This window comes from Vicugna pacos, chromosome 31, assembly GCF_048564905.1.
Source record: "Vicugna pacos chromosome 31, VicPac4, whole genome shotgun sequence".
Lineage (NCBI taxonomy): Eukaryota > Metazoa > Chordata > Mammalia > Artiodactyla > Camelidae > Vicugna > Vicugna pacos.
The window spans coordinates 6,845,052-6,905,999 of record NC_133017.1 but is presented as its reverse complement, the minus strand read 5'-3'; the positions used below and the strand labels follow the sequence as shown (position 1 = coordinate 6,905,999).

The 60,948-nt window shown below is 41.8% G+C and overlaps 1 protein-coding gene and 1 long non-coding RNA gene across 2 annotated transcripts; both read right to left on the bottom strand.

The window, feature by feature from the left end:
* Positions 1 to 255: 255 nt before the first annotated feature.
* Positions 256 to 9,775, bottom strand: LOC140690714 (trafficking protein particle complex subunit 9-like). The gene is made up of 4 exons (XM_072952636.1): positions 9,455 to 9,775; positions 9,057 to 9,177; positions 2,279 to 2,405; positions 256 to 498 (listed from the first exon to the last, which is right to left on the bottom strand). The coding sequence occupies exons 1-4, from the start codon at positions 9,504 to 9,506 to the stop codon at positions 496 to 498; spliced, it is 303 nt and encodes a 100-aa protein (XP_072808737.1). The 5' UTR covers positions 9,507 to 9,775; the 3' UTR covers positions 256 to 495.
* A 468-nt stretch (positions 9,776 to 10,243) lies between these two features.
* On the bottom strand, positions 10,244 to 33,666 carry LOC140690726 (uncharacterized). Its single transcript, XR_012066002.1, has 5 exons — positions 33,574 to 33,666; positions 32,010 to 32,179; positions 11,660 to 11,845; positions 11,051 to 11,107; positions 10,244 to 10,329 (listed from the first exon to the last, which is right to left on the bottom strand). It is a non-coding gene; the product is annotated as an uncharacterized lncRNA (long non-coding RNA).
* Positions 33,667 to 60,948: the final 27,282 nt, after the last annotated feature.

The following is a 60,948-nucleotide window of genomic DNA, read 5'->3' as shown; positions in this document are numbered from 1 at the left end:
TCTTTTCCCTCCAGTTTCTCAGGAACAAGGCTGTTCGGGCCTGTATGAATTCCGGCTTCCTGAAATCTCCGTGCTCAGGCTGGTCTTGCCTGTGCATCCGGCCCGCTGCTCAGAGGCTCTTCCTCCCCTGCAGGAGGACGTTTCTAATCTTCACAGGGACACAACCTCAGGGGAGCTCTCCTCTCGCCCTCAGCATGGCAGGTATCCCAGGCCTCATCCCTAGCAGCCCCGTTAGGACGGTGTCTGCCCAGCTCTGCTAGTCAGATCAGCAGCCTCACTGCCAGGGATTATACCCAAGTCACACTGCAAACCTACTGCCCGCCTCACAGCCCCCAGCCAGCAGGTCACCTGGAAGTCACAGCAAGTGCCCCACCCAATCCAGCAGTCTCTTCTTTTGCCAGCACCACTGATGAATGGTTTCCAACCTTCGGTCAGTTTCGCACAAAACAGCACCTTCAACTGTGAAACGGGCGGTTTTTCTTCTGCACCTCATCCTTACTGGAAACGTAAAGGGAAACCAAAAGGCCTTTTCTCAACCCTTTTCTGATGAAACCCTCCCACCCACAATACTCATATGCTCAAGAGCTTTGGATCCACATGATTTTCTTTCTCTTAGGCTAAGTGGCTCAAAAAACTAAGGGATTCTTTCTCCTTTGAGGGTATTAGCACTCAGTTTCTTGGCTTTAATCTGTTTTTGTCTCTCTCTTCAGTGACCCTAGCAGTTGCCACCTCTTACTCCCTTCAGTAGCCTCCCTCCCAACATCTAGTCTAGGAAATCAGCTGTGATGAGGGGCACGGGGACAGTCACAGAAGATGCAACTAAGGCACAGAAAGGCTACATAATTTGCCCAAGAAATCACCTTGAACCACCAACAGAGTGTGTCACGTCCCTCTGTTTAACTCTAATGCTAAGCAAGTTAACTTTTTGTAGATTATGTTTATAAACAGATGAGGTATGAAAATACATACAAGGACACACATCAACTCTAAGATATTCATTAACTCCACTATTTTGTTTCTATTTATTTTATTTCTATTAAAAAATTAAGAACCCCTGCAGTCAATATAGCAAAATGTTACTGGGTTTTAAATCCAGAATATACAGGGGTTGTGTCATTACTCATTCTTGTATGTATTTTCACAAGACAAAATGATTTGAAAGTCTCTCTACCCGCCCCCTACTCACTACTGGCTCTCACCAGAGCTCCCAGACCACACATCTAACAGCCTTTCACTTTACCCACAGCTGAACTCATCAGTTTTCCCCCAGAACTCCCTCTGCTGCTTTCCCTCCTCAGAACACAGCAGGGCCATTATTTAACTCATTAATCCACCCAGAAACCTGGGCCTTACTCCATCCTACCTTCACAGAAATCATTGATCCTTTCCTCTTTACCATCTAAACATGCCTTCAATCTGTTCGCTTTTACCCACTGACCGTCCCACCGCTCAAGTGGAAGCCAACAACACTGCCCACCTGGACTCATGAGTCTCCCAAGTGGCCCCACAGCCACTCTCCCCTACTTGAGACAAATGTGATTGTGTCTCTCCCACGCTTTTGGACTCATTTCAGACCCACTGTTCTTAGAAGAAACTTCAATTTCTTCACCTGGTGAAGGTCTTTGCCATGAAACTGTCAGCTCAGGAAGGGCAGGACACACCCTCGTCCCTCGGCTCCACCATCTGGCAGAGCATCAGCTTGGGAGGATTGAGTTCTTAGCAAACTACTTCACTTATCCATACAAATCCATGGTAGATTAGAAAGATTTTAGATGTTGAGCTTGACTATTAATTTGGGGATTTTGCACTGGCAACCTGCAAGTATATATTCTAATTATTGTGTCTTCTTAAAACCATACCCAGATTAAAGGAGTATTTGTGGAATGTCTTTGGAGTAAAAGGGACTGTACTTTTACAGATTTTATGTTTTATTACATGAACAACCAGGACAGGGTCACAAATGGAACCGCCTCACAAGTGACAGAAGACAGGTGAGACGCATATAGCAACAGGTCACAAAGATGGTAAGAGCAAAGTTGTTTCTCCAACCCCAGAAAGAATTCCTCCAAGAACTGAAAACTCAGAAATTTGAAAGTAAAATACTATCATATAAAGAAAGAAAATAAATAATCCTCTTCATCAGGGTTTCTAGATCTGACTGCAGAGTTATTAGCAGGCCATACTGAATCCTAGCACAGAAAAATCAGATGGACTAGTGGTGAGTAAGTTCCAGGAAAACGGCAGTAACTCCTCCACTTGAAAGAGGACACACACTCACTTGTTCAAGGTGATTGTAAACCACATTCTGCAGAAATTCAGAAGATTCAGGCACCGCTTCTAGATGGTGATGACACGGAAGGACGGCTTGGATGCATGCTTCTAACTGAGTCACCGGCATTCTTACACTGCAGGGGGAAATGGAGGCCCTCAGCCAAGAGCACAGTTGTTCCTGTCATGTATCCCAGGCCGTGCCTCGGGGACTCAGTGTACTGTAGCAGTCTGGCCCCAGGTAAGGACCCGCAGCGTGGCCCAAGCAAGCAGGAGGGGCACTGTGCTTGAGAAATCCCATCCCCCATGGGGGCAAGAGGGGCTGGTGGGGTTGTGTGAACCTATAAATGCTCATAGAAATACACCTGCATACATTGAAGTGATAAAATTAAAAGTAAAAGGCTATTTAACAAAATTTCAATTGTCAGTGTTAATTTTACCATTCCATTCCGCTTGTCCGCTGCACTCTGAGACAGGCTTAGGCTCTCTCACACATGCAGCTCTGATGCAATAGTTGTGAAGTTATTTTACTTTGCTGCAAGTGTCTTCGCTCCCAGTGTCACTGTGACTGTCGTCTCTTAACACAGTCAGATATCTTCCTGGATCTCTCCCTGAGTTCCTTGCTCCTGCTTCTCAGATCCTGAGATAAAGAACAGGTGAAGGCACATGACTGGAAAAGTCAATGTGGACTTGACCAAAGTCCTCAGTGACCCCCTAGGTGAGTGCTGCCCACCCCTTACCTTCGATTCTCAAGGTTCTGCCCAGGGTGACATCCAGCCAGGAGAGAGTCCTGGGCCCTATTAAAAGCTGTGTGGCTTGGGTGCAGGGAAAGCTGCAGGAGCTGGTTCCGTAGCCGGTCCCATCCACACCTCTGCTCCTCTCTCTCCCGAGGCAGCGCTGCCAAGCCTTCAGGCTCCCTGAGCTTCTGTCTTTCTCTTCTACTCTACTTCAAGCCCTTTTCCTCTTCCTTTATTCCCTGATTATCCCTAGCTGGAGTGATTTTTCTATCATAGAATCTGAAAAAATTTCCTGCAGCTGAAAAAGAGGTGCCAGAGGTCAACGCGCATATGGTGGTTCCTGAATAGAGCCCCTGGTTAGGGGGACCCTCACCAACACTCATGGGGCATCAGGCATGTTGCAGGGTCGACCACCACCAACAAGAGTTTGCTGTGACACCAAGGCACGCACAGCATCCCTGCTCACTAAATTGTAGTTGTAGTCCTTTATTTAGAAGCAAAAATAAAAAAATTGCTCATGTTTCTTACTAAAATTATTTATGAGGGAGAAAAAGAAATTGTAATAGAAAGAACAAATTTCACTCCATGTTAGATGTGTTCATTTGGCTTTAATCCTGTACCTTGTTTTCTAGGCTCAGACTTGTTATCTCTGCACCTTTTGTAAAAGAAAGTTGCCTTTAGCCTGAAATATCCAGGAGGGTCTATTCTCCGGGCTCTGATCTTTAAGGATATTTGCTCTTCTACACTTATGTATAGATGGCAAGTTGTAAAATAGTGAATAACCTTTCTTTTTTTTGGAGGTTTTACAGGGGCACCATAATTTGACCCACATGGACAGCTGCAGGAACAAAGGATTTCAAGGACAAACAATTCATACAGCAAGAAGTTTGCAACAACCAGCCACATCCCCGCCACTTTTTATTATAAAAGGAGACTGAATTCTGCCCTGGGGAAGAGAGTTCTACTGGATAACAATATGCCATTTTCTGGGTCTGCCAGCTTTACAAATAAAGTCTCTTTTCCTTACTCCAACATCTCATCTCCCGATTAATTGGCCTGTCATGCAGCAAGCAGAACGAGTTTGGACTTGGTAACAAATTGACTGCCTTAGAGGTAGTATGTCTCCACTGTTTCCTCATTTCCAGTATTTCACAACCTATCAATTTTATAAGCTTTTTAACAACATTAACAAAAAACCTATTACAAGGAATTGATTCCACAGAAATAAAATTATTTCTACTCCTTCAAAACTTTTTTCTTTTCTATTTTATTTTGTTTTGCTTATTGAAAAGAAAATAAATTCAAATCTTTTTATTTCACGTATTTTTATAACTAGATATTGTAAATAGTACAAAGATATTTAAATTGCAATAAAAATTGTTCATATATTAGTATAAAGATATATACACAATCAATGCAGATTAGGAAAGGAGTAGATATTTACTAAAAATCCACTGCACATCCAGTCTTTTACAAGCATATCCTGGAATATAAGCTCTATTATCCAGGGTCCCCCACCCCCAATCTCACTGCGGAGTCCCTTAGTAATCAACTACCAAGGCACCAGCATAGAACCATGAGATCACTATTTTAGGTATAAATGAGAGTATTAGCTCATTCAATTCTAAAACAGAAACCTTAAAATAAATACTGAACTTACTTACAGATAAACAAATTTGGACACAAAAAAGTACAGTTTCTCCCCAAATTCACAAAGATAATAACTGGTAAAGGCAAGATTTGAACTCATCTGCCTTGAATATAAAGCTAAGTTGGAAATCCCCTTCAACTCTGGAGGACCAGCAGCACAGCCTGTCACCCTATCTTTGTTCAGATCTGGCTTTAGACAGCCTGAGACAGCACCCCTTCCTATGGAACTCGACGGCAAACAATAACAATAAGGATTTTATATTCAGTAGTTTCTTAGGTCTCAATTATATAAAGTGTCAGCAGGTCAGCAGAAAACTCTGGGAAATATGAGTGGGTCCAGAGCTTTTTGCTGATAAGAAACTCAATCTATCAGGACAGAGTGACCTTCCCATGAGAGGCCTCATGGACATAAACTAAAGGCAACTGAGCAATGAAAACTAGCAAGAACATGGAACTCAAGCAAGAAGGATCCCTACCATCCCCTGCCCAGTTGCCTCTTCACCTTTGTGGACAAGACGGCAGAAGGTCCATGTTCTTGTCCAAGTTACAACATCATGGATTCTCACCCATATAATATTACGACTCTATGCTGTCTTAAGTCCTTTCCAACTAAAATATGATGAAACCAATAACTCAGCGGAATGTCTATGTCTCCACTTTCTCTCTTCTATTAGGAGACTATATCTATGGCCACAAAGCCGAAATTCAATTAAAAACACCATGCACGAAGCCTGGTGAAAGTCTGTGTAAGAGACATTGTTCTCAAGCTCAGTGAGTGAAAACTCAGAAAAAGTGGTCCTTATCCCTCTGCAAGTGGAAGGTAGCTTGATTGTGTGTGTGTATGTGTGCACACGTGTGTGTGTAAATCAAATACAATGTATTCTGGGATGTGCACAGATTTTTTTTATGTTACTATCATTTCATGAGGATGAGCCAACCTTTAAAGTAATTTGAATCTACTATTCTGAGAGAGTCTCAGGATCTTTTGGTGGAGGATGGGAAAGGGGAAGGAAAGGAGGAAAGAAGTAAATGAAGCAAAGCTGTAAGTATACTGCTAGGGAAAGGCAAGACATTAATTTTGTTCCTACTTGCATCACACACAAATTAGGGACTGGCTTTCCCCCATGTCTTGTCAAGCACTGAGTTGCAGAAGAACAGGTGACAGCCCATTTCTCACTGAGCTTGTGACTGTACGTGGCATCTTATAGACACTAATTATTTAACCTGATCAAACAATCTAGCAGCAGGCTGTAATTCTCCTATTTTGAGAGATAAGAAAACAGGAAGTGAAAGAGGGTATATAGCTTGACAAAAGTCAGAGGACAAGTAAACTAAAGAGGATGAATTCAAACTCAGATCTGAATGCAGAGTCTGATCTTCCCACTCCGAGGGCTGGAAATTCCTTAACACACAGGGTCCCCAGCTCCTCTGCTTTGTTCCTGGCACCAAGCATTTCCCATGGCGATATTCTCCAGTTCTCAGACACAGCGCTCTGTGCAGCCAATAACCTCCATTCGACCTTGATCATCTACCTGTCACGCCCACCAGGCTTCACCAGGCAAGAAAGCTGGCTTTCAACTGCATACAAAGCCACCCCTGTTTTATCCTGGACTCTTCAGCAGCTTTTCCAGCATAAACACAGCCATGAAAGTGCTCACAGTTTGTACATGAGCCACACTACCTCTCTCCATCTCTGTCCCCACCTATACTACTTTGCTATGACCATTTTGAGAATCTTGGAAACAAATTTTTAAAAACAGAAAAGAAAGGATTCTGTAACAAGTACTTAATACTTACAATTTAAATGAGAAGTTACAAAGTGAGTATTTACAAACCGAATCTGCCTTCCTAGGTGTCAGTTTTAACAGTTAAAATATACAATAGCAAAAAATTCTGACTTAAATAATTAACAAAAACATCAACAATAATCTGGAATAAACTCAAAAACAATGCCCATGTTGTACATGGAGGAAGTACACGACTGTACTGTGGGGTAAAGTAAGAGGTGTGAAAGTAGAGACATCAACATTTTGTATGGAGGAAAGCAGTTTTGTAAAAATGTACGTTCTCCTAAAGATAATTCAAAAGTACTAAAAAATCCCACGACAGCACTTCTTTTTTTTTTTTAACTTGAAAAATTATATTAGAATTCTTCAGGAATAATAAAGTCATAATACTAACCAAGAAAATTTGGGATCGAAAAGAGAATCAAAAAATCGCACTGTCAGATATTAAATAAATGTTTACAATATGTAAGATATAGTGCTATTGTAAGAAAGTAAGATTGATAAAAATAAACCATGAGCTCAAAAAGAGACTCTAGTGTACATAAGTATTCTTTACAGGTGGGATTTCAAGTTAAAAAGCAAAGTAGGAATTCAATAATTGTCTTGGGACAATCAGAGAATCCCCTGGAAAAAACAAATTCTATTCCAGTCATAATGAACGCAAGAAAAATTACAGAATGTGATGTGAATATTAGAAAGTACTAATAACAGCGAATATAATTCTTTGCTCATATTAATTCAACTTCTCTTCACTATAACAAGTACCATCATCATCTCCATCTTAGAGATTAAAAAAACCTACAGAAGAAATTTATACCATTATAAGAAAGTATTTCTAAGAATAATATCAGGAATAAAACCCAAAAAGAAGACATTTACAATCTTAAGATTATTTTGGGCCACAACAAAAATGAACCTACTGAACAAAATGAAAGGCAAAAAATGACAAGGAAAAGCTCTCTGATACATGTTGATGAAGACAAGGGGTTAATGTTCATAATATACATAGAGCTGTCACAAAGCAACAAGAAGCTGCCTCACTTAAATGTGTGCAAAGGACAAAAGAGATCATTCACTTTTTAAAAGTCAGATGGCTAATGAGTGAAAAATGCTCAATACCTCACTGGTCATCAAGTGCAAATTAAAACAATGAAAAAGTACTTTTGCTCATCATATTGGCACATATTTTTAAAAGATATTCTAGCTAGTGTCCATCTTTGAGAGAACAAACTGTGAGCGATCTTTTGGAGGATGACATGTCAATGGATATGTAAACTCTGAAAAACGTGTGTACACACAGGCTGAACTCCACATTTTGGAATCGTTTCATTTAGAAAAATTCAGTTCAAAAAGATGTACTTATCAGAGCATTTACACAGCACTGTTTACAATGGTGAGAAGAAAAGCTGAAGTGAAATCATATCCAGCGATAGAGAATTGGTTACATAAGTTATTCTACATCTTTTCATGCCCCACAGGAGAAGGAATTTCTAGATTCACTTGAAAGGAGCCTGTGATTTATGTAGTTGTCACATCCAAGGACTAAATTACCAGAAAACTTAACGAAAATAATACTCATACAAGATCACAGGAATGTTTGTATAAGAAGTATGCCAGTCAAACACCCTTTCTGACAGTGGAAAATGGAGAAAACTTAAGTGTCCACCATCAAGACAATGATGCGGTAAATCACGGTGAGCTGTGGGCACTAAAGTTCCGGTGTTTCGGCGTGGTCCAAGGCCTTGTCCACAGTACGCTCCCACGAAAGGTGTCCTTACACAAGAGACCAAACCTGCATATCAGGAAAACCCTCTACTCTATCTGAAAGGACCGGGTGAGTCTGGAAGGAGAGGACGTCTGTGATATATACCTGAGTGAATAAACCGAGCTGCAGAAAACATATAGTATGGCCTTATTTTTCAATAAAGCATATATACACACACATAGACATAGATTTCTCATATACGTGTATGTATGTGTTTATTTATATGACATAGGCATAAAGGTCATGAAATATATACTCCACATTGTCAGCAGTTTTTACTCTCAGGAAAAAAGGGGAAGGGATGTAGGGGACTTTCGGTACCACAACAGATCTCTTTTCAGAATTTCAGTTAAGTATACTTGGAATTTAAAAGTTTATTTAAGTCCAAAGTAAAATGGACGAGGACTCCACAAGACAGAATGCTATACTAGTCATTAAAAATCATGCCAGGGGAGATAGAATATTGTAGAAAAATGTGTAATAAGCCGAATGGAAAATGGAGGTCTCCACACAGCAAACAGGCACACATTGCTCGCTGGTTTTTATGACAGAGGTAATACACACTGATGAAAAGAACAGAAAATAGATGTTAATGTGTTAATTATTATCTCTGAGTACTGGCACCAGGATAGATCCTTTTGACCCTTTTCTCAGACATTTATATTAAATACACACTATTTTTCATCTGAAAAATGCATTTTTAGATGTCTAGTACCACACATTGGAAAATTACACGAGTACTTACAGAAACAAATAACTAGGAGACACCGCAGCAGTGTCACAAAGTGTAGAAAGGGCGATCCTGAATAACACCGCGCAGTTACATAAGGACCCACAAAGTGAGAGCACCTGCTGTAACAGGGCGCGGCCCCCTTCCATTTGTCAGATGTGTCTTCAGGGCTGAGGCAGTTCTGAGCACGGCCAGTGTCAGTGCTGGTGTCTGGATGGATGCCACTGGAGGTGAGGGCGCCTGCAAGCCGAGAGGAAGAACAGAAATCATCCTCTGCTTTTTCTGTCTTGTTTCTTTGTTACTTTTAAAGAGAGGCGGAAATAAGATAAACTGGATCTTTCCTACTGAAATTTCAGTAATGAAACCATTTTTAAAGTGATCACAACTTATATTCTGCCTATGACTGTCTTTTCAACAAAGCATCATATTTATAAAATGTTAATTAACTCAGTTAATTAAGTCCCTGTTGAAACATTCTAGTAAAGAGCATGAACTGCAGTATGTAAAAGAACCACACCTGCAGTGACTAGCTCAGCTGTCTTGACGGCAGTGCAGTCAGCCCCCACCATCCCGTGGCCCTGAGCTCCTGATGCTGGTAAGAGAGCGCGCTGCTGCCTCAGATGGAAAGAAAAGGTGAAAGCATTTTCTGAAATCTACAGCACTGACAAAACATAACTGATAAATCCCAGGCTCCTTTGAGGCTGTCATTTTCCGTTTCTGGCCAACCCCCGTCAATGAGCAGAACCACCCCATTCCCGAGTCATGGGACTCACGTGGGCAGCAGTTTTGGAGAAATTTCCAGGTATAGAATGTAAACCAACTATACATAAAACTCTGAAAAAGAAAAGATGCAATAATCTGATTTTGGAAGACACTAAAATATTCTCCTAAGCCTTAGTACTTGGAAAGGCTGGGCTTCTCCTAAGCCACTTATTTATTTCACAGCCAATGAGCATCTCCCACAAACCCTGTTTCCCTGTGTCTGCTGGGAGCTTCAGGCACATTGATGTTGTCTATCTTATAAGTCACAAGGCAGAGGCGTGTGTCTCACGCTTGCAACTCTCACACAGGCTCAACTCCTAGCCTCACTGTATGAACTTGGCCCCATTTTCTCACCTGTTTATTTGGTATCTGTTCTTCTGTAAGCTGCCTGAAATGCTTATTGAAACAAGTCAGAAGAATGAGTGGGTAGAGAAATGGACAGATGGACAGGTGAGAGATGGGCAGAAAAACAGAGAGTCTCCAAGAGAAGGGGAGCAATCAAAATTACCTATGCAAAACCCTCTTCTAGTCAGGGAAGAAAACCTCCACGGAGAAGTGTGAAGAGGCAGGTTGCTTAGGACTGTTTCCTGGATTCCATGAAAAGTCACACCAAGAGATGAGAGGGTAGAACTATAAATAATAAAAGAAAAAATTCATGCATGTTTGAAAAATATATCTACATTATGTACTTTCTAAAGAATAGAGTCAAATCAGCAAGGCCCAATAACACAATCCTTGGGTATTTACAGAAGTGAGAATCCCATCTCCAATCTGCAAGGCATCCCTTTGGAGCACTGAGAGTCTACACGGTGCGGTCATAAAGCCATCACCGCAAAAGCGATGCTATCCTGCACTTACGAGGAAAGAGCAGCTGTGCTCGGTCTGCCTACACGTGTCTTTTACACCCCTCAGCACCTCTACGGGGGAGGGACGCCTAGCGAGCCCCATCTCTGCAGGACAGAAAACAAGTCCAAGAGAGGCTAAGCCGACCTATCAATTCTCCATCTCACAGGACTTGTCACTCCAGACCAGGACTCGAACTCGGACCCACGTTTGTAACCACAGTACTACCGTATTTTATGTGCTTTTTGTGTGTATAATACATTTGTTTCTGGAATGAAAGGGTATTTAATAAATGATCGGTTGTCTTGTCTATCTCATTAGCTCACAATCTTTATATTTTTGAATTGTACTCTTCCCATGGAGAAAGGAACGGAAAGAGCGGGGATCAGAATGAGGTGGGGCTCCATTCTTTATCTGTTGCCTCATCTCATCGAAGTCCCCAAACAAGGAGATAGAGCAAATGTTCTCGTCATCATTTAAAGAGAGGGCTCCAGTGATGGTGACTTACTCAACTCCAAAACCAAGTCTGGGGGAAGGGCACATGCAGCAACGAGAGCAGTATCACCTGTAGGAAGGCAAAAAGAGCTCAGGGGATGGCTCAATGGGTCAGCCTGATTTCATTTCAATCGATAATACAATAACACACTCTAAAAAATCTAGCATGCAATGGATTTGCTCTTTCTTGACATCTAGCAAGTTTCCACATCTCACATGTAACATTATCACGAACTAGTGAAAGGAAGAGTCCACAGACAAGGAAAATCAATGCCACAGGCAGGCTGAAACACAGGCTGGAGGAAAGGAAGGGAAAGGGCATAGTTAAGAAGAGGCGAAATTCTGGGAAAAAGACATCATCACAAGGAATCTCAAGCATCATCCAGCAATCATATAATCATTCTTTCAAGGGAGAGTTACTTAGGTCCTATTTTGTGCAACATTGTACAGTGGGCGAAGCAAGAGCACAGCGTCCATGGTGGCAGCAAGTTGCGGAGCTCCAATACACTTCTGATCCCGGTACCTTGCACACTTGTCCTCAGTATAAAGGCAAAATATATAGTAAAATAATCCAATGTAAACTCTATGCAATGCTGAAAAAAATTAAAGAATACCTAAATACCTGGACAGACACACCACGCACATTCCTGAATCAAATGACAGCATTCTTGGGATGGCAGTGCTCCCCAGAGCGATCCATATATTCAACGTGGACTCGATCACAATCCCAGTGGGTTCCTCTGCAGAAACTGACTATCTGCTGCTACAATTCATATGAGAATTCGAGGATCTCAGTAACCAAACCGTACTTGAAATAGAAGAAGAGTTTGAGAGGACTTGTAATTCTCAATTTCAAACCTTACAACTGTATCCCCAGGTGAGATTAGAGGCCATTTTTAAGTTATAATTGTGTTTATCCTTATTTTCTAAATTCTGTACAACGAATATACCTGTTAGAATAAGAAATTTAAAAAGTAAAGTATCTTTTAAAACATGCAAACCGATTCATTCATTGGGAAGAAAATATTTTGACTATAAAGAAGTAAACAAATATCTAGTGAAAAAGGACTATTTAAAAACAGGAGTGAATTTACATTTTTTATAAATTGGAAACTGAAAAGCACAAACACATCAAGTTTCTAGGGAGAGTGTTGCAACATATTAATTGTTATTTCCAAAATTCTAATTGAACAATGAAAACTCAAGAAAGAGAAAATCTTGATTGACAGCCAACTGCAAACACATGGAGAGCAAAGGCCTAGAAATCACAGTTCCTTTAACTCTGCTACTAACTCAATAGGAGAGGAAATTCCTCACAGAGGGGACAGTGGAATCCCATGCATAAGACAGGATACACAGTACAAACTGCACTAGAATTGGGGGTGATTTCCATAGAAGAATTCTAAAGTTACAACATTGCTGAAAAACTATAAAAACACTGACAGACAGATTAAAACACACAGTCATATATATTATATAGAAACATATGAAGTCTGCTCCCATGTTGCATAGAAATACAAACATATTTGTTCATTTATGGGCACTGATTACTTTATCCCAGGTAGAATATTTCAACTAAAATAGATAATCAATAATACACTCCTCTTGTCAAAACTAGTTGATAAGTTACTCTGCTATGTATGCATAATGTGTCTAAGATAGATTTAAAATTAGTGAAAAAGATTTTTGTATGGTTTCTTGAACCCTTCTCAAAACACCAAGCTTAATTTTAAAATAAATCTGAGCAGTATTTCTATATGATCTTTTCCCTTGTGAAATGAACAACACAGTCTGTTGTCAAAATTCTTTCCTTACAATGATTCACGAGCACCGTATACTCACAAAACTGCTGGACAGCAAGGCACTATCCAGACACTGTGACAAATCAAATGAAACACAAGGAAGACAGTGACCCTATTCTGCAGGGCTTATAATCTGTTCCAACACCGGGTTTTTATTTGATTTGTTTGATTGGTTAGAAAAATAAAATCACTCAAGTACATTCTTCTTTGAGCATTATGTAAATCATGACTCTCTTTTTAGTGTCATGAGCAGGAAAGACTTGAGTATGAATTGATTAGAACAACTAGGCACAATCATCACTGGAGCCTGTGTAATAAATAAGTACATGAGATCTAAAATAAACCTACACAGATCTCTGCAAGGAAAATGAAGAGGTGAGTTCCCCAATGAGAAAACAAACAATCAAGAAATCAAAAAAGGAAAACTTTTTCATTAACGATTCCAGGCAGTAGTGGAGCATGGTGGTGAAGATCACAAATGCTGGGGACAAACATGAGGGTCTGAAATCTCACAGCACTGGGTAGCTGTGACACTGATATTTCAGTGAAATTTTCTGCACTTCAGTCTCCTATCCATAGACTGGGGACAACCACAGCACCCATCTCCTAGAACGGTCTTAAGAATTAAGTTATTTTTTATATAAAAGTTTAAATAAAATACCTCAGATTTTAAATATTACCCCAAAAGCTCAAGGAACAAAGAAAACAGTGATAAATTGGAGTTCATCAAATGTTAAAAATTTGCTTCAAAGGACACCATCCAGAAGGTGAAAAAACAACAGAGAGGAGAAAATTTTTTCAAATTATTTATCTGATTAAGTATTTGTATCTTCAAATAAAAGAAAAAACTCCTACAACTCAACAAGAAAAAGAGAACTCAATTAAAATGTGTATAAAGTATCTGAAAATGTATTTTTCAAAGAAAATATACAAATGGCCAATAAGCACAATCAAACGATGTTCAATATCATTAGCTGTAAAAGAAATCAAGTCAAAACCACTAGGAGAAACCGCTTCACACTTACTACAATAGGTTATAATAAAAAAAAGGTGTAACAAGCACTAATGAAGACACAGAGGAAGCGGAGCGCGCAGCCCTTGCTGGTGAGGATGTAACACAGTGTGGCCACTTTAGAAAACAGCCTGGCAGGTCCTCAGAGAGTTGAACATTTGGTTTATGAATGACCCAGCATTTCTGCTCTCTGGTCACACAAGTAAGAGAACTGAAAACAAATGTCCACATAAAAATTCCTACAGGAGTATTCACGGCGCCATTACTCTTCACAAACAAAAAGCAGAAACAACACAAACGACTATCACCTGATGAATGGGTAAACAGTAGGGCCCAGATATACAGTAGAATATAATTCAGCAATAGCAAAGCATAGAGTACTGACCCAGGCCACAACCTGGAAAAACATTGAAAAAGTTACTCAGTGTGAAAGAAGTCAGTCACAATAGACAGTTCCATTTACATGAAATAACTTGTTTTACAAGAAATGTCCAGCACAGGCAAATCCATAGAGAGAGAACAATGGCTGCCTGGGGCTGGGGGAGGATGAGGAAGATGGGAATGACTGCTTGTGCATACAGGACTTCCTGTTGGGGGATGAAAATATTCTAAGATTGACTGCGATGCACAATTCTGGGCTTTGAGTAAAAACCGCTGCACATTTTAATGGGTGAATTGTATTAAAACTGTTAAGGACAAAAGCACCTAGGGCCAGAACCTTCAAATAGTAAATGCAAATTGCTAACTTTTATTACAGGAAGAAGAAACTGCCCTCAGCATGAAAGCAGGAGATCGGCAAATATGGGTTAACAGAATTGGACAAGAGCATTTCACTTGAAAGAGTTGCTGAGTGTACACGAAATATTCAGAAATAGGAAAATCAGCTTGACATCACGAAGAAGCATTCTGCTTCAAATGCAGATCAAGGATTCAGCAAGCCCAGCTGCTAGAAATAACCAGAGAAGAAACCTGGTTCTTACAACAAGCACCAGAGCCAACAAGGAAATGGTGGTGAGGAAAGCAGGCAGCCAAAAATCTGGAACAGTTTGCTACAAATAATTTCTCCACTGAAAATTCAAAAATAAAATGAAAGTGATGCAATGCTGAGCTGGCCTCACGTTAAAGGGCTTCCTCTGCTGCTCGACAGTTCTGTAACCCCGAATGAGAGACTCAGGAGAATCAGCATGGCTCCTGGCAGTCCCCAAGTGACTGCCCACCAGCACGTTTACCACCATCACATCTGCCAGGGTTGTATTGCAGAGAAGAGACCAACTTCTAAAAGGCACAGGAAATGTTTACCAGGGAAGAAAAGGCTGCTGTCAGTCCTGGGACAGAGGCAGTGTGAGCAGAGGCCAGAAGGCTGCAGGTGAACTGGAGCAGACCTGGGGCAGGAAGGGACCACGGAAGAGCAGATCTCAATTTTCTACTCTCTCTCCCTCGGGTAGGAGAGATAAAGCCTGCATCCTTCTCACCTGAAACTGTGGGTTCTGGCTGGCAGAAGTCTTATGTACAGGGAATGAATACTCAAGACTCTGTGGAAAAAGTCACGAAAGAGAGAGGGCGTAGGGACCCAACTCCACGAGCCTCTCAAATGATCCCATATTTATTGTGTATAATCAAAGGAAAACGTCATTAACAGTTGTGTGATAGTAAGCAGGAACTTGGGGAAAGAAGGATGAGACAGAGATTGTAGAATCCACCATGAGTACAAAGGCTTAGTGTATCTTTAGGTAAGTCATGGGGTGAGGGGAATAAGATACATTCTTTAGACATGTGAATTACAAAGCAGACCACCAGACCAGCTAGGTCCTTGCTTGGGGGATAATAGAGTATCTAACTGCACACAAGCCCAGCCTTTATAGCTGTGGGCCTGGGTCATTGCTTTGCGATGAGCAGAGTGCTATCTAAAACATCATCTACGCAAGCAAAGCATTATCTCTGCTTTTTAAGGCAAGGAGACAGGAGTGAGGATGCACAGGCACTTGCTTGCAAAGCAGTTACTAAGCATACGTTTTCTTCTTAAATTTGACAGGCGGCTGGGGTCTGTTACAATTTGTTAACCCAATCATGGGCTCCCACATGGAACCATTATGGAGGACACCCTAAGGTGACAAATCCTGGCTCTAGGTCTTTTCCTGCCAGCTTCAGCCACTCTAGCAGAGTCTAGGCACATTCCTGAATAATGATCATACAGAACCACCCACACTGTTAACTCCTGGTGCTTGAAACTTAATTTTAGCTCTACACAACTTAACGTAGAAAAGTTTCAGAAATAAAAGATATTATATTTACTTTATATCTCATCATAGGACTGATTTTTCTGATTGCTCTAAGTTGCTTCTTCTTGGTAAAGCACCTAATTCTGCAGGTGAATTCAGTACTTTCTTTGGGCATAACTAGCCAGTTTGGGCTCGCTAACTTCTATTGGTCAAATACCGATACACTTAATTGATTTCATTGTTCATCAATTTCAGCTGGGAGCAGAGGGAGTGTCACTCTGTTCCTCAGCCCAACCTCAACTCTTTATCATCAGCAACTCAGGACTCCGGAAACCAAAAAAAGCTTTTGTTTCCCTTCTACAGTTTCAACAAACCCAACAGGATACATAAGCCTGGAGAAAGAATTCAACACAAATGTTAAAACAAAAATCAATAAACCTGAAGCAACTCCATCTCCGAATCATGATACACAATGACATGAGATTAAGTGTGTCAGGCCCAAAGCATGGGTGAGCCTGACCACCTGATTTCTATTCTTCAAAGAAAGGAAAGTTTTCCTATTTTTTATTATCACTCTGTCATTGTTTCTGATTAAGCCAAAAACTAGTGTATGAAATAATTAAGCATTGAAATAACAGATTTTTGTTGTATCAATTACAGAAGGCATTCAGAGGTGTTAGGAAAAACCACCTCTGTAAAAAATGCAAAATTTCTTCCACTGTGAAGAACACGTATACAAAATGCAACAGAGAATTCAAGCTCTTGTGGAGAGGAGCAAAAGCCACAGAATCAAAGCAAAGTCATTACTATGAGTCAACTCAAAATTCACTGGACAATCATGTTCAATGCATTCAATGAAATTTAAAGGCATACTGCAAACCATACACTTAATGATCTGCAGGCTAGAGGAAGAATTTCTCTCTTTAACAGACAAGAGTAATCAATAGGGTGCCCCACCAAACAAGGACCAAAGAACAATCAGGTTTTTAACAGTTATGATAAATCAGCATTTTCTAAAGATCAAAATCCAGAAATTTTAAACATTCATTCACACCACAATTAAACAAGCACTTAAAAAAAAAAAAGAAAATAAGCACATAGAACATGTACATAGATCAATGAGAATTTCTTGAGACGCTGGAAGAAACAGGCTATAGTCTTTTACTTGAGAAATAAAACTACTTTTAAAGATAAATGCTAAAACACATTTCATCATTCATGTTTGCCTTGAAAAATCTGAGGCACTTGTATCTGATTAGAAAAGCAATTCTGAGTAATAGTGTGTTACAATTCAGAGCCAGTTTGCTTTAGAAGAAAAGAGAAAAGAAAAGCTACTGTTTCTCATATACTGCACAAAGTGTGAAGTGTCTCCCTGCCTCTTTCTCCTCCCGTTTTCTAAGCTCATGCTTCCCAACCCTTCTGAAACAAGTATGAGAACCTCTTATTCCCGCCAATATGCCAAATGACAAAAGAAAATCAATTTATTTGTGTAAGTATATGCTTAAACCTTGAACTGGAAGAGAAAGATATCAGAAGTCTATATGGAACTTATTTCTACATTCCTGAAATCACACACACAAACGTTCACACAGACACAGACACAGACACATACCCCCTGGATTACTGGGAAATTCACAAACTTAGGATTTCCATCTTCTAGAAGATAACTTTGTAGTTAGTTTAAAATACAAAACTGTCAGCTTTGGAAAGCCTTGATCACCTGCTAAACCATCCAAATATCAAAGAGACCCAATTAGCCTTCTCGGTAGAATGTAATTTCCCATGATGGCAAAACATACCCTAAAAAGTCCTGGATCTAAGTCTCGTGTTTATCACTAGCTATGATCGTTTTTAAGCACATTAACAGATTCAGAAACGTATGTCTCAACAGCATTTATTCTTATCGAAATAGTATATGTGTTCATTTGCCTATACAGAGACCAGGTCCCATCATGGAGTTTAAGAGCTATTTTGTGTATTGCAATATTTATTTTTAAGTGCAGAAAAGGAGGGTGGGTATTACTCAGTTGTAGAGCACCTGCATAGCATGCACAATGTCCTGGCTTCAGTCCCCAGTACCTCAAAAAAAAAAATAAATAAAATAAGGGCATATTTAAAAATGAGTAAAGTTATAAAAAAATGCAGACTAAAAACCACTGCAATCTAGGAGACACAATTACAATAAAAAAAAAACAAGACTTTCTGTCAATTATTGGCTATTTGCCAATCGCAGAGACAACCAGAAATCACACCTGATAACCATCACGTGTGATTCTCAGCAACCCTACTAAGTAGACACGGATGAGAAACCAGGCTCTGCAGATGAGGAGACGGAGCTCAGAGGAGCCGGGGACGCTGACCGTCCTGCTTCCCGTGACACCACATCAGCCCAGGGCAAGCGCTGACGGAGCTGCAATGAGGGGACACCCAGCTGCATGGAACCTTGGGGCACTGGGGAGTCCCAGAAAACACTAAAAACTGTTCAGTGAAAAACCAGCTCAAATATAATACACTGTGCCACATTCTTTAAACAGGGAACATGAGTGAGACCTTTTTGATGCCTCCGTGTCCTTTCTGCCATCGTCAGTTACTTGCCCTCACAGCGTGACCAGTGATGAACTGGACCCCATATGAAGCGCACTCAGATGGCAGAGCATTTGAAGCTGGTTTATGAAGTTTGTAAGACTCTGTCTGTGCCTCACACAGGCGGTCATCCATCACTTCTCACCGGTGTGGACGTACCACCTGAAATCACTCCTTTCTGCTTTTTAAAATCCCTTCATCTACTCCAGACTTTTCAACAGCAAAGAAGCAGCTAAACCACAGACAGTGGACAGCTTTTCACCAAATTTCTTGAACAGCCCATCGGACTACCTGGAAGCCCTTTACTTTTATTAAACCCACTTCCAGGTACTTTATCATTTTCGGATTGGTGGACTTGGCCTCTGACTGAGCTACTCAGAGAGCTCCCAGCCTCACATCCGTGAGAGGACCCTGCTGTTGGGAGAAATCAGTGAGAAAGGCGTACATCCCCCAGTCATGTCTGCATGGCTAGAAGTGCCACAACGTGCTAAAAATTTATACCATCATAACCCCTGGGCTCCCATGGACTGGTTTCACATTAACCAAACTCATGAGACACTGATGCAAGAAAACCAGAAATTTAACTTATTAATGTAACAGAAGATGTGAAACTATGAACCAGACTGCAATATCAGAGTTCAACCATGAGTATATGTTCTCCTCCACGGCCCAAACACGGGCAGGCAGTCACATGGCAAGTGTGGACAGAAGCAGAGCAGGAAGGATTTCTAGATGAATTCAATGGACTAAATTTCTGTTATACCAACAGATCTGCTGCCTGGAAAACAATTAATTCTAATCACGGTGCACTCTTCGTGGACAGTTGCCGAGACACGACTGTGAGCACCTGTGTAACTCTCCTTTCCCTGTCCTTTCTGGGCTAATTGATGCACAGACGTACAGAAATCGAGGGATGCAGATACATCTAAACACCCAAAGCCCATTCTGGGAGCCACAATACCATACAGCCAGGATTAAAATACTTGCTCTGCCACTTACTAGTTCTGTGACCTTGGCCAACTTACCCTCTGTGTGCCTCAATTTCCACACTGTAAAACTGGGATAACAATCAAACCTTCCTTACTCGCTTGTTGAGAAGATTGAAGGATTCATTTCTGTAAAACGCTCAGAAAAGAATGTAGCACATTTTGGGTGCTCAACAAATGTCAAATTAATATTACAGTGGTTTACAAGTCTCCTTCCTAATCATCTTCTGTGTTTCCTGGCTAGACTAATACCCAAAGGATATTCTTATTTCTTCTTTTATAAACTCATGGGATGCACCCTTCTGTTCCATCCCACCACCTGTTTAAACTGATGGAAGGGATACCTCCTCCCCACTCCTCTGGGCCATGCAGAGTGCTACTCCCTTCACAGCCCTGACGCCTGGCCCACAGCTAGCCCTCCTCACATTAACAGATTGAGTTGTGATTCCAGGGAGACAAGCAGGGCATGTGAAACCCTTCCTTACCCTCCAGTGTTGACTACCCTAGGGAAGCACCCTGGATGCTCAGCTGCATTGCAGAACAGCCCTGTGCATGATGGGGCACATTCTCTCAAGGGAAGGCTTGCTGTGGCCCAGAGATACCTGGGACAGGGTGAGTCTCTACTTCTGGGACACAGTATCATGACACTCATTTATCCACAGCCCTGAAGTTCATGGAGAACGTGGCTTCATCAGTAACAAAGAAGACATTTATCACCTGCCTACTCTTGTGTCATCTCTCATTTGGCTGCTGGAGACAACATGTGTATAAGTATTGGTTCCCCTTAGGCCCCAACATATATGAAGTAACAAAAATTTCTGTGGCTTAACGTTGGTCCAGGGTGACTGTGTAACAGTTCTGACTCTGCTGATGCTAAATTATGGGTGTAGGAATTATGGAACCTCCTCAAATATCTTTCATCATAAAATCAGCTTTTCTTATTTTCTTGTTTCTTTGTAATTACCAAAGACTATAAAATGATGGCTGCACACAAAACAGCAGCTAAAGTTTATGAGCTCTCTTGACATACCCACTGTGGTAAACATGTTACATAATTACTAATTCTCACAATTCTACAAAGCAGATATGAGTGTCCCCTTCTCACAGACGAGGGGAAAACTCAGAACCAGCTGACTCAGGATCACGTGGTTCAGTGTCAGCACGTGCAGGCAAACCCAAGTCAAGAAACTACACCCCATCATATATGTACCAAATCAACTCCCACCAATTAACACACAGCGGCGGGGTCAATACTCAGGGAAATCAACACACTTTTCAGCTTTATGGTGCTCCAGAGGCAGCTTCTAGCTGTTTTAAAATATCCCGGCTCACTGGTTTCTAACACTAGAAGAAAAGCCCGATTTTGCCATTGTTTGCACAGCAAGTCTGAAATGTTCACAGCGAGATAACAGAATAAAACTATGATATAAGCAGAAAAATTTTTCCAGGTAGAAAGACATAATGGACGTTGTGCTATTCTGAAGCATTAAGCAAAGGAATCAAAATAAAATCACATTGTTTAAGCCTTATTTTACAAACAGAAAAATTAAGACTGTAAAAAGTTGCAACAGCGCCACCTATGGCTAAAAAGATCTTCCAGGTTGCCGGGAAACATGCAACACAAAAATTGACTGTAAGATGAGAAACGAAATCAGATAACTAGAAGCTTATGTAGCATATACTGCACTTTGCTTCGGGGGGATGGAGGGGTATTCAGTATTTAATCTGATATTGCTAATACTCCTAAATATAAACAAAAGACATAGGCTCATGGAAGCTCATCTTAGAAGAGGAAAGAATCCAGTCCAGCCACTTCATTTTACACCAGGGGAGACTGAGACCTGAGATCTGTCCTCCTGGCAATCAGCAGCATAGCTCTCCTGGGTCTCATGTCTTGCACTGTAGTAAAAACCAACAGAACTGTACTACGCCTATATTCATAAAAGTCACGTCTGTATTTTTCCAACAGTAGGTAATCTAAGTATCTTGCAAAATACTTCTCAAAGAGCCAGGAAATCATAGAAGGGTATTGAAATACAAAAACATTTATTTACATATTAAAACAGCATGAGCTTTATTCTCTCTATTAAAAAAGTGACATGTCAAATCAAAATTTTGAAATTTTAAAACCTGAAAAGAGTGCAGAAAAAAATCAAAATTTTCTTTAGTCACAAAAGAGAGGAGCTTATTCCCTGATAATAATCAATGTGGATTTTTCTAAACTTAATGGTTCTGGTCAGAATCCCGAGAAATTAAATGTCTGATGGATGGTTACACGGCAACATGAAATCTGAGCTGTAACAATACACATTCTGTGTAAATAATCTTCAAGGTCGTCTGCTTAAGTCAATTTAAGTAGTCCCTGTCTCAGTAGAATGACACAGATTTCATTAAAGCTTCATACTGCACTTAAAAAAAAACAATCCTAGTTACTTTAAGCCATAATAATGTATATCATATATATACATATTGAATATGCATCAGAAATAAGCTACCCTTTTTAGTATTCAGAGTTGATACTTCTAAACTATCAGTCACTGTGACAGCACATTTTTATTAAGCACCTCTACGGTGCTTTGTATACAAGGCGTCCAGCTCTCACAGTCAGACAAGGTAAACCATATTACTCAAATTTCACAAATGACGAAATATACTTAAGCCATGTAAACGACTAAGATATTCATCATCAGGAAAGAAAAGAGTAAGGATTTTACTTACAATACTCACTGACAAACTTTTCTTTCATACTAAGACTACATAAAACAAATTCAGTGTTTGGAAATTTTTCAGTAAATAAGCACCACTAGAAAAAACAAGTAACATCATTAGCAACAGTTGGACTTTCAAAGACCACTTCTCTCTTGCACAATAATTATTTTAAATGTTTTGTTTTTAGTTCTCACAAAGCACTAAATTAAAAAAATATTACCTTTAAAGTCATTACCTGAGAATAAAACATTTGTGAAAATGTACAATTTTAATTTATGCCACTCTGCCTCTCATTCTCACTGGTGTCTCTCCTTTGAAGACCTCATCAGGCTGAGATAGCTAAAATCGGTCATTTATGGGCTCACAGGAGTTCGGGAAAACACTCAACGGGAAACTGATTAGAGGAGCAATTGAGAATTCATCCTGTGCAGCCTGGATTCCAGCATCGAGCTAGCCACCGCCAGCTGCGTGTGATTTGGGGCAAGCTGACCCATCTCTCAATCCCTCAGCTACAAAAAAGGAGACACTGATACCTACAATCAAACACTTGCTATGAAGTAAAACATGAGCAAAGCATTTTAGCCTCAGTTAGGCGTCCACTCACAGCGAGTTTGGTCATTATGATGATGAGGATGGCTGTTAACAAATTAAGCACGACCAAACAGGAGAAATCACCTTAAAGGAGAAACATTCTAAGTCCATGAGCATTTCCTTTTGGATGGACTGCAGAATATTCTATAGATTTTTTTTAATAAACCAAATTTTGTCCATTAATTGTAGATTTACAGGTTCATGGACAAGTCTCCAGAAAAATAATTAGAGGCCTCTAACCTCTGAAAATTAAGATGTAAATTTTAAAAAAAATCAGGGAAGAGATTATACCTCATTTGGGAGAGTATGTACTTAGCATGCATGAGGCCCTCAGTTCAGTCCCCAGTAACTCCATCTAAAAACTTTGTTTTTTAAGAAATAGAGAATTAAAGCAAAAGGATGGAGGAATACGGAAATTTTTAGAGACTCATCTCAGATTTAAGATGGGGAAGAAACCATCCAATTCTCAGAAGAAATCTTGAGGACTATGTAAACTGGATCTGAGATGTCTAGTCTTTTAACATTATTCATGAAATCATATTACCAAGTCTTAAAACTACCTGATAACCCACAGTGGTGATACTGATCATAACAGCTACCATCATGTATCGAGCTCCGGCTAGGACTGCTCTGTTCTGACATCTCTGCCCCTAAGGCCTCACCAGGCGGAGAGCACTAAATTCGGTCATTTATGAGCATCTCGTGTAAGTCCTCCATTTGTGCTTCTCACACTCCCCTCACCAGCTCCTCTGAGGGAAGCACTGTTATCATCTTCCCCACCCGCAGATAAGGCCACTGAGGCACAGACACTAAACCCGTTCCAGGCCACATTGGAATTAAAGGACGTCTGTATTTCTGCTCTTTTGCTTTTGACAAAGGAATCTGAGATATCAATTCAAAGCAGACTGTTAAATAATCAAGTCTGTCAGGTCTTCACCTCAAAGAGCAGATACTATAAATTCCTGTTGTAGGATGAGGCTGCCGCCACAAACTGACTCAGCTTGAAATTAATATCCAAGATGAAGCAGCGGATACACGTAAATATTCACGATTGTCAAGTCTGCCCACGGGTCTGGGCCCTTCACTGCCTGAAAGGGGGTGAAATCCCCACCCGTGTCTGGGAGGGAAGCGCGGCTCTTCCCGGGCTCACCCAGGCTTCATAGGCTATTTACCCCCACAGACTAGCCTCAACGGTTAAAAGCTCTCAAGATTTTTACACCAGGCAAAACTGAAAGACATTTCTGCAGATGGAGCAATTTCTCAGGCTTAAATTTATTTGCCTACACTCAGCCAGAGGGAGAAAAGAAACAGGACTCTACAAAGTCTCTGACCCTCACCACTCACAGGAGTAGAATGACCACAGCAGAAGATGGCCCTTCACATTGCAGGATGTGAACAAAATAAAGATGCCCCAACAACAGGCACTCCCAGACACAGCGCTCAGCAGTCTTCTGCACAATCACGGTTGTGCAGCCCTCAACACCTTCTATTTCCAGAACACTTCATCAGCCCAAAAGAATCCCCCTATCACTAGCATTCACCCCGTAATCCCCCTCCACCCAGCCCCTTCCAACCATCACCTGCTCTCTGCCTCTGCATGTGCCTTTTCTGGGCTTTTCAGATCACTGAAATCAACAATATGTGGCCGTTTGTGTCTGCTTCCTTTCAATTAACATGCTGTTAGCAAGGCTTGTATATTTTGAAGTGGCATCAGCATCTCTCTATTTATTTATTTTTTTTGGAAACGTTAAAGATTATTAGAAGGTGGTAAGTACTATCAAAAAGAGTAGAATGGAGCATAAGTGATTGGGTTTCAAAGGGAAAAGTGTGGGTTGAACAGTCAGGGTGGACTTCCCAAAACAGGTGGCATTTTTCATTTTCCTCTTTTTTTTTTCTTTTTTATTCACTCTTACGTGTGAATAATGTTCCACTACATGGAGATACTACATTCTGTTCATCCATTCAGCAGCTATGTATGGACGAGGTCCAGAAGAATGAGTGTAAGGGATGACTAGCATGGATGGCATTTAAGCAAAGGGCAAAATGTGCTTTCAAAAAAAAGCCAACAAACAGAGGCACAAGGAAATTCAGTGCGTTTCTGAGCAAAGTGCTTGCTTGCTTCGGCAGGACTACCGTGCAGGGCTGGGGCGGATATTGGCAGGAATCACGGTGAGGGAGTCACCTGAGAAGACACCCCACTGCAAGCAGCTCAGCCAATCCTCCTCCCTCATCCTGTATTGTTAGAGCAATGTTTCTAGGTTACTCTTATTTCAATTAATAGCATTTAACTGCACGTCTGATCATCACCATCAGACCACATTACCTCCAAGTCACAGAAAATCATTCACTGACCGGAGCAGCACCAGGACATAATGGTGATGGATTAGGGAGTCCTGCAGCATTCCAGCCTGCAGGCACAAACCCCACATGTGCCCTGGTGATGTCCAGAAAATAAAATGCATGGAAATATCTCACTGCTGGAACACGACATCTGCCCTCAAATTGCCCGAAAATCATCCTGGCAAAGCACTACTCAACCTTCTCAGTACAAAAAAAAAAAAGCTAAGAAGGCAAATTTACGCTCTTCCATTGAAAACCAGCAACCATCACTGCCAGTATCTGAGCTGGAATGCTCCTGACTTTGAAAACCACTGCGCAGTTACTTTTCAAACGTGAAACTTATATATATATATATACCACGTAGATGATATTGCAGTAGGATTTTTCTTTTCAAAATTTCCAGTTGCAACATTAGCACAAGAAAGTTTATGTTTAGGCTTTAAAAAAATCAATTATCCTCCATTTTCTTAATTTTGAACTTATTATTATTTTATAAATGGAGCTATGGTGCGTATTTAAAACCTTTTGATTTCTGAAAACAAGACCTTTATGACCTCACTATTTCAGAGCAAACTTTAACGATTCTTTGAGAGGTGGGGCCTGGGGTGCTCACTAACAGCTCTTTAAATACTGACAAGGATGTGCTATTAAGTAATGCAAAGGCTCTAACTCCACATTAGCTCAGAAAGCAAAGAAACTACACCAAAGACTTCCTTAAATATTTTATATATTCCTATTCTTTTGAATATTAAAGCTCTTAAAACATATGATTTTTTTTGAAAAAGACAACAGCTGTAATAATTTTCCTCTCACCAAGAAAGCAATCTTTATCAGGAATAAAAACCCCTATGGAAATCGAAATGACAGGACGTTTCTAACTAAGTGAACATCCAGATCTGAACACAAACCTAAATCCTATCAGATCTCACTCGAAGGAGCTCTACAAAGGCCTGGGCAACCCTGGAAATTAGCTCTTTTGTTCCAAATGTTGGCTGAGCTAAGATCATCACACTAGGCAGGGAAGGAGAGAAGAGGAATGTCCACCTGGCAGCCTCCATCAGTTTTCTTCCAGCAACAAGGTGCCTCTAGGGCAGCCCCGCTAACAAGTCCCCCATAAGGAAAGCCGGCATCCACACTGCCCCTGCTGTCCCCAAGTAGCCCCGAAGCCCATATCCCAGCCTGTGAATGGTCTTCAAATGATCCCCCAGTTGGTGGCACCCTCCACCTCTTTCCCACTACACACACACACAAAGCCACGACAGCCTTCCCAAAGCACAAATTTGATTACATCAACCCCACTTCAAACAGTTCAGAGGCTCCCTGGTAGAGTTCTAGCCCCACCCCAGACCCTGCTCGCCCAGCATCATCTCAGTACATAGGTCCCCAGTGACCTCAGGATCCCCCTGACCTGCTCCTACTTCCCACTTGCCTCCAGGTTCATTTTGACTGTTTCCCAAGGAAGCCTTCCCTCCCTCCAACCTCCACAATTTGTTCCTCTCTTCCTAGAACATTCTAGGCTAAGTCAACTTCTGACAATGCTAAGCTCTCAAGAAGCAAATACATTTTGCTTATTTATGTGGCTACACTCTCTCTCCCCTAGACTCACTGAAGTGCACGTGTTATGAATAAATGAATGACGGGTTGGATCTCAAAGGGACAGACATACTTGCTCTCGCCCGTCCCGACCCTTTTGTCTGTAGTATATCAGAAGCAAAACCAGAAGTACCTTTCCTGAGGGTCACTTCTGTTGACACCCTTCACTGCCTACTGTGTCAGTTCTAGTAAAACTCAACTTCTTCCAAAGCCCTACAACCCGGACTCTCTCCAGTGTCCTACCCAGCAGGGGCTCCCTCCACCCTGGACCGCACAGGGCACTCTCCACGGGTGCCCACGCCAAAAGCCTCCAGGCCTCTGCCCGGGCTGCACCTGCGACCTGAGCCACATTCTTGACTCCTTCTCTTGGCTGACTCTTACTCTGTCCTCACAACTGAATGTACAGCCCATTTCTTCCAGGAAGTCCTCTCTGATAATGTCCTTTAGGTCTTGACTGGGCTCTATCTATAGCAGCAGTACATGGTGACCAACTGGGTGTTTGCCCGCTCCTTTGAGACCACGAACACTTGGGAACCACGTGGGAAGGAGTGAGAGATTACAAGACAGGTGGGGGAAGCAAAAAGCAGAAATCACAGCCCAAGTCCCAAATTCAAGGATACTTTCTCAGAAAAAAGTATAAACTATTTCACACGTGTGCAATTTGGCTACTATTTTTGTGGCTTGTGGACAGCAAGAACTTGGTGTTCTAGCCCAAAACCCAGGTTACATGCAAAGAAATGTATATATTCTTATCCAAAGGAAACCAGAGCTGCTCAACAACAGTTTTCAGTTAGAACTGAAAGGAAATTTGATAAAGGCAATCTCTCTCTCTCTCTTTTCTTTCTTTTCTGGAATCATATAATTTTAGAAGTATTTGCGTGACTAACAGACGTCTACAGCCCGTGATTCTGCACTGAAGTGTTTGGGGCTGAGGAAGCCCAGATTACATTCACTCTGTAAATGCAATCACACCAACACACTGATAGGTGCCGTGAGTGGTGGAGCTGATGTTCCAAAGCAGGCAACATTATTCTGTAAGAGAACTCTAAATAGAAAGTAAGAAATGCAATGTCCTGTACTCAATTTCATTTGCTATATGGGCCATTAACTGATAGTATATTTTGACTAATGAAACCCAAAAATAAATTGTCAACGTCGATTTTCTTCATCTGACCGTTTTATGCTAACATCGGATATTAAACTCTCACTCCATATGGAAAGCTCAGGCCTATGCTGCAGCACAGATACATCCCGAGGAAGAAAGCCGACCAAGGGAGAACTGGAGAGTTTCCCTTCAGAAGCTGCAAAGTCTGGTTTTGCACCTGTACACCATTTGCAACCACGTCATCATCAAAGGAGTTAGACGTTACCTCTCTGGGGCGAAAATCACTGCGTGCTTCAGAACCATCAAAGAATGCTGAGCTTTGTGAACCAGTCCAGAGGCGCTTAAATCATACTTTTTCTGAAAGGCTCCAAAACTGACCCACTTCACCATTCCAGGTATAACAGGGAAGTACTGGAAACAGTAGAGAGAACATGCCCTTGAATTCTGACAAGGCCCTGCTTGAATCCTGCTACATCATTTACTAGTCACTAAATGGACCAATTCTTTAACCCCTCTGAGAAGGCTTCCCAATCCCCAAAAGGGGGCTGTCAGCGCCCACCTGGGAGGCATGGATGTGAATGCAACACGCAAGTAGGGCGGCCGACTGGTACCTGACACGGGGCCTGGCTAGTTTCCCTCGGCTGCCCTTTTCCCCCTTTAAACTTGCACTGTTCCCCCGGTAACGATCAAGCCCCCGGAACAGACTGCCCGTATCTTCTGTGTATCCCTGGATACATGCCTTACCCTTAGGAGGCCAGAAAAACAACTGCCTCCTCCCAAGTCACTAACAATATTCTTAAGAGTCTGGGTATTTTTAACTCTATTTTTCAGGGAGACTATTCCAGAATTTTGCAAGCACCATTCTCCAGGTTGGCTCCCCTCCCAGTGCCCATCCCTTCTCACCTCAGATCCTCTGTCTGACTGCCTTCTGTTCATGGGAAAGCGAGTCCGGTAAGGTGGGGCTCCCTAGACCTCCCTCCCTCCCTCACAGGTGATTGTGACTAACTTCTCCCCATTCCTCACTGCAACTCTAGCATCTGAGGAGTCTACCCTCCCGTACCCTGCAGACTCTGCACCTTCCCAAGACGCACACGTGGCCAAGACTCTCCCTTCAGATTTCTTCCTGGCTGGCCCTGCCCAGCCCCTGGCCCCTTAAGGATAACTGGCATTGCTTTGAAAATGGCAAACGCCACTGACTGACACACCAAAGCTGTATGGTCTGGGCTTTCCTCCAACCAAGACACAGCCCTGCCCCCCCTCAGCCTCAGTCTGCAGCTCTTGAGATGATCTAATTCACATGCAAGGCTGTGAACACCAGCTAAGAATGACGACTCCCAACGTGTATCTCTAGTCCGGCTCCTTCACCTGAGCCCCAGGCTCATCGACCCGAGTGCCTCTTTGAAGTCCTTATTTGGATGACAAATGGCATCTTAAAAATGCCTCATGTCCACCATTTACTCTAGAATTCCATTCCTGGCAGGTATCTCCCAGACTCCCCATTTTAGTAACAGCCCCAGCACCCACCGAGGTGTCTGAGGTCACATTCAATTTCCACTGTTCCCTCCCCCAGGCCCTGCCCTGGAATCAGTCCTGTTATTTCCATCAATAAGCCCATCTCAACTGTAGTTCTGTAGGGACCATGGCCGGAAACACACAAGCTCACAGCATGGTGCACTAACAGTCCTCCGTAGGGTGCTCCCTGGAGGGGGAGGCATCTCCTGCCGCTGTTCACCTCAGAAGGCAGTGGATTCTCACACAGGATGTCCAGGAGAAGGGACTCAAGGTTCTCCCATGGTCTGAGCTTTGAAGGGCCCGAGGTCTGTGGGAGCTCCTAATTAGCAGACACACTTGCCAATGAGCAGATGAGGATGGGGGAACCCACGCAAGGCTGTTATCACTTCAACTCATGGGCTCTCAGGAGCCACGGGAAAGGCCTGTGTCCAGTGTACAGCCCAGCCATCACAGATCCCAGCCTGCAATTGCCAACCCGGACAGCCTAGACTCCATCTACTTGCGACACTTACTTCTGTTCTGTTCCCCACCCAGAATGTGATGGACTCATTCAGATATTCTGGCCTGTCTCAAGCGAGACAAATTCAGTGAAAAATGAAGTGTCCACATTTGGACCAGAGCATGAAAGGAGAAACAAGGCCTCATGGTCAGCATGATGGTGGTGGCCAAACCCTTCCACCGGGTGAGATGAACCATGGTGAGGGTGAGAATCCAGGGTCCTAGGTCGGCCAAATCATCTTCCTTCACGGTTGTCTGGGGTGTTGGAGACTGACTACCACAAACTAACGACACGGCTGTCAGTGGTGGATGTCAGCTGCAACAGAAACGGATTCAACTCTTTACTGCCAACATGGGTTAAAAGTAAAGGCCGGGGCAGGGAGGTCTGCACGGCTGCTGAGGCAAACCACAGACCCAGCTCTGAATGCCCACTGGCTGGAGCAGAGAGGAAGCTACGGCCCTTTTAGCTGTCCCTGTGTCCAACAGATCCAGGTGAGCCAGCTACTTAGGAGAAGGTCATGTTGTCCTGATACCCAGAAAAACCAGCCTCGTAAAGGGAACAAATAGTGTCATGGATTTTAGACCCAATTCTGCCCCTTTATGAAGGCAAAGTAAAGTAAATGGCACGGGGAAGTTGAATGCAAAAAAAAAAAAATTAAAGAACCAAACGGTGACCGCTGCCTCCAACAGCGTCCCCTGCAGCTGTCACCTCCGTGGCAGCCACTTCCTCACCAGTGACCACCAGCCAGGAAGCGCCGTCACGCACGTCACACAGCGACAGCCAGGAACCGCGTGCCGAGCACGTTTGTGTAAAAGCAGGAATCGAGCAAAATGCTGCAGAGTTTGACCTTACAAGTTTAAATACTCCATGAAAAGAATCCCTGAGCAGCCGACAAAATCAATTCGCATCTTACTTCTTCAAAACAATCAAACAAATTTAATAAGGGCGCATTTGTCACCAAATAAAAGGAGGACCAAACATGTTCCTCAAAAGCAAGGATTTCAACAGGTATCAAACACCAGTGGGTGATGAGCTAACAAAGCAAATATTCCAAAAAATTAGAAAATAAAAAATGACTAAGATAATAGATGGATCAAAACAGCTGTTAAGTTGTTGCTTTTTAAAGTGATGGAGACTGTACGGAGGGCAATCTTGCTATTTCCAATGCAGGGTGTGCACAGCCCACATTTTCAGAAGCAACAACATGCTCACTGTGCAGTACAAGTGAAAAAGGAGTAAAGAAAAAGGAAAAGAGGAACAAGAGAAAATTAGAATCACACAAGAATAAAAATGATTTTGACTGCATGTACAAGAATTTATGTGAGTGTGTGAGGCCAGGGACACGGGGATGGTGAGGCCCAACCTCACCTCCTGCTCAAGGGAAAGCAGGGGCCTGAGGGGAGCGGTGCTGCCGGGGGACCACAACGTGTTCAGCTCCCCTAACCAAAATGCGACCTACAAGCTTCTAGGCAGCTTTTGAGCTACAAATTGTTGTCGCATTTCAGTCTGGACCGTTTTACTCACTTCCACCAAGAGTAGCAGGAGAGAATGAGGCTCTGCTCCTGCACCAAAGCATTGTTTAAAAAATTAATGACTGTGGAATAGTAAAAGAAACAATGGAGTAAAAGTGACTGGAGGAGAATGTGCTTGACCCTAGCTCACTGGCCGCGTTATCTCAGTGACGTTCAGATGCTGGCTGAGCCCTTATGGTACCACAATAGACAGACCCACAAGGAGGCAGGTTCAATGCGCTGAACCACTGTGGGCTAAGTACACATCCGGCTACTCCGCCAAGTCCCAAGGGCAGACTTCAAAAGGCAAAAACAAGCTGGCATTCTCTGGTGAGTCTGCAGACTCAGAGACAAGCATTTGTTGAGCAAAAATGTCACCAGTGCCTCCTATGACAAAAGAAGTGGCACTGGCGTGGGGGCTGGGGCAGGGCTCCAGGCTTCCACTGCTCACTCACCACTCTGTCCAGGGGGAGAAGGTGGTCCCTGCTTAGGTTTCGCTGATGCACCTACCTTGACTAATGTCTGGGGCCTCAGCAGGAGTTGACAGGTGAGGTGAACAGAGCCAGACTCTGTGTAGCACGGTGCTGGGAGCTATGCCCTCAGCAGTGCCCAGGCTCCTAAACATGTCAACTCATCTCCAAGAAGCAGATGGGGAGTGCGAGCATGTAGATCACAGGGCCCTGTGAGGACAAGTACAGATCATGGCCACGACATGCCTCTCCTCTTCCTTAAGCCATAGAGGTATTTCCGGGGAGGAACAGAAAATTCATCCAGAGCCTGCTAGGTGGGCTCTCGCAGGTGGGACTAGTGTCCCCTGTGCTTCTCACTCACAGGGCTGGTCTAGACATTCTTTTTATTAATTCTCTAGCATCTTCTCCTCCAACTTACCAACAACCAGAAAGTAGGATCTGATCTTAGGTAAGTTCAAGAATCACAGAGCACCACCTCCAAAGCGGGCCCGGTAGCACATGCCAGGTCTTCTGACCGCCACCTGTGGGACCACCATGAGCCCTCTCCAGACTCAAGGACCGAGGCCGTAGGCCGGGGGGACACAGCTTCCCTCACTCACCCCAACAAAGGGGGACCACGTCTCGGCAAAGGCATCTCACCCTCTTCAGCCCGAGGGACAACACGATAGATATATGGGGAAACAGAGCAGAAGGTGGGGGGTAGGCAGCCCAGAAGAGCTCATCTGTACTTCCGAGGCAAAGTGGGGCCATTGACTTAATCACAGGGACAAAGTGGGAATGAACATTTCCCTGCTCTGTCCCATACACCGTGATACGCCTTTCCCTGCATAAGGAGTTCATTAGAAAGTCCCTGGCGGTGTTTCTGATGTCCTAACTTGGCATGGTGGCTGTCGGGCAGGAAGAGACGGCCTGAGCTGAAAAGTTGCTGGGCCTGGGAGGCAGGTGACAGCGGCTCCAGCCGCAGCTCAACCAGCGCCTCGTTCTGCCTCTCGGGGCTCAGCATCTCATCTATAAGCAAAGGGATGAGCATGTACCAGGACAGGCTGCCCAACAGAAATGAAATGAGAGCCATGTAAAGAAAGTTTCCCAGTTGCCACGTTTAAAATTTGAAACAAAGAAACAAACCAACAAACAAAAAACAAATACTAGAATGTGATTTTAAGAACAGATCTTACTTAATCTACTGTATGTAAAATACTATTATTTTGACATGTAATCAATATAGGAAGTAAAGAGATAGTTTATGTACTTTTACTAGACAAGCCTCAGCGTCTGATGTGCATTTGACCTACAGCACATCTCAGCTCAGTCCAGCCTCCTCCCCAGTGCTCCTAGCATCAGTGGCTTTGGCTACTTTATTGGACAGCAACTCCAGGGGTCCCACCATGTTCCTGGCTGTAAAGCGGGAGTAAGTGTCCACACTAACCCTAAAAGGATCTCTCTGAAATAAAGGCGGATTCACTTTGAAATGTCTGGAAACCGGCGGGCTGCACCTCCCTCCCCCCTTGGCTACAACATTGACTTCTTCCTTGCTGATCCCTTTCTGGATGTAGGGAAGCAATCCAGCACACAGCCAAGGTGGACTGGCTTCCAGGTAAACTTACCTGCTGTCTGTGTCCAGTCCCATGAAGTCCTCCTTCTCAAACGGGATGCAGGGGAGGGGGCTCTTGTCCCCAGAATTCTTGGGGCCACCATCCAGCCACTTGGACTTGAGCAAGATGAAGAGTGACTCAGTGAAGTCCTCGATCCTCTTCTCCACCACCCTGCAGTACTCTTAGATTGAAGGCAACGTCGGTGCGCGTCTGCTCGGCTACCTCCCCATGCTGCACAAAGACAAAAAGCTGAGAGTCATTAAGCGATGTGCCATACAGCTCCTCTGCATGTGGAGCTTCTCGAAGGCCTTGGCAGAGAGACATTCGGTAATGGTGACAAGGCCCACGACCTTGGGGTGTTTCTGGAAGACGCTCCACCGATTCTCGGGCACATAGCGGTGCCTGTAGTGGATACAGAGTGTCCACTGGGAGCCACAAGGGCTGATATGGCTAACCGAGGTGAGTAGCTGATAGATGCAAAAGAAATTCTCCTCTGAGATGATCTCTATGGATTGGACCACAACGGGACGAGTCTGGTGGTCCTCAGCACATTGCACGTAGTCAGGGATGCTCATGTTGCAGGCCCTGCCGAGAGGGGAGAGGAGATCGAGGTACATTCTCTGCTGTGTGCTACGGGCCCATCTGGGTTGCGGTGACCTGGTGTGTACCAGCCAGAAGACAAGGGAAGCCAAAGCAAATCCAAGGGTACAGTTTGTCCTCAGAGTCTGCATATGGCTACTGTAGCTCGATCACATTACCCAGCTTTTGGTCTAGGCTTCCTGCCTCTGCAGAGAAAGGTCATTTCTTATTTTCTATTTCCAAGCACCTAGCAAGGCCCTGATGCAAAGTCACTGCTCAAAAATGCTGAATAAAGAAATGAACAAAGGAAATGCTTCCCCAACCCCCTTCAGCAGAATATAAAGAAAAGGACCACAGTAGGATCAAAAGATCTGGATTCCTATTCAATTTATTTGAACTCCTAAGCTTCATAATAATGGATAAGAAAACTTGCCTTGGGGTAGAGGGTACTGTTCATTGGTAGAGCATATACTTAGCATGTACGAGGTCCTGGGTTCAAACCCCAGTACCTCATTTTAAAAATGAAACAAGTAAATACACCTAATTACCCAGCTGAAAAAGTATTTTTTAATTCAAAAGTCAAAAAACACCTTGCAATTGACACAACATTGTAAACTTGACTATACTTCAATTAAAAAAAAAGTCTTGCCTTACAAGAATATATCTGGATTACAGATGTTTGAAAATGTAAAATGCATAGGGTACCACCTGCATAAAAGGAGGTGACTATACACATGTTCTATCCCTCCTTTATGAGTTATACTTCCTTTGGGGGGGTTATAACCTCTCAGAGCTAATTTTCTCAGATTAAAAAATATAAACATTACCTGATTCTCAGTACTGCTGAAGAATCAGATAACTCTATGAAAGCATCTGACCCACAGAGTTTACTCAATAAATGTTTGTTGAATGAATGAATAAACAAGCAAAGTGAATGCTGCTCCCTGCCACAAACCATCATAATGGTACTGCCTGGAAATCCCAAGCCCACGTTCACCCGACTCTGCATTAACAATGTGGGTGACCTGGACAGGCCTGTGTGCTTCTCGAAGCCCCAGTTTAATCGTGAATAGAAATAAGGGCAATAACACAAACCTCAAATTGTTAGTGAGTCAGTAATGAATTGTACCCCAACACTGCAAGATGGAACCATTAAGAAAACTGGGCAAAGGGCCCATAGGCCCTCTCCATATAATCTCTTACTACCACATGGGAATCTACATTACATCTCAAAATTAAAAGTCTAATATTTTAAAGAGGTTATCGAGGTTAGGTGAGCTCACTGTCTCAAATAAGGAACACACAGTACAAATAGGACAATGCCCAGCCCATGAGATACACTCAGTTAACATTCCCACTGAGCCCACTAGTCCCTCCAACTTCAGAGCAAGAGGATGGGTCCTTGTGGCAACAGGCCACAGCACCTGAAGCTAACAAAGCTAATGGTGTCCACTTAAAAGAGCCCCTGTCACCACCCTTGTTCTAATTTTCTATTTGTAATTTTTTTCTTTTCATTAAATTGGAACTCCAAATTGCATAGAATTCTTACCAGATATCATGATGGCAGCCCTTCAAAACCTGACCACAGAGATCATGATGGCAGCCCTTCTTGGTGAAACAATAAAATGAAAAGCCATTTCCACAAGACCTCTGTGTAAATCTACTAGGGAACTTCATCCTGGACTGAGGAAGAGGACTGGGGAGTAGGGGGTAAACTGGGACACGGAGAAATATGGGCCACCTGTCCCACAATGGACTTTAGACTCACCCTCACCCTCCAGGAACGTCTAAATACACACAGACAGAGTGCTATGGACAAGAATTTTTTTTAAACAAATCCCTGAATCCCTAGCAGATCTTGTTTCTACCGAGACACAAATGTCTTATTTGTATAATGTTTCACAGAAGCCTTAAAATATTATCACCCCAACTTGACACATCAAGAAACTGAGGTAGAGAAGTTTATCACATTCTACAAGATTAGAGAGAGGCCACGTCAGACACCGTATTTAAATCCAAGTCCCTGCTCCGTTGCTCACACTAGAAAGTGTCACATACTGCCTCTTTCCTGCCCTCTCCCTGCAATAAATCTCTGAAGAGTCTTTTCTGTGTCATCTGCAATCAAAATCACATCAATTTTTCACAAAGAGCTATGTCACTCCTTGGAGGACATACCAAAATCTAAAGGGTTGGGTTGAGAGGAGATATTTGCATTTTCTGTTTCTCAAAGGAAACATGGCTTTAAAAGAAACTGAAAAGTATTTATCTAGTCTAAGCGCTCATTGTGCACAGAAAGAAACGGAGGCTCAGAGGAGAAGAGGAAAGGGCGTTATTAACAAATATTGCCTCAGTGCAGCACCAAGCCAGCCCTGGGCACTTCTGGGGGAGGATCTGGAAGGCCCAGGAGAATGAGTGTTAGAAAATAGAAAGAGAAGAAGAATATAAGGCCCCGTCTCTACACCACCATACCATGAATTTCCACCAAATTACCCAGTATGGGTGCAGCCAATATTAAGGTTGTCTAAACAGGTTATTGAAACCTGGAATTCTCAACCATAGTGGAAATTCCAGCATTTACTGTGCTTTTTTCCCAGTTCAATCATCAATTCAGTGGGCATTCTGTACCAGGGACTACACGAGACCTGGAGTTCTCCCAAATAAAGATCTCTATTACCACGTGTGCAAACCACATAAAGGCCACCAGAAGAAAAGCGCCCACAGATAAGATGGAATTACTGAAACTGAAAGCAGCCAAAGAGCATATATTACTAGGAAAAATGGTGCTCCTATAAATGGACTCATGGACATAGAAAGCAAACTGTATTTAGCAGGCAGGAAAGGAGGGATTAACAGATACAAATTAGTAAATATAAAATAAATGACAAGGGCCTGCTATATAACACAGGGAACTATATTCAATTTCTTGTAATGAGTTATACTAAAAACAATCTAAAACATATGTATATACATATGCATATGTTTATAACTGAATCTCTGCTGTACACCTGAAACTAACATTGTAAATTGACTACACTTAAATAAAAAATAATTTAAAAAATAAGTAAAAATAAAAGCAACGCCATTAAGAAAAAATAAAAGAACACTCTAATCCCCTTAGCTGTAGGTGGTGGAGAATTCTGGTTGCAAACACCAAGTCCACTGGATCACTCCAGCAATGGCTGTCACTCTTTCTGACCATCAGAGAGTCACTTGTTTCACTGAGGTTTCTTTTCTCTTCTGTGAAAGGCTACAGCTGCAACTAACGATGTATAGAATCTCATCATTCACAAGCCCAACAAGTAGTGAGGACTTCCCATGGGCCAGGCTCTGGACAGAGGAAAATATAGGGTCCGAAATATATTCATGGGTAGAAGAAGTTTGTGCCATAAAGACGTTAATTCTTCCTGTTTTGATAGACAGATTCATTGCAATTCTGATTAGAATTCCTACCAGATTTTTCTTGGAATGTAACAAGTGAATTTATGGTCAAGATTAGCCAAGAAATTTCTTTAGAACCACCACTGGGGAGGGGTGGATAGGTCATTAATTTCCACTGCTCTTTCTGAAGTGATAAAAACGTTCTGGAATAATAATGGTTGCACAACTGTGAATATGCTAAAAGCTGCTGAATTTTACCATTTAAATGGATGGAATTCATGGTGTGTGAACTATATCACAATAACGCTGTTATATGAAAAAATATTTCTTGACAAATATTTTTCTTTTTATACCACTAGTCTGTCCCACAATTTAAGAAAAACAAAAAACCAATACAAACCAAACTGTGCCAGGAGTTCTTTAGGACTGCAATATCCCTGGGTCTCCAAGGCCTCTGGTGATGCTGTTCCTGTTAACACACACTAGCTGGGCTGGGCTAGTTAGGGACTGTAACTGTCTTTTTAAAATCGACGGTCACACGTTTCACCCTTGGAGAGGGAAGGAAGGAGGATATCACAGCTTCATGCCTTCAGCTCATTTTTAACAGAACCAAGCCCTGCTTTCACCACTGTTAATCCCTCTCACTATAAAAACACGTGACATCAACAAGAACCGCCATCATAACACCTGAAAGTGTTCAAGGTACTTACCTGCGGCAGAAACACTGAGGGAGGAGACAGAAGCTTGCTCAGCACTGATGCTCCCTTTTCCCGACTCCACCAGGTGAAGCTGGGCGCTACAGCCAGAGGGTCTCAGCCCGGGGAGCAGCACACAGGCCACTGAGCTGGTCCTGAGGGAGGGTGAAAGAGAAAGGAGGGCAGCCCTAGGTGGGAGGGAAAGGGGGGGTGCTGGCTGCAGCCCCGCTCGGAGGCCAGCCCCAGCACCAGCATAAGCCGCCCGCTCCCGTCCAGGTCCGCAGACCACGCCCGCCCGGGAAACAGCCCGCCCATTGGTGGGGACGGGCAGGCGGCCGAGGAGAGGAAGCCCGGGAGGAGAGGACTCGCGGGCGGGAGAGGGGAAGGGGACGCCAGCCGTGGACTGAGGGGATCCCAGCTGGGTGAGAGGTGGCAGGCGCACACCTGGACCTGGACAGCTGTGGCCGGGGCGCCGGGGCAGGTGGTGCTGTCAGAAGGGTCTGGCCAGAGAAATTCAGCTGAACACGGGCTGACTGGCGCCCTTGGGGGCTGTGAAAGGCAGATCACCCTCCCGAAGCCGCCTGAACCCTTTCCCGGGAGCCCCCCACCTTGCACTTCCACAGCCAGAAGCCCCGGCCCCAGGCAGGAACCAAAGGCCTAACGGGCGACAGAGTTGAGAAGCATTTGGGGCCAATCCCCGGCTCGGACATGGAGCTTCGAACCAGCGGACCACCAGGCACCGACAGCGCATGCGCAGGAGGGACATGGATCCTCTCTGGATTCTGCGAGAGAAGGTGGGACAGCGAGGGAGGGAGAAGATGGGAGCGGGTGGAGAAGAGGGGAAAAGTGGAGGGATACAGATGGACAGGAAGAGCAGAGAAGGGATGGGTCTGGATAGGGCAGTGTCGTAGCGGAGTTGGAGAGAAAAAGCTTTACCTCTAGGGCACCCTGAGATGGCAGACCTACCTCTGTACCCTTCTGTAACCGTTCAAGTCCCGCAGCTCATGTTTTACCTCCCTGATCCAGCCCTCCATCAGATGCTTCTGCAGAAACACTACGGGGATCACACCCGTTGCCCCCATGCGGAGCTGGGTTTTCTGTTGCTCTGAGAACCAAGCACCCGCAGGTGTTGTTGCTCAGAACTTCCTTGGGAAGAGCACATATTCCCCTTTTACAAGCTGGGAAACAGGCAGGAAGGATCACTGCCTTAGCTCCACTGTCCCAGGTGTTGGGCTGGGGGGAGTGGTGTGGTACAAGATCAGAGCCCCAGACAGAGCAGACTGCCTGAGTGTTGGTACATAGTCCCCATCCCTCCTGGGTAAACCATACCCCACCCTAGTGGAAACATCAAGGGCTCACAGTGGTTTCCTGGGGGTGGGAGAGCTGTCCTCATGTGAAGGAAAAGTCCAGCTGGGCTAACAAGCTAAGTCACAAATCTAAGTGTGATAAGTGTCGGTTTACTGATCTAAGTTCTGCTGGGCTATCTCGTAAATCTGAAGTTTAGTGTCAGTTTATTGGCCTAACAACCTAACTCGTAATTCCAAGCTCAACAAGTGTCAGTAATGTGATCTATTACAAATTGATAAGCTCCAGTGTACTGATTCCTTGCTTTTTGTTCTTTAAGTCTTATTGGCTAATATCCCCTTACTTGTATTGAAGTATTTAAAACCTCATGTGCACGTCTTGGAGGTGCTCAGAACTTCGGAGCAGAAGCCCCTCTGAGCCCGCCGGCATAATAATTCTGAGTACTCCAGCACTCCGATTGGTGCTTGTTTCTTGGCTGGCCTGTTTCCATAACACTCAGCTCCAGTGCCCAGCTTTCTAGGTAGATAGGAGTGTTACCAAGTCCAAATTCATTCTCCTCAGTGCAGGACAGTCCAATAAGTTTGGAAACCAGATGTTGGGGCTTGGAATAGCAAGTTTCTGTAGACCTAGTTGGCAAACTAATGTTCTGGAAAACCATCTCCCCAAGTCACAATTCAGGCTCCTTTCCTACGCGCTTGGTTGTTGCAAACTTCTTAGTGTAGGAATTCCTTCTTGTTAGAATCCTTTGTTCTTACAGCTATCTGCGTGGGTCAGATCCCTGTAAATCTCCAACAAAACAAACGTTATTTTCTATTCTGCAATTTGCTATCTTTTAATGAATGAAAAAGTGTTAAATATCCTTAAAGGTCAGAGCTTCAGAATAAGCTCTCCTGTGTATTTCAGGCTCTAGGCAACAATTTTTTACAAGCAAGATGAAGCCTAGGAGACAGAGCATAGGGTTAAATTCAAAGGAACAGATCTAATATGGAGTCAGATTTGTTCTGTTCTATTACCCGGGCAGAAGCCACTTGAGGATTTAAATCTCTTTAAGTTAAAAATAACTAAAATTTTAAAGGAATTTACATACATAGGTGGGAATGTGCAAAGCATATCTGGAAAAGCACCCAAAAGATAGTAAACAGTGGCATCTCCAGACAGGGCTGAAAGAACAGAGGATGAGGGAAAACTTCTTTCACTTGTGTATTTTTGTGCTCTGTTTGAGTTTTTTTTTTTAACCATTTGCTTGCATTTCTTTTTCAGTTAAAATAATGTGTAATGGAGCAAAGGAGTAACTAGCTTAGCAAATACAGCAGCCATGGAATCACTAAGTCATCACTTTTGATTTAAGCCAGAAAGCATTTATTGACTCTCTCCAATGTGCTCAGTCCTGTTTTAAGACTTCTTTTATATTATTATTATTATTATAATACTATTATTATTTCTAGTACTATTACTATTACTATTATTACTATTATTTTATGAAATAATAACATGGTATACCTCACCCCTGCCCATGGCTGGTGGAAAACCAACTGAGTTTTTCTTGAGTTGTTTTACAAGGAGTAGAGATGAGTTTATAAACAGAACACATCTTCAGGGCAAAACAGGCAGTGTGCATTACCAGCAGGCCAGACAGCAATGAAGGGTTTTCAATAGAGGCACCCAGAAGCTGAGAGAGAAAGCCTCCAGGACACTACAAAAAGCTGCCCAAACTGCCATCTCCATGGTACTACTGAAATAGGAAAGAACAAATCTGACTCCATATTTGATCTGTTTCTTTGACTTTAACAAAGCCAAGTTAATATGCTCCGGTCTTTTCATGGGTTATGATGTCACAGAGGAAACGGACAGGTCAACAAGGAACCACTCTGCCGTGATCACGGAGCCGGGGAAAGGGATGGGCTGCAAGATGTATGAAGCAGCCACAACTGTGCCCGTGCTTCTAGGCAGGTATCCAAAATCGCCTCGACAAGGTGTCAAACATTTGTGCCCATGTCCTCATCAACAGACATGTATTAAAGACAAATGGAAACATATAAAAGGCCAATACTCTTGCTGGGTACACCGTCCAAAGAACAAAGTCTCAGTTTGACAACTGGCCATCTCGGTTCCATGGGATTCATTCTTGGAGAACCTTAAAAACCACTCTTCTGTCCTCAAGAATTGCTGCATATTTGTCCTATCTTTGGCTCAGGGATGCAGCACGTTCAAGTGAACTTTAATGTCTGCACAGATTTAACTGTCTTTCTCCAGGTTCATTTGTCCATTCCAATGAGGCCTGAGCTAAGTCCATCCTCTGTAAGATCTATTCCCTCCAGTGACAGCTCATTGAGCCTGCAATTAAAAGCCAAGTGAACAAGACTGTCCTCAGCTAAAAATTTCACCCACCCTTCACTGTTTTCTTAATCTCCTCTCCTGGCTAAGTGCAACAGACTAACACCTCCCTCCACCAAGATTACCAACTATGTCATTTTGTCTCCCCAAAGAGAAAGTAAGGTCCATAATAGAGGAGACAACTCCATAGTCACCTCTGAATTCGTAGCATATAGAAATGTTAATAAATAGAACTATGATCATGGCTTCTTTCCTTTAAAACCTTTCTGGTTATTTGAATGAGACCTTGGAAGAGAGGTGTTTGCTGTCCAGTATCTTGATCCACAAGACTCTGGAGGCCTTTTTCAGAATGGCTGTTCACTGATTCATTCAAAACACAACTTATCAATCAAGGAGTAGCTGTGCTTTTCTGCCAGGTGTTTGTGGTCACTCTAATGCCAGAACAACTTTAAACTATATCCTTACTTTGGATTTGTTATTTTTCCCCTCTTCCAACAAAATTGACTTTCCTTATTTTCTTGCCTTGAGGAATTCTTTTTTTTCCTATTTCACCCTTTAGTAAACCAAGATCCTCAGGATGGGCTTGGCCCATAATATGATCCCCCATCCAACTCCTAGTGTCAGAGGCCTGGGGCTCACATCCTGCCCTCCTGTCAAGGCAACTGAAAATCAGTTCAGGATTGAACCAGCACCCCAGGGATTCTAAGGCTCGCATATCTCCCAGAAACCCTGCTTTCTCATTTGTCTTGGCTTCTGAGAATTTCCCCTCACTTTCTTGACAATTAGTTGTGCAGCTTGAAAGATGAGGAAGGAAGGTTTTATTTCTTAATCAGCATTTTAAGGAACTTGTGTAATGAAAGTTTTCACGAGTTTCTAGAACCCTCCATTGCCGAGATAGAAAACACACTAGACATTTTCTAAATTTAGCTCCCATGTGCATTTTTTCTTTGTTTTTGTTTTCTTAACTGTTAACAGACATTTTTTAATTAAAAAAAATAAGGCCCCAAAAAGGATAGAACACTGAAGGGGCAATCAAAATTAAAGGGCAAAGACAGAAAAATGATAACTACTCTACAAAGTTAATATAATACATACACTATGTATCAGATCAGCAATTCTCAGTAACAGCTAATTGAAACATGACCATGAGGTAAAATTTCTCTCCTGTCAGGACATGGCCAACAGAAAATACAATTAAACCAACAAACTAATATCCTAAGTCTGGCGAGGTACAGAAGGCTACAAGCTAAATGTGTCTTCTTCTGGAAAAGAGGAAGACACACCAGCTCTTTTCTGTGGAGCCTGAGCCCACGGGAGGACGGTGAAGTGAGCTCTGTAAGTACCCAATTAGCAAACTGAGTGATGAATAAATAGACGTGAGCTTTGATGACAGAGGTGATACTACTATTCATTTGTCCTGTAAAGTATGACTTCCGTTCAGTGATCAATACTTCGGTGTCCTCAGGAGTTGACATTATTCGAAAATGCACAGCCTGGGCCCAGACCTCCTCTTTCAGCTCGTGACACTGCACTTAGATGTCACAAGGGCACCTCCAACTCCACCTGCAAAGAGCTGACTTCACGGTGCTCCTCCAATAGCCGTCCTGCCCAGGGCCTCTGGTCCGGGGCTAAGTTCTCCGTGCCTCTCCCAACTCAGACCCATCACTCACAGATGTGAATGGACCCCTCCTTCAGGGCCCAGATATCCTCAGACACCGAGTCCCACCACCCACACCTGACCTACCAGATACTCACTGTCACTCACTCAGCACTGACTCTGTGCTGGGACCATGCTGCACACTGCAAACGTTATCTCACTGGATCTCCACAACAGTCCTGGGAATTGGGTACATCACTGCTTCAATTGATTAGATAAATTGTTTCACTTCCTTGACTGTGTCATTCAAACTGACACGGCTACTGAGCCACAAGCCTGGGCCTGAAAACAACTTGAAAATTGAACACTGCTACACCTCGCAGCCACCCTACTCTGACTCATCACATCACCTCCTGCCAAGCCTTCTAAATGTTTCCAAGCATTCTACAAGACAAAAGTGAACTACGAGAGCACCCCACTCTCCAACATAAAATCTGTCAATGATGGTCCACTGCCCTTAGGAGAAAGCCCCACCGGGCCTGAGCACAGCCCAACGGCCCAGCATCCGCGTTCCCTGTGCGGCCGCGCCGCCTCACCCAGTACGCAGCTCTACACGTGCCTTCTCTAGGACAGGGATGCTGACTCCGCACAACCCAGGGCTTGTCTCACTTGAACAATGATCACCTTCTTCAGTGTTCATCTTCTTCTTTGCTGACCCTCAGAAAAATGTTTTCTCATGATGAATCAATATCTTTTTCCTTATAACTTCCCATCATTGATAATGAGCTCCCCCAAAAGAGAGAAGACCTAATTGTCTGTCTCCTTATCTGTAAAGTGAGATTAACAAGGAAATATGTGAGGTTTTATGAAAAATAATATTCATGTGAGGCTGAGGGACAATTCCATCATACAATAAGCACTCAATATGTGCTTAATTAATATTAATAAGAATATATTGCATTCCAGCAACCTTCAATCAATTTTTAATGACTTTGTCCAACAGACTACTGACAAACTGTTGGACGAACCACTTTGAGCAGATCAGCACAAGCGTACTGGGATAGGTAAGCGCTGACTCCAGTTGCAGTTGCAGCCACCCAGCACTATGGGGTAGGGGCAGTTTGCTCAAGCTCTTACATGTTGCTTGAGCATTTAGTTGTCGTTATTGATTAAAGACAGGTGTTCTTTAGTCAAAGCCCCTGAAACATAAATCTTCAAAGATTGATGCAAATTAGGTTTCAAGAACAACACTATCATTAGAAATTATTTGAAAATCATAGTCTTAGCTACTCCGCACATCAAAAGGGCATGTTCTTAATGTATCTGACTAAATACACCGAAAGGGTTGTTTAAAAGTAATTACGATGAAGCCATCCTGAATAAGCTCCAGTATCATCTGCACAAAGCCCCACCCAAGGGTCTCATTTCACATTTCCACATAGGTGTTCAGGTAGCTTAACTTGGGTCTTGGTTTCTTATAACACGGGGTGGGGAATTGTTGTGGATAGATTTAAGTAGCAAATATATAACTAGGGTAATTGCTGTTAAGGAATTCTAGAAATAAGAAGAATGATATATAGTCCCACCCATAAGAAACTCAGCATTTCCAATTACAGCAGCATTAAAAATAAAATGAGAGATACATTTAACAAAAATTTACAAGATTTGTACATTGAACTTTTTGAAGTGTCACCAAAATAAATTTTAAAAGATCTACATATATGGAAGACATCCCATTTCCATGGAATGATAGACAGTATTATTAAAAATATTAAGACTCCTCAAAATGATCTACATATACAGTGGAATCCCTATCAAAATTCCAGCTGACTTCTTTGCAAAAATTGAAAAACTGATCCCAAAATTAATATGGACGTGCAAGGGGCCCAGGATAGCCAAAACAACCTTGCAAAAGAAGAGTAAAGTTGGAGGACTCACTTTAAAAGGTACTAAAATGCTATAGTAATAAGTCAGTATGTTGCTGGCATAAGTTTGGATAAATAAATCTATGAGACACAATAAAAACCCACGGGGAAAAACTTACATTTACAGACAGTTTTCCACTAGGGGGCCAAAAACACCCCATTGAAAGAATAGTCTATTCAACAAATTGTGCAGGGACAGCTGGGTGTCTGCAGGCAAAAGAATCAATCTGGAATCTGAACACCCATATTTTATATAACAAATAAAAATTAAAACAAAGTAGATCACAGACAGAAATGTAAAAATTAAACCTATAAACTTTCTAAAAGAAGACACAGTATAAATCTTTGTGGTCCTAGGATAGGCTTTGGTTTCCTGGATACAATACCAAGAGCACAAGTGATAGAAGAAAAAAGCAGATAAACTGGACTTCATCAAAATTAAAACCCTTTTCTTACAAAGGACATCATCAAGAAAGTGAAATGACAGGGGAAATGGGTATTTCAAGTCAGAGAGTGCTTGCTTAGCAAGAAAAATAAAATAAATCATTACATCTAACTACCTCCCCTGTAAAGAAATTGTTTTAATGTTTAAAAAAACATAGTGAAAGACAATGTGCAGAATAGAAGAACAATTTTGCAAAACATGTATCTAATAAGAGAGTAGCATCCAGGATATATAACGAATTCTTACAACTGAACAATACAATAAAACAGACCCAATTTTTAAATTTACCACGAATTTAGATACATATACAAATGGCCAATAAGCATATGAAAAGATGCTCAACATCACTAGACAAATCAAAATCAAAATGAGATCTCATTTTACACCCACTAGGATGGTTATTACCAAATCACGGACAATAACAAATGTCGTTCAGGAGGCAGAGAAACCTCATATGCGGCCAGGGGAAAGGGACAATTGTGCAACTTCTTTGGAGAAGCCTGGTATTTCCTCAAAAGCTTAGAGTTATATGGCTCAGCAATTCCACTCCTATATGTAGAGTCATCCCTCAGTACCCTTCGGGGGTTGGTTTCAGGAACCCCACACCCTGGATACCATAATCCAAGGATGTTCGAGTCCCTTTACAATCAGCCATCTGGATCCATGTAGTGGAAACTACAGATATGGAGGGCCAACTGTAAAGCCAACAGAATGAAAACATAGTCTCATAAAAATTTCACATCAATATTCATAGCAGTATCATTCAGAGTAGCCAAAAGTTACTAACAATATCCATCCATCAATGAACGGATAAACACATTTACCAAGAATAGGCCCACAAACTTTTGGTCATTGAATCTTTGACAAAGGAGGTGAGAACATACAATGGAGTAAAGACAGCCTCTTCAGCAAATGGTGCAGGAAAAACTGCACAGCTGCATGTAAATCAATGAAGTTAGACTACTCCCTCACAGCATACACAAAAATGAATTCAAAATGTGTTAAAGAATTAAACATATAGACAAGACACTATAAACCTCTTAGAAGCAACCATAGGCAAAACATGTGACATACATCTCAGCAATGTTTTCCTAGAGCAGTCTACTCAAGCAATAGAAAAACAACCAAAAATATACAAGAGGGATCTAATTAAACTTACAAACTTTTGCACAGCTAAGGAAACAGTAAGCAAAACAAAAAGACAACCAACCTATGGAATGGGAGAAAATATTTACAATAAATGAAACTGCTAGGGGCTTAATTCCCAGAATATGTAAACAGCTTTTACACTTAATAAGAAAGAAAAACAAACAATTCAATTCAAAAAATGGCAGAAGTCCTAAAGAAACATTTCTCCAATGAAGACGCACAAATGGCCAGTAGGCACATGAAAAAATGTTCAATATCATTATCAGAGAAATGCAAATCAAAACTGCAATCAAATATCACCTCTCACCAGTCAGAATAGCCATCATTGAGAAGTTCACAGACAATAAATACTGGAGAGGCTGCGGAGAATTGGGAACCCTCCTACACTGTGGTGGGAATGCAGTTTGGTGGAGCCATTGTGGAAAAATGTATAGAGGTTCATCAAAAGACAAAACCTTGACCTCCCAGATGACCCAGCAATCCCACTCCTGGGCATATATCCAGAAGGAACCCTAATTAAAAAAGACACCTACACCCCAATGTTCACAGCAGCACTATTTACAATAGCAAGACATGGAAACAACCAAAATGTCCACTGACAGATGGCTGGATAAAGAGGTTGTAGCATATTTGTCCAATAGACTACTATTCAGCCATAAAATAATAATAAAATAATGCCATTTGCAGCAACATCAATGGACATGGAGAATGTCATTCTAAGTGAAGTAAGCCAGAAAGAGAAAGGAAAATACCACATGAGATTGCTGACATGTGGAATCTAAAAAAAAAAAAAGAAAGAAACAAAAAAATAAACTTATCTACAGAACAGAAACAGACACAGAGTCACAGAAAACAAACTGTGGTTACCAGAGGGGGGAGGGTGTGGGAAGAAATAAATTGGGAGTTCAAGATTTGCAGTTACTGAGTATGTAAAGAATAAACAGCAAGTTTATACTGTATAGCACAGGAGAATATATTTAATATCTTATAGTAACTTATGTTTAAAAACAGTATGAAAATAAATGCAGGTATGTTCCTTTTTAACTGAAGTCTTTTGCTGTAGACAAGAAACTGACACAACATTATAAACTGACTAGACTTCAATGAAAATATTTTTAAATAGACTAAAACCAAAAAAAAATGGAAAAGGATATTATCAAACAAAAAGAATAAAGTACTGATTCAGGCTACAATATGGATGAACCTTGAAATTTTATGCTAAAATAAGCCAGACACAGAAAGCCAAATAGTGCCCTATAAGGTGAACTGTATCTAAGCGTTTATTGTACTACTGTAAATTTTCCAGAGGTTTGAAATCTATCAATATCAAAATAAAATGTATTATGCATTAAAAACGCTTCCTCACAGGAGGGCTTTAATTATTAAATGCAGAAACGCATATAAAGCTCTTGGAAAAACAATTTGCACGTCCACACACAGTCACTGCTGTCACTGCCACTCAGAGGGTGGTGACAGCGCTGATGAGAGCTGCCTCCACTCGCTCCCCTGCAGAAAGGAGTGAAGGCCTGAGCTCTGACAGGCAGGGTGAGCGTGAACCTGAGTCATACACAGCCACGTTCCAGACTCTGCGTTACCCAACTTTCTTATACAAACTGCAACATGTAATGTAAACACGCTAGAGGGATGTATCTTACAACACAGGGAATACAGAGAATGTTTTACAGTAACTATAAATGGAGCATCTATTGTACACCTGAAACTAATATCATATTTTAAATCAGCTATATTTTTATGAAAAATTAAAAAATATTTTTAAAATGCTATCACTTTAATATTCAATTCGGTTTTTAAGTTACTACTAAACAGCTCAGAATGTATAAAAGCATTTAATTGTGCTGTTTGCTTACATATTTATTTACATTCAGCCTCTTGCTAAAAGAGAATTTAAACAATTCTGTTAAACACAGCTTAACAACCATAACAACAAAAATGCAAAACGGAGAGTGAAGAGAAAATGGAGATTCAATACTTAAATGAAACCAGGGGGAGATAAACTCATAAAAATGGATTCCATGAAGTCAGGGCAAGTGTTAAAGGCCGACTACAAATTCAGCTGTAAGATTCTTGGCAGCTAAAGCAAAAAGAAAATGATGAAGGGGCGGGTGGTAGAGCATGTGCTTAGCGTGCACGGGGTCCTGGGTTCAAGCCCCAGGGCCTCCACTAACAGATAAATACATCTAATTACCTCCCCCCCAAAAGAACCCCAAAGAAAAGATAAAGAGAAATTTCTTTCCCAAAAAACCCTGATATTAAATTTGGGTTAAATACTTAAAAAAAGATAAAAAGAAAAATAAAAAATATAAGTGACACTGTGAAGGAAAACCCCAGCTGGGCTAACAAGCTAAGTCACAAATCTAAGTGTGATAAGTGTCGGTTTACTGATCTAAGTTTTGCTGAGCTACCTGGTAAACCTGAAGTTTAGTGTCAGTTTAATGGGCTAATAAGCAAACACGTAAATCCAAGGACAACAATTGTCAGTAACGGGATCTGTTCCCAATTGATAAGCTTCAGTGTACTGATTCCTTGCTTTTTGTTGTTTGAGCCTTATTGGCTAATAGCCCCATACTTGTAATTAACCCTATAAAACCTCATGTGCACGTCTTGGAGGTGCTCAGAGCTTTGGAAATGAAGCCCCTCTGAGCGTGCCAGCGAAATAAATCTCAGTACTACAACCTTGTGAGTTATACTTGTTTCTTGGCTTGCCTGTTGTTTCTATAACAACACAAGCGATAATGCCCGTGAGATAAATCTGCGGAGGTTGCTGTCAGGTCCCCATGTCTCACGTAGGAAAATCTGAAACATTTTTCTTACCATTCAGGGTCATCATAAGCCCACCTCACACCTCCCAACTTTAAATGCAGGAGCACAGGTAGGGCCCGACCTTTGCTGTCTCTGTGTCATCACAGTGAGACAGGATGGAAGGGGGAAGAGCACAGCCATTCAAGGAAGGCCACAGCATTTAACATCAAAATGTTAAAGGATTCAAACCCCAATAGGCCTTGAGGCTCAGGATGAAGAGATTTAACTTCTAGCAGATCTTGAGCTTCAGTAAACATCCATTGTAATAGTAACTTGGTGAATAACATGCCCCAGGCAACATGGCAGTCCCAATGCTAGCCACAAAAGGTCAAAGGTTGGGAAATGGCCAACTCCCTGGGAATCCTAGCCCCTTGCCCTAAGGCTGGTCCTTCTACTTATTAGCATATGAAACCACCAAGCCCAAGAAAACAAGCAACACAGCGCCACCTCGCGGTCACCACTCTCTCTCCCTCTTTGGGGAAGGCCCACAATGTGTGGAGTGTGTACCTACTTCTAATATGAGCATCAAACCCCCACACCTCGTGAAGTTTCTCTTGCCTATCAATGTATCTCTCTGAATAAATCTACCTTTACTCAACACTGGCTTGCTCTTGAATTCTTTACTGCATGAAGTTAAGGAACAAAATCTGGTGGGGCACATCCCAGGGGCTCAATGAAAGCCTGGGACACAGCCCTTCTCATGCCCAACGTTTTTTATTCTTGTATCAACAGGACTGGGCTGTGAAGGGAGGTCTGAGGCCACAGCTAAGGGACAGAAGCAGCCTCCAGGGCTCCAATTGGTGGGCAGTCTCTCCCCCAGCATGGGTCTTGGGGTCTGCACGGTTCTCTGTGTTTCTCTGTTGTGCTGACTCCCCAGACATACAGCGTACTCCTAGGCTTGTCCCCACAAAACCCTTCTCTCCAAAATACAAGCACATCATGTCACAATCCTCTTGTTCAACAAGGAAATGTTCAGCCCACTTTTTTTCCTCCCCAATAAAGTACCCAACTGTCCTCGCTCCCATCACACCACTATTTTCTTTGTGAGAACTCTGCACTCGCCACACCCCATCCTGAACACAGGTGCCTTACTGGCTGTGATTGAGATGTTTCTTTCTTACACAGCAAGCGTCCTTTCACTTTCCCCTTGTTACCTTAAAAAAGCATTTCCTGAGTCACTCACCCCTCTGATTCTGAACTAACAAAGTGCTGAGTTTGCAGTCACTATATGCATACATCCCAGTTTTGGCTAGGTTTCCATCACAAGATCTTCATTAAGGAGCTGCATCAAGAAGTTTAAAGAGGCTATTCTTACATCTGAGTGGAGGAGCCTGCAAAAAAGTTGAATGGCTTTGAAGAGAGAGTTAACCAGGGACAAAGAAGTTGCAGGTCCTAGTCAAAAGTGTCATGAGGCAAAATGTTCTCCCAAGACTCAGTGTGGCTTATGAACACGGAGTCGGCAGGGAGGAGGTGACAGGCAGTGAGTAGGGTGAGTGATACAGGTTACGCTCCCCCAGCTGGGGAAGAAAAGGTTTTTTCCAGTTTTCCAAACAATTTCTTACTACCTTTTTCTATTATTGTCACATACTATTTCCAACGAATTAAGCATATCAATGTCAGTCATTTGGGCCACTTGGGAGAAGCTACACGATGCCATTCACAGGGCTGGGACATGACAGCCACACCAGTCTAGATTGAAAGAACAGTCGGGGTATTTGCAAGGTAATCACGGGCATGCAGCAAACTCCCCAGCTTCAATGACCTCATCTCAATGCTGGGGCCAATAAAACTACCAAGCAAAGTGCGTGATGACTATGGCCAACATCTGTTTATTAGTTAAGTGCCCGAGACAACTGTCGCTTAATGGGGAATGAGTAAGATCAACGAGGCCCTGTCTACCTGGCCACACGCGCCCTGCCTTCCTGCCTTGGTGCAGCAGCAGAACTTGTTTAGCTGAGATGAACACCCCCAGAGCAGCCCAGACGGGAAAGCTCCCAGCTCTGCACGGCGAGACATGTTCCTTTCCTTCTCAGAGCTGATCACAATTTGCTGTCGTCTGTTTTTATGTTTATCCCTTTTGTAACTGTCTCTCCTTCGGAGTTTTTGCTCAAGCAGCACAGGGCCAGATGTGTCTTGCGGCCTGCCGGATATTCTGGGCAGGGAAACAGCCGACTCCATATCTGGCTCTGGTGCTGAACAGAGAGGGCAGAAGGCCCAGGGGCCCATGCTGAACCGAGGCCTCTGCACCCAAAATTATGGTCTGATTTTGGGCAAATTATACAGTCTTTTTACCATGAGATTCCTCATCTGTCCATGAAAATAACTGTCCATGGCACATAGAATTACAAGGATTATAGGAAATCACCAAGTTCATAACCTAGCCAAGGGGCTGCAAGTGCATCCTCAACAGACAAATGCTGCCTTTACGGCTCTGACACATGCTAAGCGGGGCGGCCCCACACAGTGAACACTGCTAAGTGCCAGTGGGTTAAGTGCTTCATGTGTGCTATAATACTCTTTAGATCTTACAACAATCCCAGGGTGAAACGAATATTATGCCCATTTCACAGATTCACCAACAGGTTAAGAGATTTTGAATTCTATTCCAAGGCCCTATGGTGAAGAAATGGCAATTTAAACCGGAATCTGGGCCCAGGCCTTGGCTCCATCTCTCTCCAATCCACCTGACCACTTGCCTTTGAATTCCACCTCTCCAATACACAAGTTTCAGCCGGCCAGCTCTTAAATGCAATTTGTGCAGTTTGTCAATGTTGGTTAATTACCATAAACTGTTCTCAGAAACCACTACAGTAAAGAAAGGTGGACGTAAGGAATTCTGCATTGCGTTCTCCTGCAATGTGCAGGATCCCTTTCCTACACCTCCAAATCCAAGTGTATGCTTCCTCCCTGTTTATGTTTGCACACGGCTTATTAAAGCAGAAGGTACCTGCAGTAATTCCATCTCGGTTGCTTTCCAAGGTTGCAGATTATCCATAATCAGTCTGTGAACGAAAATACTACAATGTGAATGAGAATACTGCAACCATGACAGTAAACAAAGAATACTGAAACCAAGTCATTAAAGGCTGCCGCCACCCCCCAGCTAGGACAGGCCTGCAGCTCAGCTGCTACAGCAACTCACAATGGTGCCCTCTGAGCAGACTCAGAATAAGAAAGGACAGGCTACTGGCCCGAGATAGCTAGGTGCTTGTCTAAAAAATGAATTCAGTGAGTCCAAATATTTGCTTCCTCTCACACATACAAAAGTACTAAATTCTTGAACTTGAGATACCTGGCTTTCTTTAGATAACAAGCAATCTTTTATTGTTCCAACAACCTGGTCTTTGTTGTAAAGCTCCTATATATCCTAGCTCTGCCTCAACCTCTTGGGAGCAGTCCCTCAGAGAGTTCTGACAGGCTGTCATCCTGGCTCGAGTCCTCCCGCCAAATGAAACATAACTCTTAACTTTTAGGCTGCACATGTATTTCAGTCAACAGTTTTGGACACCATGAAGCACCACAGCAGATTTCTCTCCACTCTCCAAGTAACTGGAGCCTTGGTACCAGCAGTGGCCCTTTGTGCCCATCCACCTCCTCGGGGAGTCCAGATGAATTTGGGTGAGTCTCTCTAGGTTCTCGGATCTCACATATTGGTTGATGATCCTAAGTTTTATCTGGCGGTGTATCCAGGTAAGTGGCCCTCCAGTTGAAAGAAACTGAGGTGAATTACCCACCCAGTGGAGACATATTGAGTGGGGCCTGGTTGAAAGATAACAGGAAATATCCACCTTGAGGATATGTCCAAAGTGGGGCTGGTGGAAACATATGAGGAAAATACTCACCCAGTGGAGACATCCTGAGTGAGTCCAAGTTGAAAGACACTGGGTTCAGGACTGAGTGGTTAGGTAAGAGTCTGGTCTAATATTTTCCTCAATTTGGTTACCTCCATTGAATTTTTCAGGATAAAAGTAAAACTCTTATGAGGAAACTTTCAACTCCAAAATTCGGACCATCCTCCTGGCTGGTAACAGCTTTCTCGGGTGACAGAGAATCTTCCAGGAGTGGTAGACACAAAGACTTCATGACACAGAGTTGTCCCTGTGGGAAATCTTACTAGCAAATTTATTCTGAGAACCCGACCTTACAATGGGGAATAGAAATTTCAAAAAAAAAAAATAAAGAACAGAAAAGAAAAGAAAAAGAAATGACAGATTGCCAGTCTCCAACTATTACCCCAGCCAGGTTTATGTACATACAAAATTTACAACATTAATTGGGAATAAGAAAAACAAAAACTCACTCTGAAAATAACTAACCAGGCCTGATAAAAACATTTTTTGTAATTCTGAACTTATAAAAACAAAATCCCCTTTAGGGGTAACTTGGATTTCTCTTCCTGTGTCCTTGAAATGTAAATGTTTTATCTTTCTCTGGGTGTTTTAAGTGTGTGTATGTATGTATATGTATGTTTATTTTATTTTTTAAAGGAAACCTTGGACTCCACCATACAAAAGTTTCAAGTATTGTGTACATATGGTGGCCACGCAAATAAATTGGGATTCTAAGCAATTCTTTGATTGTACCAATTTTCAGATATTTTGCCATCTTAAACTTGGCTGCATCAGCCTGGACCACAAAGGCTTTTAGCTTTTGGAGAGTAAACCTTTGAATTTTATTTAGGCAACACCCCGACTCTCATGTGGAAGTGCCTCTTCATCTTATTGGTTTAAAATCACTATATATATATTATATTTGTATATAAATTGATGGCCATATGATGGATTTTTTAATTTGGAAAAACTTTTTAATTGGTGAAAGTTTAAAGAGATCTCATTATAAACAGTTGTTTTATGGTTTCTATTAAAATCAAGTTTAAATGTAGAAAAATATATCTAATGGTTAACCTAAGAACTTAGTTAAAAAAATAAAACTGGTTTGAAAAGCTACGTTTGTGTTTTCCTTTCTGATAAATGTTTCTAGATATGCTAATAAAAACTTAGAATAATTAATGTTAATTAGGTTGAATAACTGGAAAAATGATTGTAAAAATGTCGAAAAAAAAAATAAGTGGCTTATCCCAAAAGGATAAATATTTTTATATGGTTATTTTGAATCAAATAAATAAAATGGACATTTTTGGATTTACATACAGGGTTTTGATACTACACAACGTAAAGTTAAAAAAAAAAGGGCCAAAGAGTTCACCTACTCCCCCCCAAGATTAAAGTTCAAACAAGCCCATTTTACTTACCACAGTTTGAAATATATGTATAATAGACTGAAATACTTGATCAATAATTGGGATAACAGACCAATTAATGAAATTAAAAACTGAGAAGTGCCTAAGCTCTTTGGCTGAATCTTGGGCATCCTAGAGACTTCTATAAAATTATATACAATGCACACACACACAAAAAAAGGTTTCTGGCACTCCTTCTAGAAATAAGAATTATTGATTAAACTTAATAAATATAAAAATTAAAGGTATAAGATTTAATAAAATTGAGATAAAAGTTTGTGAAATTGGTATATTTAAATGGTCTTTATACAAAACTTTTGCTTGTGTTGTGGGATACATATGTTTAAGAGGAAAAACACTTCCCCTTCTTGGTATTATAAGGCTAGGCACATATCTGTCCCTCTGAAAATATTAATTGAACAAATTAAAATAAACCAATATAGTTACATAAGCCGTCCAATATAATGTAAAACTAAAAACTAATTTGAGTGGCTAATAAAAAAATACAGGTTTACCCTGGGTTTAACTTATAACACAAGGAAAAGAGATCTTACTAAATGCCTTATGCAAGTTTTGGAAGACATATTTAAGTAAGCCTTAAAGTTTTAAATCATGGAATTCTTTGTTTACAGCTCTTCTCACTGATACAAAAATGCCATTTAAGGAGATAAAATACGGCCTGGGTGAGAGAGCAGTTCTCTGGGGACCTGGAAGACAGTGTCTTTGTCTTGCACATCAGAAATATAAATACAACAAACAGTGACCTAGGACTGAGTCTAATTAGCTCAACGAAATAAACCTTAAGGCCAAGAAATTTTTGGCATATTAGAACTCAGAACTCTGAAGGGTCCTTCAGACATTGTGAAGAAATTTTAACTGTCTGTTTCATAAATAGTAAGCCTTAATGATTTGAGCAAGCAAATTCAGCTTACTCCAACTATTATTATACCTATCTTATAAGTAAGTTTTAAAGTGAAGCTATGAGATCTCTAGCTTTTTTCTGATTATAAGCCTGTGTACACATTATAGAAGTGAGATATTTCTACTGCTAAAGAAAAAAAATTCAAAGTCATAGAGCTCTGCTTAATTGATGTAAAAATATAAGAGCTTAAACATTAAGTATTTTTAAAATAACAACTGAACAAATTGACTTTCAGCGTCATGTGAAATGGAAAATATTCAATATTAAGATAATATTTGATATTGTTTAGTTTAAGTATGTTCTAATTAATATAGACATCTTTAAAGTCATCAATATTATGTATAATACCTTTACTGTACCTAGGTTTAATGAAAGTCAAATAAGATCCTGTTATATCTGTTGCAGATTTGTCAAAAAAAAAATAAAAGTAATGTGCTGTGGTAAAATTTTAAGTAAATTAAATGCAAATGAGATGAGAGCTTTGGGTAAATATTTAAAATATATTTTTAAAATGTATGTTTAAGATAATCTCTAAGTGTTTGGTATCTTTAAATTCTAGTGTTGTGCTAAATTAAGTTAAATCACAAGATTTTATTAAATAGCTATGCCATTTTCAGATAAAATAACATTGAAATACGAATTACTTAACATTTAACTTCCTCTTACAGTGAAACTAAAGGTATATAGAAATATTAATAAATGGTTGGTGCCACACTGAAATAGTCTCTATTAGTAAGGGAATGATCTCAGTATCCTAGGAAAGTAATATAAATGCATAAAGGAAGATATAAGAATGGAATTATATTTTGTTAATGAAAAATAGTGACTTTCTCCTGAACCTGGTTACTTCTGAATAGAAGAAAAATAAGGGACACACTAATATAAGTATAGAAAGCTGTGGAAGGCTTGTGGAAAAGGAACCCTGAGGGAAGAGTTTTGTACATGGTCAGAATTGGCTAAGTTTAGAAACAAATTGGGCAATGTAAATGAATCTTAGAAGTAAGCTGGTACAAGATTAGAATTGTTTTTCTCTCTGTTAAGAGGAAAAAATTTTCTTAAAATGTTAATCCTCCTTCAGTAACAGATTGTAAAACTTCTTATACCACTTAGCTGATCTGTTCTGCCTTTACCTTTGACGTATTTTCTTGTTAATGAATTAGTACTACTTTACAGTGATCTATATGTTTATCTGATCAAGTGTTCTGAAATCTTTCAAAAAGCTCCCCAAATATAAAATTCTAATTAATTAAATAAAAATTAATTTAATTAATTAAAATTCTTTTAATCTCCAGTTAAGTTTGGGATGCTACAGAAGGCCCCTGAAACATCCCAAAGAGAGATTTTTAACTATAAAGTTTCATTTGGCATTTTAAATAACATGGAATTGTCAAATGAATCATAAAACTTCTAAGGTTATATTGAATGAGACAATATTATTAATATAGATATTGTAGAAATTATATGGACTCCCTAAAATTCTGGTATATCTGAAATGTTACCAGTGATAGTTATGGGTATAGTGAACAGATTTCTTTATTGATTATAGTGTAACAGTGTTTAACCATGCTTTTAAATCTTTTGTCATTTATAGACAGTTAATTGTTTTCTTCTGATGGTTTTGCAAAATGCTTTCTCTTCAAGGAGATTTACTGATTCCTAATAAATTTCACACTATAGCACTGAACTAAACTGGGTAAGACATTTTAAAGTTCTAATGAAAACTCTCATTAAAAGAATTAGTTACATGGGACTGATTAACCTGCTGAATATGGTTATAATTTTTGATATTGTTTGAAATACTACTGGCTTTTAACCTGTTTCCCAGACGTAAAGAATCTCTTCTCCTTAAGCTAGTTATGGTTCACAGCAATTTGATAAATTATACCTATGTAATCACACTTGGAACACTTATCTTTTCTCTCTATCTGATCCCTCAAGAGACTAAAAACACTTAGGTCCCCAGTGGCTCTATCAAACAAATTAGGGAGATCATCTCCTAACAGATATAGGAGTATAAAGATATTTTAAGGATTTTAAAGAGAAAAGAATTTACCTAAATCTGTAAGGCAGAAACCCATGAAAAGCCTTGACGTGTCTTTCTTGGCCTTAGCAAACCTTAACATTCTACCCTGAGACTCCGTATTAAAACTTCCAACACAGCCAATTTAAAAAAGCCTATATGATCAAATAATCAGACTTAACTTGTAAAAAATTAATCTTGATTTGGCTATATTTGAGAAAACTGAGGGTAACTTAAGAGAGAAAATAAATTATATTTTAGTGGATATTAAATTCTAGTTTTGTTAATTGAGGTCCATATTTACTAAGACACTTCCCAGATCATTCCTTGCTGTTATGTCACATTACTGTACGGTTTAATTGAATTATGAAAAGGATACTCTAGGTTTGTTTCTGAAGCTCAGAAATCTATCCTTGGGTAAAGTTCCAATGCCCCATGACCTGCAGCCAGGGGATTATACATACTGCAACAGGCATGACTTAAAGAACTGTCTCCAACCTGAATGGAAGGACCCTTTTTCAGGTACTCATTACCAGACCATACACACCAAAGCTGAAGGAAACGGAGTCTCGGATTCATTTCCTATCTGAAACATCCCCTGCAGTGCACTGGCCTATCGAGTGCTGCTCACCTTAAAACAATGCCCAAATGGAGAAAAAGCTACCAGACCAGGATGAGAAGAAGACGACATCTGAGCTAGACAGCTGACCCAAGACACCGGACCAGGACTGTATACCAATTACTTTGATAATTTCTCCAACCTTTGATTATGATATACTCCACTTGTTAAGTTCATGATAAATTACCTATGTCTAGTACTTCTGTGTTACCTTGGTGGGTTTCCCTACTCCAAGGCTCTAATTAGATAGCCCTCAGAAACGTTATTCTAAAAAGAAATTATAGTTCTGTTTAGGCCACTGTTGATCTTACAAGGTGGGAGATTTCAACTGGCCAATTAATACCTGCTCTGACCCTGACCATAAATATGAACTTTCTCATAGGATCAAACTCAGAAACACAAGCAAAATTTTAACCCAAAAATACAACTTCTCGACTATTAAATTCTTACTCGTGACTTTATTAACGTTACTAGCTGTATTACTTATATCCTGTCTATTTTATAAAATTGTTGTCTGTTACATTTCCCAATGTGTAACTAAGCCCACAAGATTGATGATGGCTAAACATCTTGAAGAAACAGATAAAATTTATAACCCTGAATAAAATAAATATAATAGTGTGATTCTAGGTATGGGAATGAGCAAAGATGGGTAAACACTTTCTGTATCATAATAGACTAGTAAGACAGGTGATCCAGAGAACTTTTAGTATCAACAGGGCCTGACCAAAAAAAACTTACACCTTGAATGGCAACTTAGAAGATTCTTCACCTGAACTAGGAATGAGCCATCCTAGCACCGTGGGACAAAATTGGTCATGAAATTTCTCTCAAAATATTGGTCAAATTTAGGACCAAGTGGGAGCACTGTGAATGAAAATACTACAATGTGCATGAAAATACTGCAACCATGACAGTAAACAAAGAATGCTGAATCCGAGTCATCAGCGGCTGCTGCCAACCCCCAGCGAGTACATGCCTACAGCCCGGCCTCTCAGCCACTCACAGTGGTGCCCTCTGAGCAGACTCAGAGTAAGAAAGGACAGGATACTGGCCCTAGATAGCCAGGGGCTTGCCAAAGGAATGAATTTAATGACTCAAATGTTTGCTTCTCACCATACATAGAAAAGCAGTAAATACTTGAACTTGAGATATCTGGTTTTCTTTAGATAACAAGCAATATTTTATTGTTCCAATTACCTGCTCTTTGTTGTAAGCTTCTAATATATCCTAGCTCCTCCCCTACCTCTTGGGAGCAGTCCCTCAGAGTGATCTGAGAGGCTGTCATCCCGGCTCGAGTCCTCCAGCCAAATAAAACAAAGCCCTTAACATATAGGCTGAACTTTATTTCAATGACGTTCCAGAATAGACACAACTCATCAATTCTGTAATGGAACACACTGAATCAGGAACCAAAGCGTGTTTTAGTCCGGAAAATCTCCGGGTTCCTATTTCTTCCTGTCATTATACAATCCGTCTAGAACTCATTAATTTGCTGTCTGCTCCTCTGGCAACAAAACTCGTAGAAGACTCAACTCAGCAGAGCGCCCTGCTGGGGAGAACACCCCGCAGAAGCACTGCAGGCTGCCTGCCCTCCTGCACGCTCTGCTGACCCTTGGTGTCCTCCGTGGAGACCAGGCCAACAGAGCTGTTCCTAACAGCTACAAATTCGCACACGTTAAATAAATCATTTTATTTTATATGATATTTTACGTATATACACATCTCTGAAAACAGCTTTGCAGAAGCTCAAATCTTCAACATCAATCCCCAAAGGCAAATCCGGTCCCCAAGGGGAAACAAGACTTAAGACGACGCTAAGGCCTCCAAAGTCCTCTCAAGGACCGTCAACCAAACTGCCTGCAGGTCTGCAGCTGCAGGCTGTTACATGTCTGCTTTTAAAGCAACCCCTTCCTGCCCTCGGGTATTACAGTGTCCCTCTATGCCCTCCCGTCTCAGGGTAAAAGCAGCCGTTGCAGAACCTTGCAGGGAAGCACTGACAGGAGTCGACAAAGAGGATCAGAGCTAAGCTAATACTTCTGATGACACGACCTTGTCACTGTGTCACTTTACAGATGAAGATATATATAGAGAGAGGTGGGGTGATATTGCTCAAAGTCACACAGCTAATAAGTGGCAAAGTCTATAACTCTGCTCTTCCCTTCAGCGTGACGCCCCAGCTGGGACGCCCACAGGGTTGTCTCATGCCTGCCTGAACAATCCTCTCCTGTCACTCATAACCCACCACAGGGTCTGACCCTAGCCTGCCTTTTCAGCATCTATTTCCTCCAGTCTCTCAGGAACAAGGCCGTTTGGCCACTGTATGACTTCCGGCTCCCGGAAACATCAGTGCTCATGCT

Bases quoted from the DNA above. Each gene is read 5' to 3' on its own strand.
- LOC140690714 (XM_072952636.1), bottom strand. From the start codon at position 9,506: ATGGTGGGGGCTGACTGCACTGCCGTCAAGACAGCTGAGCTAGTCACT. The intron at 9,178-9,454 runs GTGTGGTTCTTT...CTCGGCTTGCAG, and splicing joins AGCTGAGCTAGTCACTGCAG to GCGCCCTCACCTCCAGTGGC. The intron at 2,406-9,056 runs GTGCTCTCACTT...TTCCCCCTGCAG, and splicing joins GCCGCGCCCTGTTACAGCAG to TGTAAGAATGCCGGTGACTC.